Here is a 72089-nt window from a genome sequence, read left to right as displayed (position 1 = left end):
TTAGAGCATTTATTCTAGTCACAGTTTTAAGATGATGTATCTTTATAACTGATATATTCTGTTATCTTACCCTAATTAACCATTTTGTCAAATACTTTTTGTCCCAAATTCCCATTAATAACCTTCAAAGAACTAATTGGTGTTGAAACGTGCAGATGAATTAGAATAATAAATTATTATCTGTCAATTATATTTGTTTAATCCATTTTCATTTAACCTACTTTGAGTAGTTCACCTGAACTGTTTTATGAAATTGAATAACAGTAAAACAGTAAATATGTGCAAGTCAGTCTCAATAAATAAAACCAAATGATTTTTACTTCGGTTTTTCTTTTAGTCATAAATTCTCATCTTATCAGTTTGACAATTAACATTATGTAATTTAAAATGTCAGATCAGAGTTAAAAACTAAAAAAAAAGACGTTGTTTTATGATTTGTAAGTCGTAAATTAATATAATGTAAAGTGAACTGGAAATAAAAACCATTATCTCGTCTCAGCTTTCATTTGAAGAGGAAATTAGGAAAACATGTTGGAAGTGGATAAGAAACACATCACGGAAATCATCGAACTACATGAAGATGCAAGTGCTAACTTAGAATGCTGAAGGGAAACTTAAGGGGGAATACCAAAAAAACACTGCACCGATATTAGAAGCAGACATGCAAAGGATGAATAGCAACTAGAAACAACTGAGAAGAATTACTCAGGACAGATTTCGGTGGCGAATGCCCATGCCAGCCTATGCTCCTCGACAAGGAGAAACAGGGGTAAGTAAACTGTCGTATTTTGGATTGCTTTATTAACCACTGATTATTGAACTACTGATTAGGGAATCTGAACTATTATGGCTTTGTTATAGTGGAAGACAATGTTTTTCATTATTTCCATCCAAATTTCCATAAACACTTAATGTAAAGTAGTGCTTTGAGAAAATGATTAGTGAGCCAAAACTGTACATATACCAATGTGCCTTACGAATATTGAACATTTATATTAGTAGTTCAGAGAAAAAGTGAATATTCAAACTTTTGTATAACCCGAATAAACATTTGTTGCTTATCAAATGTTTCTAAATACGATTCATTCATGATGGCATGACCTACTACAAACTAAATGCAAATAAAAAGATGTAGTGTACATTTTGACGAAATCATACGTGATGTTTTACAGAAAGAAACCTGGTGAACTTGTAATTTTACGCTTGTAAACATTACCCAATCTTACATAGTCTAAACTATCCATTTCTCTGTAATATCTATGCATTGGATAATGTATCCTTCAATTTTTTCTGGCAGTTCTGGCGGTTTAAAAATGTGTACTGAATTAATAAGAAGTAAATGACGGTCATCAGGTTATTGAAGAAATTGTGAAAAATGTTATTAGTTAAAGTAATTTGAGCATTTCTTTCATATGATATGCTTTTATCTGAGAATTACATAACGTTTACACTTTAATCAATAGCTCTTACTCCTAGTTAACACTTAGATTATTCTATTTATTAAAGAAACTCTGCGCTATTGAAATTTTCTAACGTTTCCGTTTACCTTATTCAAATGCAGCTATTCCTTACGTGTAATAGTGATTACGTCATGGATTGGCATCTGTTGTGAAACTATCAAAAAATTGGTGATATTTTGATTCATGTTTTATAACTGTAATGTAATTAAATAAATGGAATATGGCTAGCAATGGACTCAGTAGTTAAGTGGACAATACATTGGGTGTTTGAAGCATAAATTACCGGATTTGAATGCTGGAATGTGCTTGCAGTGCTGATTCGAAAGAAATTCACGTCTTTGATTAGATTGCTAATTATATTCAACCTATTCTTCATAAATTTGTAGCATAGTGACTAAATTAAAGCTATCTTCATAGAATGTACTTATACCAAGGAATCCTGGTCATTATTCAGTCAGGATGTCAACAACGAGATAATGGAAACCATTGTTTAACTATGACGTAATGTATTTAATGTTGGATTATCAATAGATTTTACAGCTCACTAAATTCACTAATTGAATTATCTTTTTTCGCTTAACTAATTCAGCCAGAATTATTTTAGCTTTACAAATTATTTACACAATTAAAAACAATTTGAAAGTGCACATGAATGTAAATGATTATTCTACACAAACTCTGAAAGCTGAAGATCTAAGTAAAATGACGATTTATGATTGTTATACACGAGAGAAACGTTTCCGTTTACCTTATTCAAATACAGCTATTCCTTACGTGTAATAGTGATTACGTCATGGATTGGCATCTGTTGTGAAACTATCAAAAAAATGGTGAAATTTTGATTCATGTTTTATATCAGGGACATTTGAAAAAAAAACAACATCTTTGTGCTTGATTTATAGGGGTTGAAAAAACATATAAAAACAAACACCACATTTTAACACAGATTCCGTACTGTTTCAAAATATCGTTGAAATATTTATCGACATATAAAACACTTTTTTGTAGAATTTTCAGAAGAGTTACAACATTAATGTAATGGCATATTTCACTAGATTCGAAAGAATTCTTTCTACATATACTCAAATATTATATAAGTAAACAACGTCACCAAAGATTCAATGTTAACAGTTTCCAACAGTTGAATTATCTAGTTTGGTAGAGGTTCTGTAACGTTGATCAACCGAGTTTGCCTACAAATTTTTGATATTACTTTGTATTAACAGTTATATAAAGTTGAATTCGCGAGTCGGTCTAAGATGAACCACCATTGAAGACTTGAAAGCACTAGACAAAGAGTTGCGCAAGATCATGGATCGATCAAAGTTAGTCATTTACAACGTTCGATACCGGCTCACTGGTCTAAAGGTTAAGAGTTCATGCGCGAAACCAAAAGTCTTGTGTTCGAGTTTCGCGTGCGCGATCCTGTTTAGAAGTCCCATACTAGGGTGAAACGGCCATCCCGTGCTTTCACGTTTTCAATGTTGATCTAGATTGGATCGACTCGTGAATACAACTTTGAAAATATTAAAATTTCCACAAATCCCCCAAAATTAATAATTAAGACTAAATTCAGTAGGATAATTTGACTCGATTTCTATCAGTCTCTGGATCAACCATGACTTCACATTGTCTGACTTCTGATTACACAGGATATGAAGATATTGTGAATATATCTAAATGAATATATAATTAACCCAAAAAACTCCTATTTAAATGTTCTAAACAGAGATAGTAAGAAACTTTCTGCGTATACACTATATCATAGTTTTATTGTAAATGATATTCTAAGTAGCAATTATTAATAAATGTATTTCATTGTATGACGTCATTAACTATATTTATTCCGATGGAACAGTATAACTTATAAATGCTACGTTTATTCACAAGAATAGTATCAAGATGTTCAATGATCATTCTTCTTTCTTTTTTTGTAAATCTCTCAAGAAAAATTATAAAAGCTGAACTTATATTACTGATAGTTTTATTTTCGTTAGCAACAATCATAGAATAATTATAACTATTCCTGTAATAAAATGAGTTACCGTTTGATCATTACATAATTTAATGTGGAAAAAAGAAACTAATGACATTTAGTATTTCTATAAATGTTAAAAACGAGTACTAGTTATTCATTGTAAACAACTAAATGTGTACTTGTATTATTAACAAGTTATACTATAAGTGAAACAATGATCTAAACAGAATAATTTATAGCTGAAATAATTTAATCTGTATATTGTAAATTGATGTTCACTGTATAACCCATTGTAATTCTTTATTCATAATAATTCAAAAATCTCCTAGTAAAGTACTGGATACTAGATTGATCAATATTAAAATTACACAAGTACAAATTAAAATTGACAACAACAACAATCAAGAAATGATAAGGGATAATAAAGCTTTGTAGAAACGGCTTATATATATACCAAAAACTTTATAGAATCCTTTAGATGATAGAATATAATTAAGCAAAATGAAACAAAATGTTCAATCATCACGAAGGTAATGTTATTTTGTCTTTTGTTAAAGTTATTGTTGAAAGGAAATTCAACAATGTTTTGACGTTTAGTAACTTGCAAATGTACAGAATATTTTCATTTCTTTTTTGTTTGAAGCTTTTTAGATGTGGCTAAAAGCCACTAGTTTAAGAAAAACCATGTTCTATAAATAGCACACATGATTTTGGAGACAATAAATTAACGGTTTGCAACAGATGTAATATGCTATGTTCGCAAAATATACGGTATTTTAAGTTACAACTTTATCTTTTATTTCACAATAGACCTTTATTAATATCTCGGAGAAAAATGAATAATATTTATTATTTTATTCCTTCTGAACCTTGACATATAGCTAAATGTGACATTATAAATTATCTGCACAAAGTAAATAAACTCAAGTGAATGAAGCTTATAAAATATTCGCCAAAATTACATAAATGAATACCGTTTTCAAATGTCTTAATACATATCTCAATAATTATGATGATTCCATTCATGTTATAAGAGGTTTTGTGGATATTATAGTAATTTTAATAGTTGATATCATGAGCTAATTGAAGATAGACTACTATGGAGAATCTAGAAGCACTAAACGGCCGAGTCGTCCTATTATGGAACTCCTCAGAAGAGCGCATCCACAATCCCGTCTCACGAGATTCGAACCCAGGACCTATCGGTCTCTCTCAATTTCGTGGATTAGTTAAAGTTAGACATTAACACCACTGGATGTCCGCTCAGTGGTCTAGAGGTTGGGCATTCGTGCGACACCTATGGGTCCTTTGTTCGGATCTCGCTAGGCGGGATGGTGGATGCTCATTGCTGAGGAAACCCACAATAGGACGAAACGGCCATCCAGTGCTTCCAGGTTTTTCATGGTTGTCTAGCTTCAATTGACTCATGATTTCAATTAATAAGATTCCATTCATATTCACTTTTAAAAAATTGTTTGCAAAGTATTAAAATAAGAATAACGGCAGAAGATAGATAAGATATGCAAACAACAGCACTTATGGCTGTTAGTATATGAAATGTGTCGTAACATGATGCATTTTGGATAATGACATTTTTTAAACTCAGTAATTATACTACTGAAGAAAACTGTTATATTTAAGAAAAAATCAGTACATTTGGTTTTTAAAATACAGTTGTTCATATTTTGCCTAATATAACGTAATTTGCAAAAGAATATTAGGTCAGTTATATTATTTTCGAAAGTATCCGTTAGTGGAGTCAAGAGTCTACTCTGGATCTGTGTTTACCTGATTAATTAATATTCTTGTTTATGACAATAGAGTTGAACTGTTCGTTTAAAGTGTATGAAAAACATATTGACTTGAATAGAAATTGTCTAATTCATCCAAATAATTATTAATATTATTGTGTAAATTTGATCTAATTAAGATCACCACTGAAAATCTGGAAGCACTAGATGACCATTTCACATTAGTATAGAACTTCTCAGCAGTGCAAATACACGATCCCTCACCTAAGGTACTCCAACTCATGTTCTCGTTCACTACAATTGTCCACTGAATTACTTCCATTATATCTACAATGGCTATGAAATTTGTTTGTACTCTTGATGTTATGTATATCGACAATTCTGTTTAAGAATGTCATAACGATATATGTAATATCTGACTAATGCAAATAATGAGTATACTTTGTTCATTATAACTAATATTAATTCTAAATGCCCAATTATTTAGAGTAATGTAGTATGAGACAAATATACAATAAATATATTAATTAACAATGTCAGTAATACATGCTTACTGGAATACGACCAGAAATAAGGCGCCAATATTACAATTTTACAATTAGTTTTTTTTTTCAAATTAAGAAAACCATGTTGTGACTGATATGACTGGTGATGATGATATTGGCGTCAAGCTGATTTGACTCATTTCAGAAAATGCAAGATGGTAACAGTTAAAGATTTATTCGATAATGAAAAATGAATGAAGGAAACTCTGTTGGAATACTTTTGTCTTAGTGTATTTACATTAACTAAGAAAAGATTTAACTGAATTAATTAATACTTTCAATTGAATGAACAATAATGTTCTGTCTAACTACGATTAGTAAGTACCGCCAATTTCGAATTCTAAAATTAATATAAACAAAATCTTGATTAAAAAATAATAATAAAACAAAGCTTATCGGTAGGATTGTGTTAGTGGAAATCTATTTTCTATGGCTTAATAGAAACCTATGGGATTAGTTCTAACCAAGACAGTGTTTATTATTTTTTTTAAAAAAAACGGTTTAGGAAAAGTCTATCAAAAATTATTGAATGTTATTTTACCAAGGAAAAATAAGAAGGGATTTCAATGATTTCTAAATTTCCAAAGTTATTTACTGTAATGTTTTTTTTAAGAAAGAAAAGATTTTTCTAAGGATTTTACAAATGATCTTACCAGAAGGGGTTTTGTGGAGATTTTAGAAATTTTTTTGGTTGAAATCATTAGTCAATTGAAGCTAGACCACCATGGAAAACGTGGAAGCACTGGACGGCCGTTTCGTTCTAGTATGGGACTCCTCAGTAGTGCGCATCCACGAGCTAAGGAGTCCCATACTGGGACAGAAATGGAACGTTCTGTTAGTTTTATGTTTAAGTATTATACGTGAATGCTAATCATATATCTGTTACTATTGGGATGGAATTGTTATAGTACCTTTGTTCAGTAACTGATCGGTAATCTACAATTAATCGATTATAGTTTTATTAGGTTTCAAATGATTTTTTTAATTTATACTTTCTAACCAGTGTTGAGGTTTTCGGAGATTGTAGAATTTCAACAGGTAGATTCACGAATCATTCTAAACCAGACCATCATTAAAGACCTAGAAGCATTGGATAGCCATTTCATCCTGGTATGGAACTCGTCAACAGTGAACATCGACAATCTTGCACTCGAAACGAACAAAATTTATAGTTAATGCAATAATCACTTTATAATTAGCGATTTAGAAAGAAAATATATAATGTATACTTCATTTCACAACGTTAATGTTTTCTGATGTGTGCACAAATAAATTATTTATTTAATGACCATTGACTAATAAACTGTACTGCATGAGTAGTACATCCGACTACTAGTTATATTTTATGACTTTAAGTGAGATATTGAATAAGATGTAAGTTTTTTTTTCAGTGTTTGCCAATTAACGTCAGATTGAAGCTTATTATGGAGTTTTTTCCTCTGAGTTGGATGGTTTAGTAGTGGAACTTTCCTCATTCTTCTGAACGACATCATCAGGTAAAAATGTTTGCTTCACGACTAAGCCATCAATCTCAGAGAACAAGACTCCATCAAAACCTGACTTCTGTGTTTAATAATAGGCGATGATTTATCTTTCTTTGCTTTGCTGGCCAATATCTTTTAATTATATCATTAAATATACTGTTAAATTCTTTCCTTCAATTAACCAAATGATTACGTCGTTTTATTTCAACTGTATTCTAGATTAGTAATCTTATTTTAATTAACTAAATTTTATTCATTTTATTCTTATTTAGTAACAGAGTTTATACATTACGTAACCACTAGTTTCTAACCCTTTGGACATTTGTTACCATCAATGTTGTAGAATGTTCTTTTACATAAAGTATAAATTGACAATATTTTATTCAGCCTATTATATTCATTTCGACTCTTGTTATACTATAGTGATATGTCTTCAAAATAACTTCTAACTAAACTCTTTTAAGCAAGTAAGTTAAATCTGTTTTTCAAACTTTACAGTTTATAGAAGCAGCTGACAAGGACCAAATGGAATAAATTTAATTCATGCTTCATTTTGTTCTTCTTATTCTCTTTTCAAAATAAGATCTGCTCATCAGTTATTTTCACCTGATAGCAACTGAGAAATAAAGAGGTTTATATCTTTAATTATTGATTATTTTTTATTGTCTCAATGAATCGGATTTGTATGTTGAGACCTTTTTTTGAAAAAAAATTAGTCTCAGCAATAATTAAATTTGAGGAAGAACAACGTTGATATACAAGTTGAAAATGTTTTACTGATTGTCAACTATGAAGATTTGTGAAGATTGTAATATTTTCAAAGTTGGATTCACGAGTCTATCTAAGTTAGACTACCGATAAAAAGCTGGAAGCACTGAGTATGAGTACCTGTGAAGATTGTAATGGTCACTTAATAAACATTTATTACAGATGGGTGTTTGTGGATATTATAGTAATTTCAATGGTTTAGATCACGAGTCGATTGAAATTAGACCACTTTGGGAAACCTGGGTTCGAATCTAGCAGGGCGGGATGGTGGATGCGCACTGATGAGGAGTCATACAATAGGAAGAAATGGTCTTCCAGTGCTTACAGGTTTTCCATGGCGGTTTAGCTTCAATTGACTCATGATCTCAACCATTGAAATCATTTATAAGTGATAAATAATTCCAATTTGATGGGCATAGATTATTGATAAAAATATCATCACGAATTGTAATCATTTTGTTGATGTTATACTATTCATGAAGCAATAAATTAGTAATAACAATAGTATCATTCAATATTATATGATCAATTATATTAAATAATTCATAATGCCAAGCTGTACAATCAACTTCATTTCTTAATATTTAATAAAATCCACAAGATATCTATTCGGCATTGATTATTAGCCCTTTATTCTCATTTACAAACAAATACGAACGTCATGGTAACTTCGGTTGAATGATTATGTAACTGAGGTTGTAATAAGTTGTATACGTTTGTAGAAAAGCACGTGAGCATATGATGCGTACAGATTGATAATGTGAAACTTCATACTAATTGACGTAGCAGAATAAATATAGGAATAATTTGACTCTTTGATATTAGGCGGCCAGAAAATGTGGAGATGATGATGTCAACATATCGAAAAATTTGTTATCCAAAACCTGTTTCAATGTAACCATTGATGTATGTGATGAGTTTGATTAAATTAAGATCTGAAAATCATACAAACTTTTCGTTGGTACAATTATTGTTTGAATAATTATTATTTAACTTACAACTATTAAACCAAATAATCCATTAGGATTATCACTAATCAGTGAGGGTGATTTAAGAGGGGTATGATGTTTCGAAGAAAATTTCATTGGGTTTTAGAGTGTCTTTATTATACATCTAGTAATAGTTGCACGTACTTGTATGTTTGGATTTGTAAAACGGTTGAGACATGTAAACTGCATCTCGTCTTGAAAAGAGTAATCGTAAATGACTTTGATCTCTTAATTGAAATGTTTTATTCGATAAATCGGTATTTAGCAGTTTCAAAAAATATCGTCAAGATGGAGGATCATAGAGTAAGTCATATGAGTGATTCCCGATAAATATCTACACATCCTTATAAATATCCAATGTTTCAATAAGTATGAGGGTAAATGTCATAGTATCCACTGTGTTTTTTTGTTAAAGATTCGCATAGTTGTATCTACTCGTTTTTTTTCCCTTATAAACACTGTCTATGACTGCAGTATGCGAGGTGTTCAGGATATATACAGCTGGATTAAAAGTCGTCTAAGCAAATGTATGATCACATGTGAACAAATTTTGGGATTTATTCAATCTTATATGTTCTATTACAATTTTGATTCTGAATATTTTTCAATAGAGAATCGGACCAGTTTTTAACTCTAGAAGTTTGAATTATTTACTTTTCAAACGCTGAGATTAATTCAAATATACTTTTTACATAATAATGTCTTCTTTGCACTCGGCGCCAAATTTTTGTCTAAACATTCTTTTAAATCTTGATGAATGCTCAAACAAACCCGGAAATCGATGTTAAAGATATTGAACATTATGTATTATGCGCAATGTGTATGACGATAAATTCCGTGACTCTAAATATAATATTAATGTCATCTAATGATAAATTTATTCAACAGCTTAAGAAATCTTCATTTGTAGAGATGTATGCGCCGATAATCGTCTTCTAGGAAGCATTTTCATCATTAAGTTTTTTTATACTTATATTTTTATACAGGATGTTCTTTCTCCAAATTAAAAAAACATTGTTCTTATAGTTGAATACTTAAGTTTTTATTCTCTTGGAATTTGAATTATATTCTTAATCTGATGTATTGCACTGGTCTATTTAACGACATTTTTCGGGTTTCTAGGTGCAAAACACTTTTAAATTGAATCAGTTGAAACTGTATTGTCGTAGGATGTTTCGCAAAAACAAATATTTAAAAGCAGATGTTTACGTATCAGTTCATCAGTAAGTCCAAAATGTATTATCAACGTTTTGGTGAGTACCCAAGACCTGCAAGCTTCATTCATTTTGAAGGTAAGACTAATAGCATTGATTAAACTGTATGATGAATGAGCTACATCGGGAAGCATCTAAAGCTGTAAATCTAGATCATTACATCGCCTATAAAGGTCCAAGAGCTTTCTACTTTCCAAACAGCTTGGGTGTATCCTGATGTGAAGTCAACTAATAATGGCATAATTCATTATCATTAAATAGAATATAATTCAGTCAGTGGAAACCAATTAAATGAAAACCCATAAGTTTGCTGCTCTAAATTTGTTTTTTTTTCTTATTCGAAAATCTTTTATAAGACTCTCAATGCATATAGATTTTGTTAAATGTTTTTCTAACGTATCAGTTAGCTGTTTTTTTCCCTATATTTATGCATCTCAGCAGCTAAACTATCATAATCCATTGTACAAGTGAATTCATTTAAACATGTTTATAAGGCCATAATCATTAAGTTCACTACTAAAAGATCAATGTCAGATTGTGAATTACTAAACAAGATTGATCATTATAGAATGGAATCGTTTAGGAAGCTCACGTTTTTGTAAGGTCAATGTGTTTTAAATATGAATTAAAACAAAATAAGCAAATATTAAGTTTTATTGTTTTAATTAATGAAAGTATCATAGAATATCAGCTCCTTAAAATGTTTGTTTGTCATAGTGAGTTTAACCATGGCAAGTGTGAAATAGATATCCACTTCAGGCGATGTAAAGTGTTTACTCAATATTTAAAGTTTAATGATACAAACCACTGAATGTTGTCTTAATGGTCTAAGGATTAAGCATCGCTAAGAGTCTTGATAGTTCTAAGTTTAATATCCGTTGAAGTTGTTTATATAAAACCCTAAGGTCTCATAGAAGTACAAAACAGCTGTCCAGCGCTTCCTAGTTTTAAATTTTTGAGCAATTATAGTTATTCATTAATGTAAAATATGGAATTCCAAATTTAAAACAGTTTTTATGGGAAAGATTTAATTGTCAAGCGTATCTTATCCAAATGTTTATTGAATTAAACTCACTTGGTATTGTTTTGCTTGTATCTTCCCATTTTTATTTAGGACTGCTATTGATCAGTCCCATGTTGGTATATGTGCATCCTGCGCGGAATCCCTCGATATAGCCTTAAGTCACAAGCTTTTAAAGCAAAGATGGATAGTGGCTAGCAGTGGAATCCAGAATGCACAATTTTTCCTATTTGGGACTCATCAGCTGGATAAACCTGCATCCCAGAGTTGATGTTCACTCCGTGAGGATAACGCCATTGCGTTTGAGGTGAACGGTTCTGGGTTCTAGTCTCACAGTGAAAATCAACTCTGGGATGTAGGTACATGTACCCGACGAGTCACAAATAAGACGAAACGTGTATTCTGGATTCCATTGCAAGCCACTTATCATCTTTGTTTAAAATGTTCATTGAATTACTTGTAACTAAATTACTTTCAAGTATGAAACATAATCTTATCCATATCTACCTATTGGTAATCATTGGAAATGTTGCGTTATGTTAGTAACACATAAATTTGTTTTGATTTTTTTAAATGTTAAAAAAGAAATGGTTGGTGACCTTTTGCACAAAAATATAAAAAACGACATGAATGCGATTTATTTATTTTTGACTATTTTTTTTTTACATGATTCACTCTCATGAAGAATAAATCTATGAAATTCAGGAGATTCATCTATAAGAAAATAGAATCTACATGGGTATTGATATTTAATTATGTATGACAGAAACATTCATCTCTAGTCCCTTACATAATAATATCTGTACATTCAACATCTTCGATACAATTTCATCCCTGATATTTCACACAATACGTGTAGTCGACATTTATTTTTCTTCTATATAAGCAAATATTCATACGTTACATTTGTCATTAATTGGAATTTCTTTAGATTTATTGTTATTCAACCATGTGTAACAATGAGTTATGGTATATATATATATATATATATATATATATATATATATATATACCGTTTTAGCGCCATCAATTTCCTTTCGAATCATTATGATTATACATTGTAAACGTGCAGTAAACTAGGATAGTCATTGTTTTCTTCAATTCAGTAGGTGTGATACTAATATATTATAAATTTTAAAAAAATAACTTGACTTAAAACAATCCATTCTGTCTTAAATCCCTTGTAATCCATTTTATATAATAATAGATCTATAATGACTTGTCATGTCATGTTTTATGATTGTTATCATTATGATAATTTTGATATTTAAAAATGTCAAAAATAAATTGTTTTAACTGTGGAAAACTGTTACTTGAAACAAGAAGGGGAAAGCTTTGAATCTCTAAACGCAAGAAACAAACTAACTTGGTGACAGAAGTAAATTTTATCTATTTTATAGAAAAAAAAGATGATTATTGGACTAAATATACCTAGATATATATCGTTTAACTATGAAATGTCATATATAACTGAAATGGGTGAAGTATAAAATGTCTATTATAAAGCACAAGCTGCACCTTACCTGGTAAGGTTGGAACTTAAAAAGAATAATTATTGCACTGAAATATAGGGATTCTTGTATCGAGCAAATTAATATCGAGTAAATTAAAAATGAAATTAACACTGAGTTGATATATACTCTGAGATTTTTACTCAGTTCTAGTAGAAACTATTGTAGTTTTAAATGATAAATACCATAGCTGTAATGGATTAGATTTCACTTTCACACGCGAAAAAGGTATCAAAAGAAAGTTCGAGTAACATTGAACATCTTTGGTAATTTCTACTTTGAAAAGAATAATGCCACCATGCTGCTGATCAAAATCGGATATGGCAGTGCGGAATGATTTTAGTTCGTGAAAATTCGTCAACTGTAAAGCCACTACTATGTACTTCCGGGTACCTAAAACACTTACTTCCTATATAATACTAATTATACAAATGACTATTTACTAAGCTACCTTTTAATAAAATCTCAAGGCTTCATCATGAGGTGTCTTTTTAAAATTATACATAGTACTAGAGGTTTCAGTGAAAAAGCTACCGACAAACATTGATTCAATATCAGAACACAGTTTCGTATGGATTTAAACTACAGTTTAATATTGAATATTACTCATTTTCATGATTTGTTACTAAATAAGGGTATGAAATATCCGTTAGTCACATAGTGTATCGAACGCAATATTCTTGTACCTGCTACTAACCAATAATAATCTGGCATATAATAATAACAACAAAATTAATCCTCGAAACCTTTAGACGTTTTCATCTTGCTTGGTTAGAGCCCTTATAATTCACATAGCATAGACAAATTGAAATCATCCAAAACTGATTATAAGGCATTTTAGCAATATAAATCCATTATTAAGTCACTTGAAACAATTTATAACTTATGAGATTACATTTAACAAAATGTAATCTTCTCGTTTCATACCGAGCTAATGGTTACAAATAAAGTAAAGATTAGGTAAAACTAATTTTCTAAGCAACAAAATCCATAAACCACTGTTTACTATAACATTTACCAAATTCCATTATTCGTGTTATTTTTTTTCAGCAAATTTGTATGTTTGGTGTGATGATTTATTCGTGAATAAGGCAGTTTCAGTGTATATATAGCTGGTATTATTAACTGAAACACTAATGCGGTGTATTTTTCCTTATAAACAGATTAAGAGAAATATGTGAAATATTTAACATATTTTATTTCTGAATAATGAACTAATATTTACCCTAAAAGCTTTTGTCTCGAATTAAACATACATATACACGTATTCTCTAATCAGTTTCATTAGGATAAACACATAGAAAGGATAAAACCATATTGAACACTACGTTATAATTCTAGAGGTTCATGTTAGAGAGATAAACCTCTGTATATTCACTTTTACATGTATAAAAGCATTAGTGATAAAATCACTATATAGACCGAATACACATAGAATTATCATTAAAGATTTGAGTTTCTATTGAGATCATGAATGGATCAATTTTACATCACTAATGAAAATCTAAAAGCTCTGAACTTCTGTTTCGTTCTCGTATAGGACTCTTCATCAGTGCTCAATAACGATCTCGCACGGGGGCCTCGAACGGTATTAATGTTTAACTCTGAACCAATCCAATGGCCTTACAGTGCTCCCAAGTTTTCAATGATGTTCAAACATCCATCAGTTCATGAACCCAATAAAAATTCAGTAATCTACACAACGCTCACTGGTGACTAGCTTCGAGAGGCAATTATCGGAGTTCTAGTGAGAAGTTGTTTCACACGTGAAGCATTTACTCACTGAAGGTAATGTAAGGTGATCGTGCAATATCATGGATTGTTTGAAGTTAAGTGTTAGCACCGTTAAATGCTAACTCAGTGGTCTAGATTTCAAGCGTTCACGCGAGACTAAAAGTCTTGAGTTTGAGTCCTGTGTATGGGATCATGGATGTGCAATGATGAGGAGTTCTATGTCCGCGCGAAACTGTCATCCAGTGCTTTCCGTTTTCCAATGTTATCTAACATTGATTGATTCATGATGTTAATAAAAACATTGAATTTTTGAATGTACGTATAAATATCATTGAAACAAATAGATTCAAACATTTGAAAACTACATGTTCACTTTGACGTTTATTTAAAAAATTAAGGCAAATGTTGGTTAATATGAGAAACATGTATTTTATTGCAGTTTGATATCTATCACGCCATCATTTGACGATGAATCTAGTGAATGCCCTTACAATTAATGTCACCCAACAAGATGTTTTTGAAATACAGGTTTTGTATACACCTATATACCTATGTCTTGACTTAATAAAACGATGACAGAGAAATACTTATTTTTAACAAATAACCTTAAAATAAACAATATGATTGGGTTATCATTTACTGATGGTCTACATATTTAGATATTTTTGCTCTAAATTCTACAACTACTTTTTACCGCACCATTCAGAGCAAGAGAGTAATCAAAATTTATGTGACTTTGAGTTTATGAAATCGTCCTGTATTCCATTCATTTTATACTGAACCTTTCAACATCATTTGCTTAAGTAATTGTAAAATTTTAAAATGATGATATGAGATATTGTTAAGGACTATCAAATAATGATTATCAACCGAAGTTTTAATTGTCTAGTCACTTGTGTAAACCAAATTCATTAACTGAAATCATGATTCTGAATGATTTGACATTTACTTCCTAAAGGAGGTCATTTATAGCCTGAATACTTCTATGGTAACATTTCAAAGTGTAATCAAAAGTATCAAAGGTAGTAATCTAGCTAAGAGCATTAGTTTCCTATTGATAATCATTCTTAATTAGTTCTAATCAACACAAAATCTAGGTCTTGAATATCTTATCAACAATCTGAAGCAAACTCTCGATATGTATCAACATCAGTGTGATTACAATCATTTGACAAGACAACATTAAACTTGTAAAAAATGTTCGTTATCTGAAAAATATTAGGTACTTGTAACATTTCATTTGAAGCGTTTTTATTTACCTGAAATTAACCATAAAATCAAGGAAACAACATCGTTGAACAACATTCAAAATGAATGCGATATGAAATTGATAAAAGAACACTGTTTAAATATCATCTGTTTCTAATGTTGTTTTTGTATAGACAAATGAACGGGTCGTCGAATATTGATTCATTATTCAATCTTTGATGTAGGCCAACAAATGTTTCGATGATTCATTCTTAGTAATAGTAATTCTTTGAATGTTATAAGCTTAGTTAAACTGTTCTAGTGTTTAAGAATAAATAGACTAATCTAATTTATTTGTCATTAAACTAATGTAATTTGCTTTCATTTTGTGTAATAATAAATAATAAAAAAATATGTCAGTATTTATGATAAAAACTTCATTAAAAAATGAATAATTCTCACTTTTTTCAAAAAAGAGAAACAACTACTGAATTTCAGTAGTTGAAATCATGAGTTGATTGAATCTAGACCACCATGGAAAACCTGGCAGCATTGGACGGCCGTTTCGTCCTAGTGTGGGACTCCTCAGTGGTGCGCATCACGATCCCATCCCCTGCGAGATTTAAACCCACGATCTACCTATTGACATCGTTCAGTGGTTTCGTGGTCAGTGGTTTGGTGTTTAAGAGCCCGCGCGCGAGACTCTTAGATCCTGGGTTCGAATTCCGCGAGGCGAGATCGTGAAGGTGCACTACTGAGGAGTACCGTACTAAAACGAAACGGTCATCCAAGGCATTCAGGTTTTTAGTGGTGGTCTAGCTAAGATTGGATTATGAATTCAAACATTAAAGTCATTCAAGATAGTTATATAACACTTATAGTTAAGTGCAGTCATCAAAAAAATCCGAACTTATGTTTCATGTTAATCAACACTCATCAGAACACTCTCTCAACTTGATAGACACTGTGTACTCAGTGTCTCAAATAAGTGAACACACAAGTATCAGTATTAAGACGATAAAATTTCGAATATAATATTTTGCAACAATTTAGATTAACTTACTTGGTATTTTTTTACTTGAATCTTCCCACTGATGTTTTAGGACTGAAATTGATCAGTCTCTTATTGGCATATGTCCATACTATGCGTATGCCTCGATAATGCCTTAATTTACAAGCATTATAAGCAAAGATGGAAAGAGTGAATATCAACTCTGAGATGCAGGTACATCCAGCTGACAAGTCCCAAACAGGACGAAACGCGCGTCCTGGATTCCACTACTAGCCAATATCCATCTTTGCTTATAATTTAGATTAACGTTTATCTTTAGATATGATCCTGAGGATAACATATTATTGTATAGTATATGAAGGGGTTCAGCCTATACATAATAAGATCAATTACTACGACCAAAGTATAAGGTAGGTTTCAGTAATTTTTTGACACAACTTGCTGTCAACAGTAAGTTATTTCACATCCTAAACTCCTACTTGCATACTAGTACTTTTTACCACTCATGAGCTGTAGGCCGCCAATCAAGATTCTCCAACCTACCCGGTTACGGGTTAGCCTTTCATTACTTCCAAGTGCTGTATATTTGTCTATGTCTGTCTCTTATTCCTGAAGCGGAGTGTATTTTTTGGTTACTCTTTTTTTTCCTTTACTTTGAGGATTCCAAGTTAGGGTATAATTTATGATGCAATGTGTGCCTTCTATCAACTTTTAGTGTCTTTACCTGATTTCCACTTTATCTAAAGGCTGATTTGTCTTCTCCCACAGTAGGTTATTGGTGACGATGTCTGGTCAACCGATATAGAGTATCTTACTTAGACAGATTTTTGTAAATATTTGAATCTTTTTGATACTAGTTATAGTAGTTCTCCAAGTTTCAGCTCCATACAATAGAATTGTCTTGACGTTTGTATTGAAAACTTTGACACGCGTTAGCTGGTAGCTGTTTTGAGTACGAACAATATCCTCTGCTACCCAGTCCATGCGTTCACATCCGCGTCTAGCAAACGCTTATTGAAATGAAATTATTACCTTGAATAGTATTTGGTTATAATCGGTAAACGTTTTTTTATTGGAAAAATAACCATTCATTAATAAGTTTAACTAAATTCAGCTATGGCGAATTCAAAACTAAGCATCAAATACAACAGTCTATAGGATCTAGTTATCAGAACAAAATAAGTTGAAAACAACCTTTCAAAGTGTTCCTTACATTACCGCTAAAATGTTTGTAATTAATTAGGATACTTTAATCAGTTGTATTTGTTAATATCAAATACATTAGCATGTACAATGTAAAGAAATGTACTGTGGTTATCGTATTCAAACTTTCGTAACTTATTCAATCAAAAGAGATAACCCTAGTAAAGTACTTTGATAAAAATAAAAATAGTTGTATGGTTTATTTTACATCCGTTTTTTGTTAAACCTTTAGCACACACCAAAAAAATATTTTTGTCCCTTGCAAATATTCTACTTTCCAAATATGGTCTATTATTCAATACTGAATATATATATATAATACTTAAATGATTGACAAGTACACATTTGACAGAAATCTACAATTATTGTTTAGACATTATGGTAATATGTTTGACAGTTAATTAAGTAGAAAAGTATACAGTGAATGCACTGTAGAATAGTTGCTATGGGGGGTTTACTTGAGACTTTATATATATATGTCAGATATTTATCGCATATTTACATCTCTTAAACTATATATCCAGTAGCGACAAGATTTAATGATAAAAAGTCTCATTTATTGATAATTATGTTCATCTGTCAATCATGTAACTAAAATTATCTCAGAAAATAAAAGATTACAATTACACAAACTAAAAACATATGACACTGTAAGCCATAATTATAATTAACAGAGTAAAATTAAAATTGTCTTATTGATAGGTGAAGAAGAATGAGACAAAATTATGTAATTGACATTACTGTAGATTTGCTTACTTGATTTGAATTTTATATTTAAGAAAAATAAAGAATTGATAGGAAGCCAAGTTGAGTCCGTTAAACAAATTCCATAATGACTATTCAGTGTGAGCTTAGTTTGAACTGTTGAAAACCTAATGCAAATTTTTAATGCAACTGAACTAACTATCAGAAATCTTACGAGAATTTCTCGATGCTAAATTACACTTTCACCACGAGACTTGCACATTTTAATTGTGTTCGTCAGCTAAGTTGTAAGTGGGCAGTGACTATTTCCTTTATTTTTGTTTTCATTCAGACTTACAATGTTAATTAGGATACATTTTGTTTTGTATTTAAAGAATCACTTCTATTATTTCCACTAAATATTTGTCAAAGAGATAGAAATTTTTTTTCTAAATCTAATAGTAATTTTATCTTGACTTTTTAACCAGTGTCATTGAACACCTTGATGGACCCATTTTATCTGCATGGATCAGTTGTCAAACTGTTGACTTATGTCTACTTCTCCATAAAATGATCAATTTAAACCTAAAATGTTCACAATAGTAAATTTCTTTTAAAAAAAACGAGGAGCAAAAAATTAAATATCAAAAGTTACGTAATAACCCAATAAAACCAATAGATTAATTAAGTCAGAGAAAGATTTTTGTGGATATTATAGTAATTTAGTAGATGAGATTAGGAATGAATTGAATCTAGCACAGTTTGGAAAACCTGGAAGCACTGGACGGCCGTTTCGTCCTAGTATGGAACTCCGCAATAGGTAGATCCTGGGTTCGAATCTCGCGGGGTGCGAGATCGTGGATGCGCACTGCTGAGGAGTCCCACAATAGGACGAAACGGCCGTACAGTGCTTCGAGGTTTCCCATGGTGGTCTAGCTTCAATTGACTCATGAATTCAACTATCATTTCAGTTTTATTCAGTTTAATCATATACACTTGATTATGAACAAAATAATTAGAAAGTAAACTTTTAACTAAAGTGTAGACCATATGTTACGTGTTCACATATCTCTTTAAAAATACCCATAGAAATCAATCTTTTTTAAAACAAAAGAAGAAAAAACAAAAGTCAAACTATACTTTATTTTCAGTTTTACTAAAAATACAAAAAAAAAGAAATACAAACCTAATTAATGGTCATTATTTCAAAATTGTTCAATCTACTTCCTGACGTTGTTTTTTCCTTGTTTAATAATAAATGTTATCTATATGGCTATTTGAATTCATGTTACCGTGAATAATATACATAAATACCAAATTTTAATCTCTGTCTAAATGCTTAGTTAATATCTGTAATATCTATAATATATATATATATATATGACCTCAATGTTATTTATCATCTTATTATATATTAATGAATTTTTTCATGTGTAAACTATACTTTATGCTTAAATTCATTATACCTATAATAGAATAACGCTATTGATATTTGAACAAAAAGATTGAATTCATCTATTTTCCCGCTTGCAATATATGAACTATGGAACAACTCTTAAATCAACAACAGAATGTACATTGAAGCCATATATATATTTCGTTTGTTTCGAAATGCCGTAGGCACTTGTAATGATGAATCATACATTAATTACTTTTGTTTTTTGAAGACATTTTCAAAAAGGTAAAAAACACGACAAAGAAACAACGTTTTCTTTTGAATGATTTTATCAGTTTATACTTTGAAATTTTTAAAAGGTTGACTTTACATAATGTACAATGTGATTAAATGTTATTTATATGGGAAATATTCATTGTTATTTCTGTAATATGATTGGTTGTTTCCTTTGAAAAGTATAACATCCTTGTGTATTTTATATTGGCCAATCAGATGAAATGATATACTGAACATTTTTCTATGGATAAATCCAAGTTTTTATTTTATGTATTCATTTCAGTTTATTCAGTTATAGTTTTGTGTTTCAATGCAGTAAATGTATGAAACATTCATAACTGAACAATAAAGCATATATATATTTTTATTGGATTACTATTTAGCTGTCATATATCATTGACAAGTCATGCATGTTATAAGGTAAGTCATATCGGATATATATAACTGGGTTTTTTTAAATTCGCTGTAACTGATATATCATAACTGATAAATAACCTAGTTGTGACATTGAAACAGTTATAAGGTCAAAAGAAATATTCGCTATAATTAAACATACTATAAAGAAATGTACAAGTGGCTTATTAGAAAACTGAAATCACTAGCTTGAAGCTTTATAAAAATAATTCTGTTTACCGACATATCGTGAAATATTAGTTTTTCACATATTATACTTGATTATCTTAATTAAAATTAATGAAATATTTGTGATACGTGTATAGTGTCCCCATTATGGGAACCTTTTTATTGAGCTCCTTTTCTCTAATGATATATTAATCTTACATTTTTCCCTAACAACAGTCGATAAATAAATCTCCACATAATTATTTTAATGATTATTTGTCAGATATATTTTAAGTAATAGCCACTAGACTAAAGATTTCTGTTCGGAAAATTAAAGGTTCTTCAGTGTAGCGTACTTTTCGTTACAAACTTATTCTTGCTCGTAAAGAGATAAACATTATGTAAGCCATAAAATATTTCAGTAATAAATTGTAAATCTATGGTTTATTATTGTCTACCATTATGGAATAATTTCCAATGGTTTAAGTCTACAAAAACTAAGGATTGTAGACTAATGTTTCATAATATTATAAGTAGTTAATTCATAGATGAAAGATAAATTATGCTTGCCAGTAGAATGAATGAAATTATTCATAAGTCTATGAGTATATCATTGTTCTTTGTCAACATTAAAATTTAGTAAACATTGGTTACTTACAACTCAATTGTTCAGTACTAATAAAAGCTATAAATTTGTTTATTTATATTACCAAACAAACTATGGTTATTCATTTGTTACGTAATAGTTATTGTTTTAAGGTCATTTTGTGAAATAAAACATTCCATTACGTAATTGTTAAAAAAAACTGAAGTGTCATATGGCTGTCTATAAAACTAGTTCTCTCTTAATAATTTATTTACTGTCCATTTATAATCAAATGAATGTTAAATGGATGGTGATTTTTATATCTTGACAAAAACGACAATGTACCAAATGATAGATATATAAAACAATTCTAAATTACTTATTACTAGAAAACTCTAGAATTTATATATACTATCTTGCAACGTATGTGTCATAAAAATTGAACAATTTACAAGGTGGTTCTTTTGAAAGCCTATGATTAACGTATTTTCATTGAAATCGTGAACCATTGAATGTTAGATCATCATTGATAACCTGGAAGCACTGAATGGCCATTTCACCTTGGTATGGGACTCCTCAGCAGTGTACATACACAATCTCACACATTGGATCCGAACTCAGCATCTTCAGTCTCGCACGAATGCTAGATCTACGTACCACTGAGTCGGCATCCAGCCATGTTTTAATGCAAACAATCCACCCTTTGGGGGGTAACTTCTTCATCCTTAATACGGCTCAACTCCACTAGTCACAATGTTTCAACAGAACTCCGAGAATCGCCTCTCGAAGCTAGTCACTGGTGAGAAACTAATAGTTCCCAGATTGGGGTTGTGGAGATTGCTGAATTTGTATTGAGATCATGAACTAATGAATGTTAGACCATAGTTAAAAACCTAGACTATACGTATCTTCGTGTTGTGTAAAGTATGCAAGTATTTCAATCGATAAACAATTTTCTATCGGGATATATATATCAACTTATTCCTTCGGTAAACAAATAAACAAACTAAATTATAAATGAATCATATTTTTCAGTTTTTATATATTCTTGGACAATTTTTCAGTGATAAATTATATGTCTTAAATACTTTTTTCATATATTGTCAAATGAACGTACTCTTTATATAAGAATCCATTACTTTAGTACACAATTTTGTCTCTGTATACCTGGAAAAAATAAATTAAAATTATTTGACTTCGAGAGGTGATACAGATCCACAAACTATGAGGCTGTTGGATTTTAATCGTTACATATCATTCGTGCTCATAAATAAGTTTGCTAAAAATCAAAGTTCTCAAATCATCCCAGAAAAGTGACAACTGGGGATTGAGTTAGAAGCAGATAGTACGTATTTCAAACTTAAGTTATTTTACCATCTACACACATCCGCTATCGGTTTATATATAAATATCAACCCCGAATAACAATCCAAACAAAATCAGTTCAATTTTCGACATTCTGATATTTCAAAAAATATCTAACATTTGTCTGTGAGTGGAGTGATTACAGTATAGTCATAATTATACGGTTATTTCACACACAAAAACGCTTAAATTAAATTTTAGCTAATGCTTATTATCATGAACATTCTTACACCATATGTTAAATTTTTAATTAAAGTTCCATCCACATCAAGTATCTATATTTAGCCAGTAAATATCTGACTGGATATGTCACAATAGTAAGAATAATGTTTGATGGTAAATAGTAAGAATACTGTTCTTCATTATTCCCTCACAATCTTTCTGTCATGAATCGGCATGTTAATCAAACAGAATGCACAAAATCAAGACATGAAAATAACGCAATCTACAAAGGTAAACTGTTAAACATGAATTTATCAGAATCGACTAATTTGCTAAATATGGAATAATGTAAAAATCTTATGTATTTGACACCAAATACGTTATCTTCCTGTCTATTAAAGTTATCCAAATTTTACTTGAAGTTCTAGGTTTTGAAAAATAATATCGAATACAAACATCATGAAATAAATGAGTCTCTTTTGGTTGATCAATCAAACTTAATCAGTCTACCGTTAATACAAACTTGTTATTAAAATTAGAGGACATCCTAATGTTGCTGTTGCGGTGTATGCTACTTACGTCAACAGACATAAGTAGTATACAACAGCGATCAGAAGTGGAATGCTTGTTAAAAGAAGGTTGAAAGACTGAATTGAAGAAAACAGTAAGCAAAATATTAAGAAATTGCGAATTAAAAGAATCATGATGACATACAAAAGACAATCAATGGAAGATATGCAAATGAAGTAATTAATATATATGATTGTCATATTTTACTGAAGAACTCTGTAATTTTGTAGCTTAAATCAGCTCATAGAATTCAATTAATAAATTAGTCGTCTTCATTTGAGTATTCATACACTACACCGTTAGTGATTAATTTGATTTGAACAAAGGCAAAACTAACATATTTGTAAAACTTTATAATTACCTTTTTTTAAGAAAAAAGTGTGCTTTTCCTATTGTCATTATTCTGAACTTCAACTTTTATCAATGAAGCTTTAATTGAAAAGAAATTCTTTGAGTTTATCAAAATGTTATATTACACATTGTATGTTGCTTCTTAGCAAACTTGTCGTGTATAATTATAGCTAATTCAGATTGTTCACTTGGTGTTGTTTTACTTGTATCTTCCCATTGTTATTTAGGACTGCTATTGATCAGTATCATGTTGGCATATGTGCATCCTGTGCGGATTGCCTTGATATAGCCTTAAGTCACAAGCTTTTTAAGCAAAGATGGATAGTGGCTAGCAGTAAAATTGCGTTCGTCCTATATAGCACTCGTTAGCTGGTTGTACGAGTTCTAAATAGGACGAAACGCGCTTCCTAGATTCCATTGCTAGCCACTATCCATCTTTGCTTAATTCAGATTATCTTTTATTTATTCAAAAATGGATTCTGACCATATTGAATGCAGAATGAATATTCACTTAATAAGAGAAAATCACTAAACTTATGAATTTTCAGAATTAACATTATCAGTGAATGACATAATTTAATTTTTGGTTTATAGGCTATCATTTAATGTACATGAAGTAATGGACTCAAGATTTTCTCAAAATTTCAACCTTCCTGCGTAACTGTATACAGCTGGCTGATATAAACTACCAAAGCACCATTGCATTTAAATATGACATTCAAAGTATTTTTCATACAAAAACATGTTAAATTAATTTAGGGGAGAGTTCACTTCTTGATGGATTCATTTGCAGAACTGTACAGTAGCGAATATGTACATATTTTTCATAATAGTATTCAATGATATATCAGTTATGGATAATACTAACAATATTAATGATGGTGATAGTAATCATAGGTTTGTTAAGCATGGTAACTGAAAGCTAGAATGAATAAAAATACAAAAATGTTGTTCTTATTGAAAAATCAAAGATGTATTTATTGTGAGCTAGAAGATTCATCAAGATAGATAAAGGTTAATGAGTGTGTTGAGAGATGTAATAATAAAAAAATGTTAAAATAGTGATGAATTATATTCGAAAATAGCATTAATTAATTTTGATATCTTCATTTACATCATAGTTTTGTTTTACAAACTTGAACGTTCTTTTGCAGAAAGATGGAAGTGTACATCCACGATCCCGCCTCTCAAGATCTGAACCCGAGACCTATTGCTCTCGTGCTCGAACGCTTAAGCTCTATACCACTGAGCCGGCATCCAACGATGCTAATGTCTAACTTCAAACAGCCGACGATATTGCGCGTCCATCCACAGTTGTCGTCAATAAGTAATTGCCTCACAGCCGACACTATTTGACTCCACTGGTCACTGGTCAAAGTTAGACATTAACACCGTTGGATACCCCTCAGTGGGCCAGAGGTTAAGCGTTCGCGCAAGAGACCGAAGGTCCTGGGTTCGAATCTCGCATGCGAGTTCGTGGATGTGCACGGCTGGAGCGTTCTATACTGGGACAAAACAGCAGTTCGGTTCTACCTTTTCAATGATGGTCTAGCTTAAATCGACTCATGAATTCAATCATTAAACTATTACAATTTCCACAAACCCTCATTCTGACAAATGGAAGTGTGTCATCAAAGTATAAAGAGACGAAATTAAATAAAACAAAATATTTATGAAAATCTGTGTAACTATTGTCTCATGATTAGAGCTACTCATCATTTTTTTCTTTCTTTTCTGATAGTCAACAAAAACTGTTATTTTCAAGATAGACAAATAAATTCGATGAAGTAAAACTTCAGCTTAAATATAAGTGAATATGTGTAAAAATTATTTTTCTCACTATTTATATTTAGCAAAATATATTACTTTCAACTAAAAGAAAAAAGAACATAAGTCATGTGTATTTAATAGAGTTGGGAACGAATAATTTGCAGAAATGACAATGTAACAGGAAAAAGAAAAACAATGGAAACTGTCTTTTAAATGAACTCATTTATTATAAGCAACTCATTTAACAGGAACAGGGTTATACGGTAGTCACTGAGTTACATTTTAAGAATGGGGGCTACACGGTCAAACGTAGATTAAGTTCGATTACTGAATGAATTAGATATCTTTATATAATCCATATATAAATATTTATTTTTATTTTTTTATTGTATATGATTAGCCCATTTACTTGTTATGGAATAAATCAATTTTCAGTCCTATTAAATTGACTTTTTTTAAAAATAATATCATCATAGCCTAGACATATTAGTTCAGTCTAAGGTTACCAACGGTTCATTCTTATTGGTCGTTAGTGCCTTATTTTTCTTTTGATAATATGAGGTCACCTTCAATAAACAATGATAAATTATCAGTAAGTTTAAAATTATGCATGGTTTAATATTATGAGCAATATCTCTAAACATTGACTGACAGGTATAAGGTGTTATCAAGCGTTTTTCCTATGTTTTGAGGTGTTTGATTTTATGTAAGAAGTAATTAATTTTGTAGATACTAACAAATATCACTGTTTAAGTATTTTATTAAACATGTTACCCAGCTTCAATAACATAGTTAATTTTTTATGTCAAAACAGAATAGACAGTTTTCAATAGAATGATATTTAGTTGGATGATAATCAACAATATAGTAATAGTCATGCATGAGGGAGTGTTATATCCAGTAAATTGTCTCTAGGACAACATAAATTCTCGTTAATTGAAAGTGATGTTAATGTCTTTCAGAATCTCAGTTGGTTTATTAATAAAAGTGGTAATTTAACCACTCATAAAAGTTATTTCTAAGTTTTAAAAATGTGATATGCACTAAGAGTGTATTTACAGACTACATTAACTGTCCAGTAGAGTGATACTGATTCATTTGTCAAACTGAGTATTAGAAAAATTGATCTGATCAGTAAATAAGAACATTATGAATACATAGCAACATACAATTTAAGTAAATATTTGTCCATTAACCATTCGAATTAGAGGTTAATTCGATGATATGGGATTCATTTTATATAAAATGACGACTCATCTGTTATTCAGTGGTTTGATTGTCTAGTCTACAATAACCAGTAGACGAGCGAAATGTAATTATTTGTTTGACTGATTTAAAACCACAAATCATCACTCATTATCTAAATAAGATAAAGGAGCCAGTGGAATTTCGCTTCAATCTTCCCGTTGTTAATCAATGTATAAACAAGTGTTAATAATGATAGGATTCTTTTAAAAAAATCTTGTAATACATGTTATATTTCATAATAAATATAACCAAAATAAGAATGAAGTATATTGGATAGACGTTTGAGATTACAAACGTACTATAGTGGACGAAGACTTGAGGAGGTTAACCAACTTATTGACTTATGCAAAATACAAAATATTGAAATATGTAAGTCATACATTAAATACATCATTAGCACATCTTCCTTTAGTTGTCCTTCACATACTTCGTAAGGCTATTGTTATTACAATTATTTTCCGTTTCTTTTTCTATTCTCTTCAATTGAATCTTCTGCTGGCATGTATTCCACTTCTGATTGGTGCTACAAACATAGTACACTATGAAATTAGTTGCACTACATTAATAAGCCATTAGATTTGAATAAAACTCAAGAAAAATAAACAATTACAAAATATTAGTAAAATCAAATGTAATACATCGTACATTACAATTCAGGTACAAAACTAAATGGTTGAGTTATATAGAACTGTTCAATGGTTCAGATCATGTGTCAATTGAAGCTGGACAACCACGGAAAACCTGGAAGCACTGGAAGGCCGTTTCTTCCCAGTTTGGGATTCCTCAGCAGTGCTCATCCACGATCCTGCCTCGCGAGATTCGAACCCAGGACATGTGAGTCTCGCGTGCGAGCGCTTAACGTTTAGACCACCGAGCCAACATCCAACAGTGGTAATGTCTAACTTCAACTAATCCACGAAATTGAGCGACACATCCATCATTGTCTTTAGTCACTTACTATCTCACAACAGACCCGGTTGAACTCCACTGGTCACTGCTTCTCATTAGAACTCTATGAAATACCTCTTGGTGGTCTAGCTTCAATTGACTCGTGGTCTCAACCATTGAAATTACTATTATACTCACAAAACCCTTCTCATATAGAACTGTTAAAATCTATTACATAATCATAAGTTGTCAATAAATTCTTATTCATTAATTTTTTTTTCAATGTAAAAGATTCCCATAACTAATTCCCAGAATCCATAACTTTCGATTGCTTGTCTGTAAAGTGGTTTACGCTGAAAAAAAATCAGGTGATAATTATAGTAGATGAAAGTTTGTATAGATTTATGGATCACTGAAATAAAAACACTGGACATAAAGTACACATATTATTTTATAAAAAAGAAAAGACAAACATTTATAGCTGTAATGAAATTAACAAGTTTTTTCTCCATAAAAAATATGTAGGTTTCTTTCAACTTTTCATCATATTCGTTTCATTCGTTAACTTCCCTGAATTGAATAAAGGACTATTTTAATCACCAATACAAATCATTATAATATACACATGTATTACTATTGATTCAGTTGGAAATTCCTTCAGAATGATTTCAGTAAGATAATCATTAAGAGATATTAAAAGAATGAAATAAAACTTTTCGAAACCATTTTAGTTTGTATGTTAGTGCTGAAACATTTTTTATACTAAATGCATATAAACAGCGTTTAAATGTGTATTCATTTTGTACTTACAGTTTAAGTTAAATGATTAAGAGAAAAATTAAATATATTACAGCGAAATCAGATGTATAGTTTTCTTAAAACTAAATAGATCCTATTGAATTATGATTCAGGTGAATGAAATTTCAAGTATACCTGATTAACTTCATTCGGTATTGCTCGCTTGGATTTTCCTATTAATGTTTAAGACTGCAGTTGATCAGTCTGTTATTGGTATATGCGCATACTATGAGTATTGCCTCGATATAGCCTTGATTCACAAGCATTATATGCAAAGGTGGATAATGGCTAGCAGTGGAATCCAGTTTGACGCGCGTTTCCTCCTGTTTGGGACTCGTCGATTGAATATATACTTGCATCACAGATTTGAAGTTCACATCGGGACTTGAACCCGATACCGTTCGCTTCAAATGTCATCGCGTTATTCACTTAGCTAATGAGTCCTGATAACCACTTGCTTGTGCAATGATGCGAAGTTGAAATTTACTTGGTATTGTTTGCTTGAATCTTCTACCTGATTAAGTTCGGTATATCAATGTGTTTTAATGAATCTTGTAAAAACGTTATTAAACTAATTGAAATTAATTAATTTGTTTATTATGGAAAAAACGAAACTGAATTTATTCTTATTTATTCTATTTATTTGCTTAAATGAATTTTTGTACAGTTGAATTCACGTGTTGATCTAAGCTAGACTACCATGATCGTTTTCTTCTAGTATGGTTTCCAATAGTGATCAAGCTTAGATTGACTTGTGAATTCAGTTGTGAAAATACTAAGATCTACACCAATCCCCATAGTGACAATTATTTTTCCATTTATGTCACAGAATTTTATCCCTAAAGATAAGACTTCTAATTGTACATTTGTTAAGGATATTGAGGAATGATTAAACACATATCTCTCAGGATTGCTAGGAAATTTGTGCTGTGTTTCTGTGGTTTTTGAACTTTTAGCGATGTCCGATATTAAATTTTTCGTGCGTCTGTCGATAACTGTGGTAACGTATTCAGTGAAAAGATTGTGTTCGTTAGGTGATAATTCATATAATACAGGAGATCTTTGTGAAATGTTAAATTCCAAAAACGGGCTGCGTGGACGAATAGAATCGATAACATTTTGTGCATGACATTTAAGAGATTTTGAGTTTGGATAAATATGGTTTGTTTGAAGAATTTTCCAGTAGTACTTAGGGTATTTGTGCATTTTAACGCAATTCTTAAGAAAGGTTACCTTTGCATTCACTTCCGCAAGTTTGACAGAATAACGCAGAAACTCATTAAGTTCCTTTACTGTTGAAGGGTCCTTGGAATTTTTTAATGTCTTAATGGGTGTATTCCGTTTATTAAAAAATTCCAAGGACTCTTCAACAGTAAAGGAACATAATTATTCTTGTCATCATCATCACCAACTTTATGAACTTGATATAGCAATTAATAACAGATAACTTGTAATTGTTTGAAATGTTGACTTTTTAAGTAACTGAACGTTTCGACAAAGAAGTACGTCAATGAAGGTACTCGATGTAGATCTGTCTGTTTACATTAGCTTTGAAGAATATAAAAGTAATACAGTTTAGATAAAATAATAATTTTTTTCTATTGAAAACATGTGTGATTAATTTTCAGATTATGATGATTATAGAACAGAATTTATTCACAATTATCTCATTTTTTTAGATGAACTTTTAATGATTATAAACAAATGAATTGCATTAGTTTTTTTTTGTATCCATGGAAACATTGAACGAGTCATTGTTGACATGTATAGTTAGTGGGAAGTTATTAAACATGATAACGTGATTCAACAGCCATATCTTTAATTATAATGTTGCATTGAAGACAATGATATCATGTTATTATTGAGATGATATTATTATTTATACAGTAATTTTTATCCGTCGTTATGATATGACAGTTTATAATTGATCGAATAGTTTGGTTTGAACATTCTGTTGTTAAGTTATTAAACTATCTCCAAGTAATTTGGTGAAAATAGATAAATATTGATTATAGACTGTATTATTAAGTTTGTTTCTACTGTCTTTTACAGTTGCTGGTTAATAGGCCAACTGAATGTAACTAACAAAACAATTGCTTAGACTAGTTTTTTTTCAATGGTGTTTCTGACTTGAAAATAATAAAGAACAAGCACATTTTTAAAAGATAAATCACCTTGTATTTATTATTATGTTCATTCCCTTTTGTTTAGTCACATAAACAATATGTTAACTATTGAGAGGAATAATATCTTTATGTAGAATCATGCACCAATAAATGGAAACCATACATTTTTCAGTAAGAATAGACCAAAATCATAAATGTAGCGTTTGTCAATTAATCATCTGTTAGTCTAATTTACATACTATACCTTTTAAATGACAATAAGTCACAATCAGAATCTATTTACTAAGACATTTTTCTAAGTGAAGCAGGTTAAATTCAATTCCTTTATCATAGAAATTAAGTGGGTATATGTATTTATTCAAAAAAAGTTCACACTATTAAAATAACCTTTTACAAATACGTGGACGATGTTCAATTATTTGACATGGAACTTGTTCAACCGTCATCAATTATTAAAACAAACAAAAAAAGAAACACGTTTAACAGATTTCCAACCAGTAATATTGGTTCATTAACATATTTAATTGAATAGATCATGTTTAAGATGATTTCATAACATGATTTTGTTTCCTTATGACATCGTTTGTCTATTTATTTTTTGTTGTTGTTAAAGATATTACTCTTCTTAATTGGCATAGTTTTTGAATGATTTTCATGTATATCACACAGAAAGACAACTTCTGAAAGCATCCTATTCTTATATGAAATAATATGCCCCCCTCAACCAAAAGAAACTTAATTGATCAGTTCATGAATTTTGTTCTAAGATCATTTAAACAAAAGTCTTAAATTAGATAAATTTCCAACAACAGCTGTCCTTTACATACTTTCTTTTACTTTAGTGGTCTTATTTTAAATTTAATTTGCCAAAAACATAAGTGTAGTACAATTTATGTTTAATAAGCAAAACAATATTCTGTATTCCATTTTTCTTTCTATTCAGTATACTCGATTTATGTATATATTTTCTTTTAGAAAAACTAACATATTCTGCTTTCCTTCTTTTAATTTACTCATCTAACCATTTACAATCTGATGTGTTTGAATTTCCTTCCCTCCATTTTAATTATTCAATGTTCAATGTTTGCTATTTTTTCTATCTTTTAAAACAGAAAAGATAACAGTAAACAAGGTTAAAAGTAAATTGTTTTATTTAAGATTTATGATTTATGTAGCCTTCACTTATGAATATAACAAATTAGTTTGTAAATAATAATAATAGTAACATAACTAATTTATTCAATTTCGTTCCATTTTTAAATTATGATGATAATAATGTCAATACACATGACTGTAATGCTACCTATGTTGAAGAAACATCCAGGCAACTGAATGTAAGATTGAAGGAACACAAACAATGCTTGAAAAATGTTCCAAAATCCTCGGTCGATTTAAAGAAACTTGAAAATAAGTCAGTGATAGCGTTACATGCGTTAGAAACAGGGCACAAGATTAATTTCGAAGGGACCAAAATACTTCAGAAATGTTTTAACACCCATAAAGAAAGATTGACAGCAGAAGCGCTGCATATATGGGCGAACAAGAACAGCCTGAACCGAAAAGATGGTATTCAACTGGCAACTATATGGAAAATTTCGTTTGACAAGTAAATTTGGAACCTATCTCTTGTTTAAACCTGTTTTTAATATCACATGCATCGTTATTATTTTTGGAATGAATTCAATGAGTTTTTTAAACAATACGATTTCTGTTTTGACATGTACATCGATGTTTCATTATCAAAAATTTTCCACCTTGAACTTGAACTTTATTTATTTATTTATTCCTTCATATCAATCTCTTACACATACATACATACCTGCACACTCACACACATACGATTTGTTACTCAGTTAATTATTTCTATGTAGTCGAATTCTTCACATGATTTGTAGTTAACTGAGTCATTTGATCCTATTTTACAAAAAATCAACATCCAAATATGATTGGTTTAACACAGTATAATCCTGATTGTTAAAAGCTATATGTGTCGTTGATAATTTTGATTTTGATTATTACCCTGAAGAAGTCCAGACAAGTTAGCTGGACGAAACGTTGGAATTAGTTATATTTCAATCGCTGAGAATATTTCAAATATAATTTTCACATATAATGAATACACATGTAACTTATTCTTTTTGTGGTGTCTTCAATGATTATTAGACTATAAAATCAACGTGTTTATAATTTAACGGTTGAATTCACGAGTCAACTGAAGCTAGATCACTACTAGAAAACCTGGAAGTACTAGACGGCCGTTTTGTTCTAGTATGGGACTCCTCAATAGCGCAAATTCCACGATACAGCCTCGCAAAATTCCAACCCAGGACCTATCGGTTTCACAAGCAAAACGCTTGTCCTCTTCACCACTGAGCCGGCATCCAACGATGTTAATGTCTAACTTCAACTAATCCACGAAATTAAGCGACACATCCAGCATTGTCTTCAATCACTTACTATCTCACAAACTTGTTTTTTGTTCAAATATGTTTACGTAAGTATCGTTGACATTTAAATTACATGAAAATAGATATTAAAATAAATAATTGCGATACATATATATTATTAATTATTTCATATACTTTCTGGTTATTTTTGATCAGTTCATCTGACATCTTATCTTGCAATAAGCCGTGAACAACGCAACTATCTTGTAAGAGAGTTTTCTTTAAAATATGGTTAAATTATTAAGATTAAAAAGGTTATTTTGATTTTTTAAGGAAGATTTTCAGACAAAACACATTTCAAACTTTACAGATTTATCACACATCTCTTAAATAAGATGATATTCTAGCACACAATGATGAAACCGCTCACTTCCAAAGAAACTATTTATATTAAATACGTATTAATGCCAAAATTGGACTTGATAGATTTAAATAAATTGAGTATTCGGTAGAAAGTTAATAAAAAATATATATTTGCTACATACTAATGAGTAAGAAATTTGTATTTCTGGTGTTTCGTGACTTGATGCAAGTCACTTCATCAGAGTAAATAAATAACTGAATTAAATTGACACAAGCTATGTACTATTTGAACTTGTGTTATTTTAATTCAGTTATTTGTTTACTGTGAAGAAGTGGCTTATATTTAATCAAGGAACATCGGAAATACAATCTTTTTAGCAATTGGGGTACATCAAAAAATATATTTGTCATTAGTTATTTTGAGGTTAACATTGTGAAATGCTCTTAGTTAAACGACTACCAAAAATGGACATGCACTGGATAGTTGTTTTGTTCTGTTAAGGGCTTATCAGTGGCGTGAATACAACATCTCACAAGGGATAGGATCCAAAATCTTTGTTTGCTTTTCATTATGGTGTAGTCACTAAGTGGTACAATCCACACTTATCCAATATGGCTTTTTAACCAGTTTTAACGTATTGCAACTTTTGTTTTGAAAGCATTCAAAATGAATTTTTCCCTACATACCGACTATTCATTTAAACAGTTCTTCGCTAAACAATTGAAAATACCTATTCAACCTTATAAACATCATTATTTTGCAGTGACTTTCACCAAAAATATTAAACTATCACATTTCTATTTCGAACAATAGAAAGTTTTTTTTTCTAGTGGCTATGTGTTATTAATTAGAGTAGCTTTATATTTAAAAGAGTATGGTTATATTGATAAATGGTCTGTTTTCAACTGTGATTATCATTCTGATATGATCAACTGAATGAAATGCGGTTATTAATTATGAACATTTGTTTTGTTTTGGTGAAAGTCTGTCAGTGTATAAATATAGATCAAGGCAAATATTGAATGTATCATTGATAAATTAAAATGTATTTATTATAATAGATGATCACATTAATTGTCAACTGTTTATTGCTAAATAAGATTCATTGTTTGAGATAATATTGATACCCCCTATCAAAGTTAATGGAATATACCATTGTATTCAATAATAATAATATTAATAATAATAATAATAATAGTAGTGTATAGAACTAACCGAGACTAGTTGGAAATCAATTGTCGTTAACAAATAAAGTGGAGATTTAAATGTCTTCTTTAATGTTACCCAATATATAGTCACTTTTCCAGTAGATGAAGACATTTTACTACAAATGTAATCCGTGTATATTATTAGAAAATTTAAGGAATAAACAAATCAGGATAACTTCAAGATAAATTCGTTTATTATTTCAATAAGGTAAGTAAAAGTCACATATTTCATCCAGTAGGTTTAAATCATAAATGTTAATTTTAAAAAAGAAAAAACATTATTTGCAGGATACTATACTAAACAAAGTCGATTACTCTGATCAACACCAAAACGTGATTGTGACTTTGAAATATCAAATAGAAGACTCAAATTGGGACTTCACTAAAACATTCTTTGAAGTGAAACAAGTCTCGATTTATAGAATACAATGTCCAGTTGCATAGACCAATATAAAAAATACCTGTCATCCATGTTACCTTCAAGTATGACTACCAACTTACAGGTACACCATGATGACAAAGTATTTGGTTTTTTATCAAAAAGGAATGAACCAATGGCATAGAGTAAAATAAATGTTAACCTATTCATTTATTGGTAGAGAACAAGATGAAAACAAATTCGAAATAGGTTTCTAAACTGAAAATGAGGTCTACAAAGAGAGTTTAACTAGACGATTATATAATTTTATTCCTTGTTTGCATAATATAAGCGTATTTTTTAGTCACTAACTTCTTATTTATATGTCGATAAGATAGAATTAATAGAATCATCAACCGTCTTTTTATTTTAAGTAATTGCTAAGCAACTACTGTGTTAAATGTGCTTTCCATTGCATAGTTTTCTAGAGTGAATTATTTACATGTGTTATACAAAACATCATTAATAGGATTAACAATCTGTTAACGCAAATGATGTTGATTTCACTCTTTATGTAATAATGTTAGTAATGACTATGAATAATATTTATTCAATTTATGATAATCCATAAGTAAATTGAATCAAATGATTACCCTTGAAAAATAAAGTTAAATGCTTCAACTGGGGCATTAGTTAACCTAGAGACGAGAATTAAAATGATGAGATTTGAAGATTTAATCTTAGTGTATTATTATCAGTTGTCAATTTTGAAGGTCCTCATTTGAAACGAATGTGTATGAATCTAATACACTATTTTAACCTTTAGAATTTTAATGATAGTGTGGTGCATGCTACTTATGTATGTCGATATACGTAGTATGTAATACCAATCAGAAGTGGAATGCTTGTCGTCAAAACAATAAATTGATCTTCCGTACCTGACTTTTTCATTCATTTCAACAGAATGAAATAATTATATCTAAATAGATTGGTTGAGTAATATCTAGAAAAGCTGGAAAAGCTTAGTTGTACTCACGTTACAATATTTTTCTGTTTCAATGTAATCAACAATCTTACATCCGTAACACATAGCTTATCTTCCATTCAAATTTAAATTTAAAACATTACAATATTCATGCAACTGTTGACATTTTCCTCTTTCCAATAAACAATAAATCTCTTCATACTTCAATAGAAATAAAAATTTATATGATCCGCCTATTTTCTTTTTGTTTTACTTCATAGCCCCAATATGGTTGCTTCCTAATTTAAGAAAATTTCGTCATGTTATGTTTTGTATGCTTTCAATGAAAAGGTTAATGCTTGTTAATTAGCCTACAATTAAGAAATTTATTAGTACGTCGTCAACTTCTCTTTTCTTTTCTTTTTCCTTAAATTTTTCTCCATTTTTTTTTGTTTTCTTAAATCAAAATTTAAAATGTTTATAATGGTTAGTAGTTCATTAGATTAACAGAAATTTTCGTGTATTTTATCAATGAAGAATGTTGATGAAATTGATTTTGTTTGTTTAAAATGTCAAAAATAAAATTTGTTTTTCTATATTCATGGTATAAATGTCATTTGGGTTGTGTTATAAAAGAATCGGGAAAAAAAGTGAAAATGTTTTTTGTCTTCTTGAAAACACATGGTTGCTTCTTGTTTTTGTTTTTTTTTCCGTTGTTTATTTGACTTACCATTCCGTGATGGAAAAGTAACATCGAGAATAAGTGAAACTGCATATTCAGAGTTTTGAAATAGAATGATCTAAGTTCCTGATCACCCGTTTATTAAAACAATGTGATCTATTATATATAATTGATGAGAGACATATGGTTCCTGTTGGTGTTCAACAATAGAATGTCATAATTTTCTTCTTGAATTGACAAATATAGAGTAAAATTAATCAATTTTTTTAAATATGGACAATTAGAAAAACTGTATTATATACAAAGTGACCAGTTTGACTCATAAGCATGTTAACAAGTTATGTTAACGATAGTTTTTAAGGAATAGTTGATTTGATTATTGCAGAAGAAAATGATAAGTGAAAATTAAAAGATAACTTTTTAGTGAACTTCATTTACTAAACACCGGAAAATCAGTTCGTCGAAACACAGACTTTTACACTAAGAACTTAAATTAAACTGATTATGTGATTTTCATTTCGTAGAATAAATATTTAAATATATATACGATCCACCGTGCCAAAGATGAATCAATAGTACTACACTAGCAACGAGTAGTAACTAATGATGTGTTTGTCTAGTCCCTCAGTGTACATTAAAATCTATCTATCAATTATCAGGTGTCTTTTCACCAAAAATAATCGTGATTTTAAGAGTATCTGGATAGAGATGAATAAGTTTATTATACATCCAGTCCAAATAAACTCTTGTAACATGTCATGGGGTGGTGTGTGTTACTGATGTCGAAAGTGGAATGTCTGAAAGCGGAAGGTTAAAAAGATCAAATAAAAAAGAACGAGAACAGAGAATCATTGCTGTGGAAATGAAGGAACATTGAAGTCTGAGATGATTGAATGATATTTGCAAAACGAACGGTCAAGTTTGAGACAATTGATTGACATTTTGCAAGTAAATTATTTACTGTATGATTCTCAGACTTTACTAAGATGTTCTGCAAATTTTTTATTAAAATACTTTCGATTGTCCCCACTTGTGTTCTCGTTCGTCACAGTATTAAATTTAAATTTTTTAAAAAACATATGTTAATGGTAAAAAATGTCCTTATTTTTTGAGGATTATAGTGAAAGATATTGTAGTGTACACTAGTACTAAACGTAACAGCATAACATTTATAACTTGTGAACAGACTTTGTATATTGTTTGACAGGGAGAAATTTGACATTTATTTATGCCTGTTTCTACCATAATTAAATTACCATGCTTTATGGGTAACCTACTAAGTAAATTATGTTACTACTAGTTGACAGTAACTATTAATGGTTTAAAATGCTAACTAGATCCTTTTCAATAACAGATAACTCCAGACCAAGCCAACTAACAGTAGCATATGATGAAAATCACGTAAATTTTAATATAACAATAACATTAGTTACTCTAAGCATTTACTGACATAAAATATAACATATAACATAATATAACGATGAGTTTTAGTTGGTTTCGTGATGTGTACACTAATTTATTATTATTATTATAGAGATAATCAAATGTTTCTAATCTGTTATTTAAGCTTTATCACTCGAATTTCATTTGTTCTTTGGTTCAATGAAATGTCTTAAAGTTATTGTTCCATATAGGAAAAACACTATGATGTTAATGTAGACTGGTATTTTATCCATTTTAATAAGATAAGTATTAAGAACGGTATTAGTTTTTGAAAAATAAATGTTATTTGTGGGCTTATTATGATACAAAAAAGAAAAAAACTGAAATATTGTGGCAATTTATCTTATGCTTAATTATATGGTCTTTACTTAACAAGAAAATGTATATTTGTGAAGAAGAGGAAGAAGGAAAATACATTAGAAATGTACTGATAATGACGTGATTATGTAATCAGTTCTATATTTTGACTTCGTTTTGATATTATTCGATAAATATAATTGATCATGGGGTTTTTTTTACTCCTATAATATATAGATTTTTATTATTGGGAATTCATATCAAATAAGAGAACAACTTATAATGACAACATTAACAGAAACAACTTATGCATTTATTAATAATAATCTACAGGATACATCCAAAACTTCAACAGTGAGAAAATATGAATTAATTCAAAATGAAACAAATAAAACAACATGTCATTTTATTAAAGGACCATCTTTAAGAAAATTAAATTCAACTAAAGGGTACTTTTCACGTATACGTAATTCACGAAACGATTGTAAAAATGACGGTATACAGTTAACTCATATTCGATCGTATACACCGGATAATAATAATGATAATATGAATACATTTGAAAAATATTCATTTTCTCAGGATTCATCAATTCTACCAACAGCATCACAATCATCAATATCATCACCATCATCTTCATCTTCACCTCGACAATTGTCACCAATCACAACTCCAAGAGCTCCTTTACTAGGTACAAATTATAAACGAAATTTAAATAAAAATAAAATATTTAGAGATTATTTTGAAGCAGACAATATACTAACTCAAAGCACTCATAACTACTGTGACAGATATGGACTGAAAGAACAATCAAAGTCCCGAGCCCATGTATATCACTGTGGTAATACAACTAATAAACTTCATAGTCCACCATTATCTGGTTTAAAAATGAAAGCAAGACGTGTTTGGAATGTATTTGAGCGTAAAATAAGTAATAACAATAATAAAGGAATAAGTCAAAGTAAATCTGTTGGAAATCTTCAATATACATCGACATTATCACCTGGTTCTGAGAATTCGATAACTAATCATAACGAATCAGATGTCAGAAGCCCAAACATAATGCCGTCAAAACATCACATACAAGTAAGAAATATTATTGCGTTTCTTATGTATGGATAAATTTTTAGTAACTTGCCTAAACCATTGAAAACCAGAAGGAACTAGGTAGCTTATTCATATAAGTGTGTGCGTTCTCGGTATTGTGCATGCACAACCCCACAGGCAATTAAACACAGGACCTCTAGGCTTCAAGGTGATTGTATTATCTTTAGACTACTGATCCGATACCCAGTGGTTTACTTATTCAAATTTATTTAATTCGATATATCACGTAATTATTGTTGATGATTATATAATTTAAAAGTGGTATGATTTAACGTCACTTGTTAAAATTCAATGGTCACCTGTGAGGATATATAATCTCTGTAAACCCTTTATTTTTGATTGGCGAATCAACCTTCTAATTTCTTTGATACAATTATTTATAAACTTCCAATCTTCTGTGCAAAAACCAGCTCATAGTTTAATACAATTTCGTAAGCATGTAAGCTCTACATAACTGACGATTTTTAGAAAGTAAAATTGAGCCTATAATTTCATCATAAAATGAAACTGAATGTAGGATCACAAAAACGTTTATTTCTATAAAATGTAACATAGTTTTCACATATCCAATATGTATTTACTTTAAATAGAAGATTGTAAAAACTGGTTCACATAGGATTTTAAAAGATAGTGCATATTATCAGAATTAGTGACAATGTAAATAGAAGTCTTATTTGAAAAGAAATAGTAGGGGGTAATTTGATTGTACCCTAATGCATATAACAAATTTTATGTTTTATGGCTTATTTAAATTCATTTTTGTATTATTTGCTTGAATCTTTCCAATGCTGTTTAGGACTTCAGTTGATCAGTCCTTTATTGGCATATGTGCATACTGTGCGGATCACCTATATATTGCTTTAAGTTACGAGCATTATAAGCGAAGATGGAGTAGACATCAACTCTGAGATGCAGGTACATCCAGCTGACGAGTTTCAAATAGGGTGAAACGTGCGTCCTGGATTCCACTGCTAGTCACTATCCATCTTTCTTTCCAATAACTTAATTTGGTTTAAATTTTACAACCTATCAGCATTTGTGACGATACACGGTAACCGTAATGAAACAATACACAAAGCAGGTGATAGACAGCGTATACGTCCACGACAGTCCACTTTCAATCTGTGCTCCGTATCTCAAAATATTGCCACTATATTCGAAAGTAAAACCTCTGAATAAATTATTTCTTTGCATAATACAATATTTTCCACCTTTTATTCAGACTAGAAATAATACGATTCAAACACTGATTGTTAAAAATCTAAATGGAAGTTAAGCAACCTATAAAGTAGCTCTACAAATTAATACGTTTTTGATTAAGGTCATGGGTCGATCAATGTTAGATCACCACTGAAAATCTGGAAGCACCAACTAGACGTTAAGAGTTCGCGCACTACGCCAAACGTCCTAGGTTCGAATCCCACACGAAGGATATTAGGTGCGCACTGCCGGAGAGTCCCATACTAGAATGAAACAACTGTTCAATGCTTCTAGGTTTTCAATGGGTGTCTAACATTGATTGATTCATGATCTCAATCAAAACTCAACATTCTCCACAACCCTATACTGAGAATAGATTTTTATTTATTCAATTAATGGTTCGTTTTTAATCTATTTCACTTTCTAAAGTGTTGTTTCTATAGTCTTTTATTTTATTTAATATTTTAGAATGACTACAGTTCCCCTATAGACCCTAAATCAGATAAAAGAAGTATTCTATGTTTTCCACATTCAAAATCATTTGAAATATCAGGACATCTTGATTCTAGCAAGAAATTGAACATATCTCCAGATAATAAACATGTTTGTACCAATATGAAATTACACACAGATAACAATGATAATGAAAAGTATGCAGATATAATTTATTCAATGGGCATAATTCCTAGCCAACCTATTTCACCTTGTATTAATTCTTGTTCCAATTCTGATGATTATACTTATCGTATTCATGAAAATTTTACAGAGAAATTAGTGAATAATTTAATTTCTAAATGTCACAATAATAAACAATGTCAAGAAACCTGCCATCAAAGTTATTTAACATCAAATTTAAAAGAAGATCAATCATCATATACACCAAATTATAAATATGGGGAAAACTGTATTTTCATTTTACCTACTGGATTACCATTTCAAGAAATACGAGAGATTAGTGTTACACGTTCCGAGTCAGGACAACGTTTTGGGATGCGAATTGAGAAATTTGGAAAGGTAATATATAAAACACTATATGCATAGAACTATTCTAGAAGTGATATTACAATATTTTCAATAAGGCACCGCTATTAAAAAGATGAAAAGTTGCATATTCTAACTGAAAGAATACTATCGCCGAATAGTATGATACAAATAAAATTATTTAAGTAATAATATGTAGGTGGTAGTTATAGCTTACTTACTTACACCTGTTACTCTCAATGGAGTATGGGCCGCTGACCAGCATTTTCCAACCCACTCTGTCCTGGGCCTTCCTTTCTAGTTCTATTCAACTGTTGTTCATTCTTCCCATATCTATCTCTGCCACTCGGCGTAATTTGTTCTTTCATTTTCTTCTGTGGTGTTGAGGATTCCAAGTTAGTTATAGCTAACTGACATTAATTCGGATACTAATTTAAACAAAGTAGAACATAATAACTACAACAGCTGTCCACTGCCATTTGGTTTCTATTGACATCTTAACCTATTTTAATCCTTACTGATTACTATATCTGACATTTATAGAACTTCAAGTTTAATTAATATCATTAGATTATCACTACTACGTTAGAATATTGAAAATGGTCTATTTGTGTTGGATTTATGATCAATTCGAAGTAAACAAGTTAGGATCTAGACACTTACAGTTTTAATTACACCTTTGCTTTGTTATACTGAAATCTATAAAGCAGAACAAAACGTCTGATATTTACCCTATCTTAAACGTTAACAACTGGGCATTTCTTGTAAATTACAAATATCAAGTGCAGAACTGACCAGTTAATAAATACATGCACAAACTATACGTGTAAATGAATCAACTTTTGTAACAGATTATTTTCTTTACTGTGTTAAACAATTAACAGAACTAGATTCATTTTGGTGAACATAATCACGTTGATTGAATGTATTGAATGAAAGGTCATCTGTCTTTTATTAGTTCAACTACATTACTACCCCTTTATTTTCATAAAACAAAGTGATAACATTTACAAAAAGGTCAACCTGAATAATCGACAATTTTAAAACTAGTCATCGGAAATATTAATCATTGATATGTTTACATAATAAATAGTTTAAAACAAGTTTCCTTCTATGGTAGTAGGCTGAATATTTCAAAATTGCAAATAATTTATGAAACGGCGAGACTAGAGTTTATGGACAATCTTTGAGCAAAGTTAAAATCACCTTCGAATGTCCACCTACTTACTAGGGTTAAATGATGGTTATAGATTAGTGTGAGGAATTAGGATTTACAGTTGAACATCAGGGTTAGAAATTGGATACAATGTTTTCACCACGAACTGATATCAACTATAATCCCAAAATGGTATTTAGTCAGGTGAATGAACGAATTTCACGCCAAAATCCAAGATCTGCTTTCTTAAATCTGATTGGCTCGTTCATAAATTATGGTCTCGCCTGATGAAAAAATCACTGATCGACTGAAGCTGAAAGTGTGGAGCATTAAATGCTACATCAGAAAATTTTAAAATTAAAGGAGTCTCTGCGAATCTTGAAGATTATGTATTTGATTTCTAGTGAGTTCATAACTGTCCACAGATATTCACTTAACACATTAAAAAATAAATAAATAAGCTTTCCAATATACGTAACTATCAGTTTAAAGGTTGTGCAGGTTGTCAAGTTTTTGATTCAGATCATGAACCGATTGATGTTAGACCACCATGGAAAACCTGGAAGCACTAGACGGCTGTTTCGTCCTTCACTTCTGAGGAGTCCCACAATAGGAAGAAACGGCCGTCCAGTGCCTCAAGGATTTCAATGGTGGTCTAACATCAATCGGTTCATGATCTCAATCAAAAAATTAACAATCTCCACAACACCTAAACTGATAGCTACCATTTGCTCACTGGTGAGTAGTCTCGTGAGAAAATTCTCGGAGTTCTGGTGAGAAGCCGTAACCAGTGGGGTTAATCCGTGTCGGGTGGAAACAAGTGTCTACCTCAGTACAATGGAAGATGGTCGCGCAATTTCGTGGATTGGTCGAGGTTAGACATTAATACCATTGAAAGCCGGCTCAGTGGTCCAGTAGGTTGAGCGTTCGCGCGCGCGAGACTTAAGTCCCTGAGTTTGAATCCCGCGAGCAGGATCGTGGATGCGCATTGCTGATGAGTCCTACGATACGTAACTAATCCATGAATTTGGATATTTTATAATTAGTTTTCAGTTGGAAAATTCATGTTTCTGAGTTTTAGAAAAATGTGAAAATTTCGTCTATATTATTGTCTGAATTTCTAAAGTAATCGAACAAACTGTCATCTCACGTTCCATTAAGGTACTCTGTTTCTGGTTTGATTTGAACAAATCCAATGGATCATTAAATGCAATGAATATATATATTACATTCTGCGTGACTGTAAACAATTAAAAATCGTATTAAAATGACAAATCTATACTAAACGAAATGAAACTGTATTGTTCTTTGTGTACAATCAGATAAACCTGGTTATTTTTCCAATGCCCATCAATTGTGGTATTTTCACAAATAATGCTAAATAAGTTTTTAAGAAAAAAGAAATATTTACCTGACCATTCCAAGAATAGTAAAAGTATTTTTGACAAGACCTTTGGAATATGGTAAAATAAAAACTTTGTTCATTCTTTTATCAAATATATTTTAAACTGTAAGTTACGAGACCTAAACGACAAGTGAATTTTGTGTTTTGAATAAATACTACTGAAAACTGTAGGTTATACCATCTACTGAATTCAATCATCAAATGAGAAATGTTAAATCTTCATTAAATTGTGTTATAATAGCTTATATAATCACTAATAACTAACAACATGAAATCCCTCTATAAACTCCATATATTCAATTATCAAAAATGCAACAAAGCAATACGGATAAATATTTCATAAACTAAACATCAAAAAGATGTTGGTATCAATGTCAAGGTTAGACTTAATGGTTTCAAATAAATTGAGTATTCGGTAGAAAGTTAATAATAGATATATATTTGCTACATACCAATGAGTAAGAAATTTGTATTTCTGATGTTTCGTGACTTGATGTAGGTCACTTCATCAGAGTAAATAAATAACTGAATTAAACTAACACAAGCTTCGTACTATTTAAACTTGTGTTAATTTAATTCAGTTATTTGTTTACTGTGAAAAAGTGGCTTATATTTAGTCACGAAACATCGAAATTACAATTTTTCTACTCATTGAGATCACAACAGAAATCTATATTTATTATGAATAAATGTATTTTGGATTAAAAATGTAGCATTCTGGCAAAGTTCTTACTTCACATTTAATTTACCTAATATTTTCTTGAAGATCTTCAATGAATCGATGTTAATAGAAGAGATAAATGTAAACGGCATTTCTTCCAATCACTTTACAACAAATTACATTTAGTTATTCCTTAAAGATTAGTTCACTTCAATGAATCAACTACAGTAGATTTATTTAATATCAACACAGTCTATTCAGTAGTTGATTGTATCATCATTGAGCATTTTACAAAGCTTCTAGTAATATTAAAATTGTTCTATGAATCATTAAATTGGTATACTGTTTGAAAATATGTAGTTTATAAAGTTTCATATAATGGTAACAATTCCTAATACGTTTTACTTAAATTTCCTTCTACACTCTATTTTTTTAATATTTGTTGTTAACATATAAAATGCACTTATTTTATTGAATAAACGATGAGACTATAATTTATGGACAACATTTGAACGACGCCGACGTGACCATGAGAGTGTCTACTTACTTACTAGAGATAAATGATGGTTATAAAGCAGTTTGAAGAATAAGGATTATGATTCACAGTTGATGGTTAGGGTTAGGAATCAGATTTACGGTTTTTCATCATGAACTAACATCATTTGAAATGCCAAGACGCTATTTGGCCAAATGGGTGAATGAATTTCGCGATAAAATCTAAAACCTGTTATCCTAAATCTAATTGATTCGTCCATAAATTATAGTCTCGATGAATAAACTAAAGATTATCTTTATCTTACTTTCATTTCTTATAAATAAAATGTTAATGGAAACTGTCTTTGAAATGCCGTATACTCAGTCTAGTATTAATCTACATTGAATAATTCCCTTTACATTCGATTAAACATGTGACTTTTTATATCTGAATAGTCAGTTTTTCATGTCAATTATTTTAAAGATCATTTAAACATTGACAGAATTCAATGAATTTTACATAAGCTATTTGAACATTTAAATATTTAAACTATTTGCTTAAAGTAATTTATAATAATAATTTGATGAATGCTTTAGGATCAGTAGTAATGTTTGCTATATACAGAATCAGTTCAGTTACTTTGATGACTGCATTATGATACTATTTGTCGATCATTTTTTAAAGCTGGAAACATCATAGTTTACAGCATATTCGTCAACCTGGATGGTTAGGTAGACAGTAGTTAAACATCCACTGCACATATTCTAATCTCACTTCATTAAAGTTATTTATGATTATTGTTACTAATATTTCACATATATGTAACTCATATATCCTAATCAAATAAATAAATTGCTGTTTAATTTTAATTCATAAGAGACTGATCAGATGCAGTTCTAAGCATCAATAGGAAGATCCAGTAGTTAAGTGGATAAGGCGATGGCGTTTAAAGCAAAAAGTTACAGTGTTCGAGTCCCAGATTGGATTTCAACTGTGAGATGTACGTAAATCTAGCCGACAACTATTAACTAGGTCGAAACGGGTATTCGAGACTCCACTACTAGACATTATCCATCTCAATAATTCCAAGGGTCATTCACCATAATGTTTATACAACCAGAATAAAAGCAGTAGTGATGAAATAGACTGAAAAAGTATATCATGAAAATAAAAACAATTTTTTTCCTGTTATTATAGAATAAGCACACGGTGAAGTGTGTTCTCTTTCTTCCTTTCTTTCTAAAATAGTTTTATTTATTATCATAGATCTTCAACCTATTTATTTTATTCATTTAATGGAAGCATTAATGCTGAATTGCTTAACTACATAAGTTTTTATCAATGAGATATCTCTTATAATATAAAGAAGAATAAGAATAATTTTAGTAATAAGTCTAGTACTTATTAAGTTGTTGTTTTCTTGTTATATCACTTGTTTATTGTCTATACTTGACCCACTGATAAACAAAGCATATCCGTGTGATGAATAAGTTTACTTTATTTGATAAACTTTATTAATAAAAGAATCAGAAATATTGTAGAATAGAAATGAATTCATATCATTTGGTCTGTGTTTTAAATCTTTCTCATGAAAAACTGACCTTTTAGATGAAATGTACTTTAAGAGAATATAAATTATAGTAGTTATGCAGTTTATAAACCCATTGGACCCAAGCTGGACAGCAAAGGCTAAATACGGGAGAGATGCTGCCATACTCTGGTCACGAAGAGGAAAATGCTCCACATAGTCAAGGAGTTGCTCTAATGCTGTCCAAAGTAGCACGAAATGCACTTGTAGGATGGGAATCTCCTGTACCCGAAATCATCAAAGCATCCTTCAAAGCAAAGAAGGTGGGAATCACGATGAATCTTATCCAGTGTTATGCACCCATCAATGATAGCAACAACGACGATAGAGACCAGTTTTACGAGAGGCTGCAATCGATCATCACGAGGTGCTCAGGAGAGGACCTGACTATCCTAGTGTGAAATCTAAACACCGAAGTTGGAATGGATAACGTTGGAAGACCTAGCAGTGACATCTAAAAGAGAAATTATGGACAACACCGGATATGAAGGTATCATGCGATGACATGGACTGGGCGAGAGAAAACTGTATGGTGAGAGATTTATAAAACTATGTGCACTCAACAAATTGGTTGAAGGCCGCACAATATTTCCACACAAACACATACACAAGGCTACGTGGGTCCCACTGGACCACACCACAGAGAACCAGATAGATCATATTTGTATCAATAAAAAATTCAGGACAGTGGAAGACGAAAGAGCCAGGAGAGGAGCTGACTTAGCTTCAGATCACCACTTGGTTGTCTCCAAGATAAAACTGAAACTAAATAAACACTGGACAGCTAGGGAAGCAACAGTACAAACGTTCAATACAGCCTTCATTCGAGATACTACCAAATTTAACCAATTCAAGGAACCTCGCAACAACAGTTTCCAAGCCTTACAGGATCTACTCAAATAAGAAGAGAATACGATAGAGGACAACTGGAAAGGGATCAAAGTAGCACTAACTTCAACGTGCCAGTAGGTTCTGGATGACAAGCAGCATCATCAAAAAGAATTGATCGAAAGCCTGAACAATACTCAAGAAAGGAAGAACAAAAAGACAGCAAGTAACAACAGACGACCTAAAACAGAGAAAGTCAAGGCGCACGCCGAATACACAGAAGCAAAGAAGCAAGTGAAGCGGAGCCTTATAACTGAGAAGCAGAAGTATATGGAAAACAGTAACGACATCGGAAAAAGCTGCAAGAGAAGGTAATATGAGACAGCTATATAACGCGACAAAGAAACTGACAAGGAAATATGGTAAATCAGAGAGATCATTCAAGTACAAATGAGGCAATGCAATCACCGAGATTCAAGAACAGAAGAACAGATGAGTGAAACACTTCGAGAAACTCTTGAATAGGCCAGCTCAACTGAATCCACTGGACATCGAAGCACAACCTACATACCTTCATAAAGACGTCACTCCAACAACGATCGAAGAAATCAGGATGGCCATCAAACAAATCAAGAGTGGAAAAGCAGCGCGACCTGACAATTTACCAGCTGAATCACTAAAGTCAGATAAAAAGGTGACTGCAAACATGCTTCACGTTCAAATCAGAAAGGTTTGTTAGGGAGAACACGTGCTGACAGACCGAATAGACAGATATCTCATCGAGATACGAAAGAAAGGGGATTTGAGCAAGTGAGAGAACTGCAAAAGTGTGCATGGAGGACAGCTGATTGATGCGTTCCAAATGAGGACCGACGTCAAATAAGGCTGCTTACTCAATCTCCATTCCTCTTTTATCTGGTAGTTGACCGCATTATGAAGACTTAAACATCTGAGGGGAAGCACGGAATATAACGGACAGCACGGATGAAACCAGACGATTTGGACTTCTATCCCATACACAGCAATAAATGGAGGTCAAGAGAGCCAGACTAGCAGAAGCCTCTTCATCAGTAGGCCTCAACATGCAAAAAGGAAAAATTAAGATGCTCAAACACAATACAGAGAACACCAACCCAATCACACTTGATGGAGAAGCCCTGGAAGAGGTGGACAGTTTTACGTATCCGGTAAGCATCATCGATGAACAAGGAGGATCTTATGCAGACGTAAAGGCAAGGATTGGCAAAGCAAGATCCACATTCCTAAAATCAAAGAACACATGGAACTCAAAACAACTGTCAACCAATTTCAATGTGAGAATCTTCAATGCGAATATCAAGACAGTCCCATTGTATGGAGCTAAAAATTCGAGAACTATCACAACCATCGTCAAAAAGGTTCAAGTGTTTATAGATAGTTGTGTACGTGAGATATTAAATATCCGTTTGCCGGATACCACCAGCAACAGCCTACTGTGGGAAAGAAAACACCAGCTTCCATCTGAGGAGGAAATCAGGAAAAAACGTCGGAGGTGGACTGAACATACAATGAGAAAATCACTAAACTGCATCACGAGGCAAGCACTAACTTCGAATCCTGAAGGGAAGCGGTAACTGATGAGTAACTGTGGAATAGAATGAATTCATTTATTATGCACACCGTATTGTTCTTGCTCTGTTTAAGTTTATCAAGTGACCTGGTTTTGTGAAACAAATAAGTGTTTATTTTTTCTGTCGCGATTGTGAAATCTGTTACGTTAACCGAAGTTTTATGAATTTTAATTTGTGTATTCCAAACAACCCTTTAGTATAACTAATAATTACACGCTAAAGAAAATAAGACAAAAGTGACTACAGTAAAAAAAACCAATATCTATAAATCCAATCTATTAAATTTATTTACACCCTTGATATACTATGCTGATATATCTTCAAAATAACTTCCAACTAAACTCTTTCATGTAAGTAATTTAAACCCATTTTGTAATTATAACTTTTAAATATCACAGGTTATAAGCAGCTGACGAGAATCAAACGAAATAAAATGAATTCATGCTATTCTACTAGAATCTTTGTTCTTGCTTTCTATACTAATTTTGAGTTTGATTAGCCCTGGGGGGATTTAGAAAATGCTTTGTGTTATCTTGATTTGGTCAATAAAAAGATATTGCCTGCCATATGTTAGCAACAATCATGGGAAATCTGTTGCTTAAAATTGGTTTATAAATAATACATTTTCAGATTATCACTCGTAAAACAGTATATGTGTATTGTATTCTTGCATCGAGTTATAATGAATTTTACTTACGATAAAAAATCTGAACAATCATAAACTATTCTTCGCAACAAGAATTGTGATATCAGCGGGTACTCTGAGAGGAAAGTGTTAAACAGGTCCAATTCAAAAGCACATCATGCAAAAGATAAATATAAAGTCAGAAAATTTAGAGACAAGATCTAAACTTTGAGTCTTCAAAAAAAAGAAGGGAAGGTGATATGATGGGAAGAAAATTCCAAATTAGATTGATTTACTCATTATGATTTTTATTCAACATTACTTCCCTTCTAATTCATTGTGATGATTACTCAGTATAGTATTTGTTTCATTTCCCCCTATGACATTTTATTCTGTATCACATACGATATTCTTGTATTCAGTTAACATAAACTACATTCAGCATATGATTTGTTATAACTGTAAGTATTTTTCATATATATGATTCTATTCTAATTATTAATCAAAAATGGGTGTACAAATCAATATATAAATTAGTGTATTTTCAACTAGGGTCGTCGTCGTCATGTTTTGGGGTTAATAAATCTTCACTCATACCAGTCTTTGTGTTCTTACTTTCGCATCGTAGGAACTGTAGTGGTTCCTTGCCTTACAATTATAAGTGATAAGCAATTTTTGACATAACAATCAGCGACGACAAGATATAACAAGTAGCATTCAATTGAAAAGTTATAACAAAATACATGTCTTCGTTGTAAACCTTAAAATTGTTTCATTTCTAAGTTGCCACACACTGAAATTTATTTTTAGAAACGAGAATAGAGACACAGCCATTTACATTTTATATTGTTAACCTCTATTTTGACTACTTATATAAATAGTTGGTTGAAAAAAATCAACACATTTTACACATTTTGACCATTTAACTATTTTATTCATTGTAAGAGTTTTCTTTTTTTCTTCTCGTTGTGTATATTTTGGGTAGTGTCTTTGTTGACATTTGGGCTCAACAATAGACACTGTAATATTTCATTTGTGTACGACGTATTAGATTTTGAAAGGTGACTAACATTGAAGTCTGAAAACTATGTGTCCTTTTTATTCAGGATGTTCATTAATCGATGTGTGTACAAGATTGTCGGTGTCCTAAGTACCCCTTATTTCAAACACCAAGTCATGATTTAATAATAAGCCATGAGATCTATTCAGGCTATGGGTATTTCAGAAGCTATTGATATGTTTAATTTTAAATATCAGAATTGTAAAAATATATCGCCTAACGACACGAGATATTCGTGTATGACGCCCCTTGAAGAAATGTTGGGTCTATTGGCTGAATAACTTGGCGGGTAGCGATACTTCAAAGGAAGGTAGCAGTCATACTTTTTAACTTGAACGTATTCAAATGAATGTAAATACGTTCAGACGACAAGTTTAGAGTAAAGTTTATCGCAAGCGATTGAAATATTCAACTAACGTATACCTGCCTAACACTTGGAACATTTTCCTATCTTATTATGTATTTCGTTTATCTATCTATATTTGCATACTCATATTTTTATTATAATGAGACAAACTCATTGTCTTTAGTCGATTTACATGTATGAGGATAATCATTTGACACTAAAACCCATCTTTTTGATACAGTGATTCTTTAGAAATATCAAACAACCTTACCTTACGGTTTTCGTTGACATAAATAATTCCATATATTATCCACTTACTGGATCTATATAAGTCTGCATTGAATGAATTACAGTTATTTATGTTTACTGTTTGACTGTGCTCATTATTTATTACTAAAATACGTAAGAGTCAGTGAATACAGTATAATATTACTCTGTTCTTCTGTTTCCGTATTTGTATGTCTTCTGAAAATTGCATCAGATTGAGTCAATTTGATTGAAATTCCACAACCTCTAGTCTAGAACGTTTGACTATAACACAGATATATGGATATTGTTTCTGACAAATTCATTTAGCTCTCTGTGGCACTGTATTTAATCAGTAAACAAACAGTTATATGTAGTAGGTAAATCTTTAACAGAGTATATTATAAATTCAGAATCGTAATTCTGACAAGTTGATCACTGTTTGAATCCCGAAACACTGTTTGGAAATTATCTATTTAATGAATTAGAGCTCAAGTTTAATAACTTAGTTGCATTGTCGTTTGAAAACTACTGTTTTTTTAAAAATCTAACTTAATATCAAAAGTTTGTCTAATATTGGATTTCAAGTTCAATTATTGGGAATGTTTATAAGGTGAAGTTTCATCGTAAAAATTCTATTCCAAATATACCTAGAAACTAAACTCGAATTATTACAAATTACAATAATTGGATTTTATTAATCTGAATTAAATTCAGTATTTTAATTATCTTTTTCTATATATAACTTATAGGGTACATATTTAACTACTGTTTTACCGGGTTCATTAGCATCACAAGCTGGTCTAAAAGTTGGTGATGAAATCCTACAGTTAAATGGTATCTCAATACAGTCAATTTCTATTAATAGTATTAACCAGTTAGTTCGTTCAACACGTCAATTGAAAATTGCATATCGTCCAAGGTTGGTTTTTCTCATTTCATAAATCATTTTTAAGTGTTTATTTAGTATATACGAATATTCGTCAAGATTAGGACGAATAGTTTGACAGAAATTGGGAGCCGAGTATAGAGAAGTTGTCATATGTGAAAATTATATTTGAAATAATTTCAGCGATTGAAATTTAAATAATTCCAACGTTTCTTCTAGCTAACTTGTTTGGACTTCTTCAGGGTAATAATCAAATCATCAAAGCTCTGATTATTACCCTGAAGAAGTCCAAACAAGTTAGCTAGAAGAAACGTTGGAATTATTTAAATTTCAATCGCTGAGATTATTTCAAATATAATTTTCACGTATAATGATTTATTTAGTGTAGTTTTAAAAAAATAATGAAGCTAGTATGACAATGAAAGTACTGAATATCAGATTGAAAACAGCGTTGCAGTGGTGTCATGCTAAGGATTAAATTCTTTGAAATAGTTTTCGCATACGAAATGATAAATTATTTCTATTTTGTGCTAAGTTCATTTGATTAAGATTTATTATATTAACTACTTTTGTTTTGATGATGTTGTCTCAATAAATAGTGAGAGACTCATGATTTAACTGAACAATTCAGAGAGTGTCACTTCACCAAAAACCTAATGTTCTTCGGTAAGGCATTTTAATTTAAATACTTTTAAGATTATTCTGAACCTGAGTTTACTGCTTGTTTATTGGTTTATTCTCATCGGGCGAAATTTCGATCGTGCGTTTCTGTACTTATTTTCAGAATATATATTGTTCAGCGATAAGAGTTGTTTTACGTGTTGAATTTATGGATAGCATCTTTCTATGCAATCGTTAGATCACACTTCGATTGACTCAACTGAACTACTAAGTAGGTTAGTCACAAACATACATACGTTAAACGATTGCTTCTTTTTATGAACTAGTACAGAAAGTGTAAGATGAATTTGGTGTATTTTATTCGGCATTTTTGAATAGCATGCAAATTAAAAAGTGATCATGTCAGCTGAATTGGCTAACGAATTGTATCAATTAAAAATTTCTTATCAAGTGCATATAAAAGACTGAATGATATGACATTGTTTCCTTTACGGACTGACGTCAACTGAAGAATCCCTGAAAACCAAAAAGTATCAAACAAACATTTTGTATTCGTTTGAAACATCTCAGAAGAGTTTAGTAACTGAAGTATCGAACCGAAGACGATCAGGTGTAGTAAGATATTTTTCTCTTAGGTCACCACTACTTTGGATATCTAAACAAGATGTCATAGATACTCAGAGTCATTTTCAATCACGACTAATTCTCCAAATCTCTATTTGTTTTTTAACTATTACCTCAATTTGAAAAACGCTTCAAAAGCCACCAATCTAAAATTTTGTCAATGTACTACGTTCTGTTAAACTCACTTTAGTTGGCTTATGTAAGCATTAGTAATACACAATAAAATGACTTTGAAATAAAACACATGAGTAATATAATTATCATATTAACTTTGATGTTATTATTCATAATACGATTCAATGAAGACATTAACAATCCCACACTTACCATTTCAAAGAATCTTTACACTCATAGAGTAGTGGCTAAGTAGTTGAAGTATGAGTTTAAATGATTGAACTATGGATTTAAACCAGCTTTGCTTACTTTGATTAAGGCAGTTCTTGGTGATAGAATTAATCTTTACATTTCAATAGTTACCCAAATCTAGATACACTATTCTATACTTTCTTACTAAGTTGTATGATGATACATTAAACATTATATGTATAAACTATTTATAGTGTGAAAAAATAAGTAGAGATAATCGTAATCAACATTCTTCTTTCTTCTAAAAGTATCTATTATAAGAAAAATGTGTATCAATTATATTGAAATAATAAAAAGCGTTATTTCCATGATGTGAAACAGTGAAATGTATTTGTAGGTATCAATGCCAAGCTTGGACTTCATTCGATAGAAATTCAATAATAAATATATTTGTGTTATATCCCAATGAGTAGAAAAATTATATTTCTGATGTTTATTAACTTAATGTAAGTCACTGCTTCGGAGTAATTAAATAACCGAAATAGGAAACAATACAGAATATGTTTGGTACAATCAAAAGTTAATAATAAATATATTTATTATAATCTCTCACTGAGTGGAAAATTTATATTACTGACGTTTTGTGACTTAATGTAAGCCACTTCTTCATCCACACTACTTGATATAATAAATGTATACATTTCTCATACTAACATTTTGATACATAATTTAATACAGTGAAAGGTTATACAAATTCATCATGACTAAGAATAACTTAACATCAAAATATTCAAATCCAATACGATTTTGATTGTACTAAAAATATTCTTTATTATTTCTTTTCTACTATTTAAATTTATATCGATTTAATGTCAGTTATTTGTTTACTCTGAAGAAGTAGCTTACATTTAGTCACGAAACGTCTGAAATGCAATTTCTTTACTTATTTAGGTGTCAAAAATAGTATATTTATTATTGAATTAATTTGTTTAATTAGCTAATGAAAAGCTGATGCTTTCCTGATTATAGTTTTTATCCCAACATTTATTATCATTATTTTAATTACAGGACAATGTTAGCCAAAATCCGATTTATTTTAGTCAAAAAGATAAATGGACGTGTTGGTATACGATTGAAAAGAATTGCTGAGGTAAACAAAAAATAATAATTCAAAATTCATTGTTTATTTATAATGAAATATTCATTATGTTTTTACTTCAAATATATTTAAATATAACAATTAGAAAATGATCATTTCAAACCACTTTGACACATATATCCTAGTGTTATTAGTCAAGAACTATTCAACAGATATTTCTATTGTTTCTTATCTTCAGCAAATACTTTGAAATCAGCATATTCACTGCATATTATATAATTTAATGAATTTATCATAAAACGGAATTAGATTAACGAAGAATAATCTATTCAGTAATTTCTCGTCAGGTTCTACAATTATCCCATATCCAAATTAATAATCCATAAAATTGGCCAAGTTTAAGGCTATTTAATTCAGACGGGACATATAGCCAACATGGAATAATCTTTCAGAACAATATATCGTGTTAACGACAGTCTACCTAATTCCGTCAAACTGAGAATCTTGCAGACGGCTAAAGTAATTGCTATTCGGATCAAAAAGCCGTTCCTTTTACCCTGGCCAACTTCGGGGTCAACTAGTTAATAATCAATCTTATAATACGGTGAAGTAATTTGATTAATGTTCATTTTTATGTCCCAAACTTATTATCATCTTAATCATTGTTATTCACCATCCACCCCTATCTACTATATCTGACCTAATTCATATTCTTCTACATATTACGTAATTTATGATTTTTATTCCATTATTTCCTCCCTCACCCCATGTTGACCATATTTATTCTGATGATTTACCGCACAATTTCATTTCACTTATAAACTGATTCAAGTTAACACTTCATATTAGTCAACCCCAACATGAACGATTTGATTCGATTTTATATAGCAAACAACAACTGTTGATTCACATATTACAATTTCCAAATGATGTACCCTGCCTTAAATCTGGCCAATTTTATAGATTATTAATTTGGATATGAGATAATTGTAGAACCTGATGAGAAATTGATTGGAAAGAATATTCTTCGTTCATATAATTATGTTTTGAATATAATTGGGATTTTTCAGCAATTAGAAAATGATCATTTCAAAACACTATAATACATAGATCCTTCAATTGTTAATATATAAATCTACCTATAACACTCTGAAATAATCTAATTCATAGAAAAGGAATTTAAGACTGACATTCAAAATGCTTTTTCATAGATTCAAACGCTTTTTCAATGAATAGTTCGGGAGATATTTTTATCGGCTTTTTTCAATGAATCTTTGTAAATAAATAAATAAATAAAAATATAATGCACATGGATTGATTATTATAAAGAGGAGTTTTGAATAACCTCGTTTATTTTAATTCGTTGTGTGGTGTAAACAAACTTTAATTCATATAAATTTTCATAAATAACGTAAGTAGACAGATAGATAGATGAACTGCTGTTAGTGATTATTGATAATCAACAGTAAGGTCTATTCACAAATTACTGATCATATTCGATTTCCGACACGAGCAATTATATCAATCCATAACATGGAGTCAGTGGTGTTAACGCTATAATAGTAGGTCAAATCACTCTTGTCGATATACAACCGTTGATCATCTTTGAAATAGGCAGAAATGACCAACTTTTGAAAACCATGATCATGATAGCGAATTGAATTGATCAGTGTGCTTGAAAGGATGCGTGTGTATTCTGTCTACAATACAATTGCTGATTACTATATAAAACAAACAATACCATCAGATCAGCACACAAATCACTGAAGTAATCATGCTTACAATTTGACAGGGTATATGTTGATCAGTACCAAAATACCTGTCACAAAACAGTGGTTGATTTGGAAAGTCTAACCAACTATAACCTGGATAAAGTTATCTAGTTTATTCATGAATTGTTTTATTCACTGCAAGAATATGCTTCTCCTTAGATTATCATTATATTTTCCACTTATTTCAATGTATTGATATTTACTTAACTAAGGCTTTTTAATATCGATATAATCAAGCTTTCAATATTCTTTTGTGTCCCATGAGAACATTTCCATTCCATAAAAATCATGTTAGCATCTTAATGTGAATTGTTTCATTGATAAAAACCAGTATACAATTTAATTATCATCAAATCTGAATTATTTTTATTCGTCAATAACATATTAAATATCTACCAAAACATCTTGAATTCTACTTCAATCTGTTGGAGATTCTAGATCCCCATCAACCACTTGGTGATTATTAGATTTTTGTTTTTTTTTTATGAAAATTTGAATTTCTTATTTTCGCACAAAAAGCGCCCATTTTTTACTTCAGATTATGTTACTCACTTGGAAGGAGGTTAAATGTGATTGGTTAGTTTCCCCATTTTCTACTCTATTTTGTAACGCTTTCCAAGTACATTTTTATATGGTATAAATACGTTTGAGTTGTGTGATTGTTTGTTCGAGCATAACATTTATGTGTTCTCCAAAGGTCTTTCATTGTCTTTAAATACAAACTTAATTAAAGTTCAAATTTTATGCTTAATTGAAGCACATTAATTTCGTCCAAATTTTATGTTTAATTGAAGCACATTAATTTTGTCCAAAACTCCATATAAAATCGTTGGACATTTTATTTCAAGAATATCTCATGACCAAGGTTTCGTTTTACTGTTCTAATAATTTCTGTACAAAGAAGTAATTTCCAATATAAGCCCAACAGCCACATTACTTTTGCATTCGTGGAAGCTTCTTTCCTGAAAGCTTTTTGTTTATTTACTTGTCAGATGCAATAACTAAACACAAATTGTTAACGTTTATTAAATTCGTCTTAAGTTCTACGTTGATGTTACTTAAAATGTAGAGTATATAAACATTATTCAACAAGTGATAGAGATCCTAACAAATAAAAGACATTTATCAGTTTCCGAGTTTCCTATGAAATTTGACTTGATTATGTACTTTTGTTTGTGATGAGTATAACCTAAGGATCAAATCACTTGCCACTAAATCTCTTCATATATACTATAAAAGTGACTTATCACAAGAGTTATCTGAAGTTCTGTTGTGAAGTAATGACTGACTGGGTTCAGATATCACGGGAATGAAATAAGTGTCCCTAATGGTACTGAATAATTGTCACACTCTATCGAAAAATGACTTGAAACTAAAGATGTGCCACTGGACACTGGAGCAAATGTCCCTATGACTGAGCGTTCACTGCAAAACCTTATATTCCTTTATTCGGCCCCCAGGGGTTAAGAGTGCGCATTGCTGACGCAACGGCTGTCTGGTACTCCCCGATTTTCAATAGTACCTCAACTGAGATCAATCTGTCATGAATGCAAACTATATATCCTCATATGAATTTCTATGAAAAAGTCACAAGCATTATGAGCAGACATGATGGTGACTAGCAATATCGAAGCAATTCGCACATATGACAATAAGGAACTGATCAATTGCAGTCCTAAACATCGCTGCGAATATTCAAACAACCCATACAAAAATGCATGTACCTAAATGGTTGCAAGAAAATAGAGTCAAATGTCCCAATAAGAGTAGATGATAAGCATCCATCATCCTCCATAGCCAAACACATATCTGAAACGGGTCATAAGATTGATCTTAACGCGGCTTTTGTGTTGTAAAAAAGTTTCAAAGGGCGTATGCTAAGGTTTATTGAAACCTTAGCCATACGAAACTTCAAACCCTTTTTACGTATTCAAAAACGGTTTGTTCTCATCTTAAACCTACCTTGATAATATTGGCTTATTACTCATCGTGATGAGGCTTCAAGTTGTTTTCCATATTATTCTCTTTCTTATCTTTGTCTCCCCTTACCACACATTTCTAATCTAGTTGACCTTTTATTTTTATATATAAATGTTCATGGCACGTATATGGGCTATCAGATTGTTCGAAACGTATTGCACTAATATATCACCTACTTCTGATAATCTTCGTCTTCGTACTACACTATCCAAACATAAATTAGGGTTATATGTTCGGATTCCAATACCTTCTGTTATATGTAGGAGACGGAATCGAACCCATATGGGAAATGGAAAAGATACACATGTGATCACTTAAAGTGATTCGGCTTATTATACCATATGCCCACTGTCAACCAGATATAACAAGATAGAGCTCCATATAATCTTAGACTAGCCCCTTCCAAACCAAGCTGTGAGGTGTTCACTCGTTCGTTGGTTGAGTTGCCTTCTAGTACGCTCAGTATAGCTCTCTTAGCAAACGCAGCTGAATTTGTAGTGGAATCAAACTCGGGTAACTTATCAGTTGTTTGAGTAGATATCAATGGTCCATTACAAAATATCAACGTAAGGTTAATTGCGTAGAATGTCCTATTAACTACTCTTGTGATCATTACTTTAAAATCTATTTGTACTTTTTAACTATTACGCGTAGTTATATAATCTATTACATTGTGATCAGTGACTTATAAAGTGGTATGACTGATTTAAAAATTTTTCACATAAATATTCATGCATACTAGAGTAAAGACTGATGACAATCTAATTGGAAACAATAATATTCACTTAAATGTGTTGTTCTATTTTTATCTTCACAACCCTTCATATATGATCTCTTACTGATGAAAAGTATTAAAAATATAAGCAGAATATAAGTGTATTAAAATAAAATGCCAGTATTTTAGCCATTTATTATTATTATTATTATTATTATTATTAGAAGCTTTATTCAACATTATATTTTTGGTACAACATAGAATTCTCAGCATAAAGTATTTCAACAAGTTTCCTTTTCTTATACCTTGATCGATTGTGACGATAAATTTTGAATGATGACCAGTTAGATGTTAGGAGTTCGGTAATCCACATTTGATTAATGTTCATTCGTTTCAATGCATATTGCCGGCCACCATGATGTCGCTGATTGTACCTTTTTGTATCCCGTATAGCGAAAGGTTGTAAACTTTTCATAAACGCGCCTGAATAGATTGTGTGCACAATAGACATAATGATGTGCTAAAACAAACAACAAAACAGATAACTTGATGAAATATCTAGATCGGAGGAACAGGTAGCCCAGATATTCAAGCAGGCCGCCTCAAGATTTCATTTGAATTCATCAAATCGTTAGACAATGACTAGTAAAGTAACCTGATACGTGTATTTTATTTTTAATTGCGATTTATTATGTGGATGTGCCTTCATCTGAGCATTGATGCTCATATTAGAACATACTACTTAATTTAACGTATCGTTTTGTATATATTTTGATTTATCAGTGTGGGGTTGTGGAGATTGGTAAGTTTTTGATTGAAACCATGAGTCAATAAAATCTAACCTACTACTGAAAACCTGGAAGCACTGGATGTTCGATTCGTCCTAGCATGAGACTCATCAGTAATGGACATCTATGATCCCGCATCCGGGATTCGAATCCTGAACCTTCGGTTTCAAGCGTTAACGCTTAGCCTCTAGACCACTGAGCCGTCATCTAACGGTGTTAGTGTCTAGCTTCAACCAATCTACGAAATTGCGTGAGTATCTTCCATTGTCTAAGGTAGGTACCTGTCTCTACCTGACACGGATTTTGATTTACTTAGAGAGTTTGCTTTTCTTCATAACGAGGTTTATAATAGGAAAACGTTTGACAGACTCAATTGAATGAACAACAAATTTCAATATTAATACAATATGGGAACGATATATAATAATAATAATATAATCAAAAAACGCGATTTTTCAGAACAATATGAAATACTGACACAATACATATTGAATGATCTGATCACGAATCTACTTGTTAATATATTTATATGTGGAAAATAGAAAGTCAACATTGATAAATTGAACGAAAAAAAATTAACAAAGAAAACAATGTGAGAAAAGCGAACCCACAATAATAATAATGAAGCATTTTTTTAAAGTCAATTTACATTGAATAGATAACTAAAAGCGCTGATTATAAAAGTTTTGTCGAAATTATTAGTATGCATATTGAATAATTTTATCAATTCTTTCGTCAATAATTATCAGTGTAAATATGTATCATATTTATAAAGTTACTTACTTCCTTATTTACTCACGCCTGTTACTCTCAATGGAGCATTCTCCAACATACTCTGTCCTGCGCTTTTCTTTCTGATTCTATCGAACTGTTGTTCATTCTTCTCATATCTGTCTCCGTTTCTCGGCGTAATGTGTTCGTTGATCTTTCTCTTTTCTCTTGGTCTCCTAGCTATCCACTGTATCCCATGCTTCCCCTCAGATGTTGACGTCTTCATGGTCCAATCGATCACCAGGAGAAAGAGTGAAAGTAATCAACCTTTCCTGACACCGGTATTTACTTCGAGCGAGCCTGTCAGCTATCTTCCATGCACGATTTTGCACTTTAATCCATCATAGGAATTCCGTATGATATTGACTATCTTCTCAGGCACGCCATAGTGTCGAAGACGCCTCCATAGTCTTGTCCTGTCCACGCTGTCAAATGCTCTCTTGTAGTCAATGAAGTTGATGTAGAGTGATGAATTCCATTCAGTTGATTGTTCCACAATGATCCGTAGTGTTACGATTTGGTCGGTACAAGATCGGTCTTTACGGAATCCAGCCTGCTGATCTCGAAATCGGGCGTCTACGAAGTCCTTCATTCTGTTTAACAATACTCTGTTGAAGACATTTCCTGGTGTTGAGAGCAGAGTGATTCCTCTGTAGTTCCCACACTTACTAAGATCGCCATGCATTGGTATCTTGATGAGGCGTCCTTCTTTCCAGTTTGTTGGTACTTGTTCTTCGTTCAAAATCTTGCTAAAGAGAATGTGAAGTATCCTTGCACTTACTACTACATCCGTTTTCAGTGCATCTGCTGGAATGTTGTCTGGTCTTGCTGCTTCGCCGCTCTTGACTTGTCTAATGGCCATGCTGATCTCTTCAATTGTTGGTGGGCCAATGTCTATTGGGGTGTCCGTGGGTGCTACTTTGGTGTTGGGTGCGTTCAGTGGAGCCGGTCAATTCAAGAGTTCTTTGAAGTGTTCTACCCACCTGTTTCGCCGTTCTTAGATGTTGGTGATTAATTTACCTTCCTTACTTTTCACTGGTCGTCCTGGTTTGCGATAATTTCCAGCGAATTTCTTTATTGTGTCATACAACTGTCTTATGTTTCCTTCTCTTTCAGCCTTTTCCACCGTCATTGCTAAATCTTCCACATATTTACGTTTGTCATTTCTGATGCACCTCTTCACTTGCTTGTTTACTTCTGTGTATTCAACTTGTGTCTTAGTATTAAGAGAAGAGTAGTTCTCACACTTACTGAGATCGCCTTTCTTTGGTATCTTTATTAGATTTCCTTCTTTATAATATAGGATTAAGTTATTATAACTTCTAATAATCTTTATATTAAGACAAATTTTTATTAAAAAAACTTTTCTTCCGCATCATTATTTTTTTCTTTAAGTTAAGCAGATAATTTTCGTCTGATAAAATCTGGTCAATTGAAAAATAGCTCTATTATGTAACATTTTTTTATCTTTAGACAATCTTTCTTGAGATGGCGGAGAAGATTTGTAGTTCAGGTGGATGATTGTGATGGAGTTTTGTTCTCTGAGCTGGATGGTTCGGTCGTGGAGCTTTCATCTTCCTTCTGAACGACATCATCAGAACAAACTTCAGATAGAAGTGAAGTGTTCGAATTTCTCCATATGCGTTTCACAGCTTGTTTTGTACACCTCGACGTTGATTGGTCAATAAGAACCAATCTGAAGTTTGTTCTGATGATGTCGTTCAGAAGGAAGATGAAAGCTCCACGACCGAACCATCCAGCTCAGAGAACAAAACTCCATCAAAAACAATCTTTATTGTTATTATTCATTTTTGTAATTAGCCCAATATAATTTAGGTGTATTTTATTTCATCATAATACAACATTTTAAGATACTCAAAAACAAGTAAACTTTATTAGACGAGTTAATTAGTTAACTAGATTACATCTTATATACTTCATTGTTGTTTAAATTGAGATACATTGTTTGGCAAAGTATTTTTTTCACTAATGCTTTCCAAATGATGCAAACGGGAACTGCCGTAATCAAAATATCAAATTGTCGTTTCTTCTAAGTAATATTTTACAGAATTATTTGAAATTTATATATTGAGCTTAAATTAGTTTGAGTATCATTAGAAAAGCTAAACATCTACTAACTAATGTCTCATCTTAATTTAGAACCCATTAGCTATGGGCATCCACCATCTTTCATAGAATCATAGCTAGTATTTATGGGATTCATAATGAGAAACATATGTCTACGTTAGTCAGTTAGTTTACATTTCAGAGTATAGTCACTTCTTCATGATAAACTGATCATCATTCAATGTAAAGTGTAATAACTGGTTTACATCAAACATGATTCAATTTTACAAATTTTAAATTAATACTATGACTCCCGGTATTCATCCCAAAACTGATTGCTAATGACTAACCATTTTACGTTTGGTTAGATTATTTCTAATGAAAATAAACATTTTCTTACAGACTAGCTGTGATTTAATCTTGATCATTAATATATTGCATAATGAAAAAAATGAAAAACATGAAAATTTGTATAAACTTATTGACTAACTACAGGTACACCTTGCTAATGAGTACCAAATAATAGGAAATATAGATGCATGGTTTCCTATTGACTACCTACACAAATCTTGTACTTCAACATAATGCACGCTATACCAAGTTAGTAAAACTAATAGATGCATTGTAACCTGATCTATAGAAATCGATGCACCAAGAGAGATATGACAAAACACTAGTCATTGAACAATCAACTGCAGATACATTTCGGTCTTACGGGAATTCAGTGGTGGCCGGAATAGATCGGTGATAACGTCTCCGAATATAAATCTGGGTGACATGGGATCGAATCCGTCAAGCAACATCATTTCACTCAATATTATGAATATATCTTGCTGAAAAGTGTAGAATATCCCGAAAATTATGTCCACAGTTTCTTCCAATCACCTTACATTGTTTATCTTGTCTCGCATTTGTCTTCGTGTGAAATAATACTATTCTAGAGGTTAGTGTAGTCTCACAAAACTGAATTGCATACAAACATGTATCTATTATTAAAGGATTGCTGTCAGAAAATATGACAAGTATCACTAATTTTATCTAAAATTAATCAGTACACTTTGGAAACTCCATTTTTCTACGACTTTTGTGGATATGCAAACACATATATAACCAAATGATTTGGAAATAATACATAGTAAATAAATAGAACACCACGTTTAATACTTATTTGCATATTAAGAGAATTCATTAGGCTCGTAGAATTGATGCAGTTTTATCGATTAAACAGATAAAACTGAGGATAGATTTTTAAAACCTAGTAGATATACATATATAACGGTTTGACTTTTCCTATTATTTATATTTTCAATGAAATTTGATCAGTTACTACTGTCCTATATATATATATATATATATATATATATATATATATATATATATATATATATATACTGAATGAACTATCTCGGGGTGAACATCAACACTGAGATACAGGCAGTTTCAGTTGACAGATTCCAAAAAGAATAAAACATGTGAGTCAACAATTTCATTTCTTGATTGAGATCATGAGCCGATTGATGTTAGACCACCATTGGAAACCTGGAAGCACTGGACGGCCGTTTCGTTCTATTGCAGTACCCCTCAGCATTGCGTATCCACGATCCCTCTCGCGGGACTCAAACCCATTTCTAGTCTCAATCTAACTTTAACATTTAGGTGTATTTCATATGATTATGTTGAATCACTTGAATGAATACAATTTTAATGTTTATATAAGATGGTTTTTCTAATTTCAATTTGTTATTTGTACATGAAATTATAAAATAATTTATAAAGATTAGCCTCTACCTGTCTATTATTTAGTATCAGTTCATTTAAAAATGTTTATATATAAGCAAACTATGAAGACCACCTATACACAATAAACATTCATATCATATTATTCTCAGTCAATCTAGTTTTGGTATTTTCCTTTCTTTTTTTATGATTGACTTGTTTTGTAGGTAAGCTACTGACAGATCATAAATAAGTAGTTTCAACCTAAGCAGTAATATTATAATGATAAACAATACAGAAAAATAACTTTGATAGGATTATAGTCAATATACTGTAACCACAAACAGAGTTCATTACTTTTTAAACTTAGAGAATGTTAGTTTTGGCAAATCATAACAATAGACTAGTGGATTACTGGCGTTCTATTGTAGTTCATGATTACTTTATAGATCAATCATATATTACACATCGAATGAGTTTTATAATTCAAAACAAAAGATTTTACTGGAACTACGGATATTTCTGTGAATATTACAATCGGAACATAATTCTATACTTAGTTGAATTTGTTTTGATCATCTAAATTCTTTTCATTTTATCATTAAAAGATTATACTACAAAATAAATGATCATTGTTGTTTACATTTCTATGTTTTATAAATAAGGGACTTTATGTGGATGTTGTACTTCCAAATTCTGCAGCATATGAAGCAGGAATTAAAGAAGGTGACGAATTAATTTGTGTAAATAATCAAATAGTTACAAGTTGGACACAAGAAGCAGCTTCAAAACTATTACGTGAATTACCAGATGAAGATTTGGTGATGTTACATTTTCGAGAATTTTTTCATCCTCATGGTTTTAACAATATTGCTCAATTAAATAAACAATTAAAAACTGTATCAATAAAAGAAAGCCTGTCTATGCCTCATTGTTCTACATTGAAATTAAACTCATCTCCTTGTGAATTTAATTATGATCAAAAATATGATATTGATGAATCATTTTCTTTTAGAAATTCATTGAATAAAACTTCTGAGAACACTGTTAACAAAGAATATGTACCATTAAATTTCCAGGATACACTTAATCAAAATATCTACCCAGATAATAGTAATAGCACTATTCAAACTTCTAATGTTAGCAGATTGAATCATGATAAAGTTTTATGTGATTATCCAATCACTGATACGCGATTCGATTTAATTCCACTACAATCACATACACGCATTTTGAATAGTTTCAGTGATTATACACTTGACTGTCCAAAATGCTTCATAAATGAACCACAAATCCAGTGAATGTGTACAAATATGCTTTTTTTGTAAATTAAAATAAAGGTATCATGTGTGCATTAAAATTCTTTCTAAAAATTGCTTTCGTATTATTTACAAATTCACAGGGAAATGTTTAGTACACAGTTATGTACTTTTATTGAGAGAGATAATTTTGAAATGGTTCATTTTGAGAAATTAAATTCTACTTATTTGTGTATTAGCTTTACATAGAGATACCTCTATTTTGCATTCTGTGACATCATCATAATAATTATAGATACTATCGGTGATTGAGTTTCAAACCTGCTTACAACAATCATATTTGATTATTATTTATCGGATTCATGTAGCTAGAGTGTTGAAAATCTTATTTTTTGAACATTGCCAAACTCCTCAATGTAGGACAAAACAGTTTGATATATGTGGTTGTTGCTTCGACTATCAACACTCTCACGACTGATCTAATCTAAAACTGATTAATCTTTGAGAAATAATCAGTGTTAAATTTCATTAATCTTTAATTCTGGTTGTCATTTCTTAAGTGTTAAAATGCTTCTTTCAACGAGTAACATTTAATATAAAATCTACATTGAAGATCTTTTGCTAGTTACATTTAATCAGCTACAATCGGATTCCGATATGAAAATCTTGACCGAATAAAAACCCATAAGGGACCTGAATAATAAACAACGGTTAACTATTAACGGGAACATGAACTAATAGTCCATGACTAATTATTTGTTTCTATCTTGTATTTTTATAACATTTTCCAACAACTGTGTGAGCTGTTGTGAACTAAGCAGTAGTGAACATCTGTATCGTTTGAATTTAAAGTCAATAAGTTATGTTCAACTCAATATTCAACTCACATTATAAGAATAAACTCAAACTAAACATTATATTAAACTCTGGTTATTCTATATACTTCGTATTAGTGAGTTCGTTGACTGATAAACGACTGAAATCATTTCACCCTGATTGAGGTCGGTAATAAAAACATGCTGTCTTTAACCATTTTCTGAACGAATTATGAAACTTAAATGACTATCGACGGACATTTTATAACTAGAACATCGTTGTACTAAAAGTATCATTGATTAGCTATTAATTCAACATTAATAAATGTTAACATGTTAATGCATAAAAATATAAATCGGAAAAAGAGAACTAAATTATCCATAACATCTATATTACCCTAATTAGCTGTTTTATAATCTCATCAAAAATAAGTCGATGTATCGATTTTTTTGAAGTTTCACTATTTGTCAAGATTCATTTGGTATTGTTTGGCTTGTATCTTCCCATTGAGGTTTAAGACTGCAACTGGTCAGTCTGTTATTGGCATATGTGCATACTGTGCGTATTACCTTAATTCACAAGCCTTTTGTAAGCAATGGTGGATAATGGCTAGCAGTGGAATCCAGGACGCACGTTTCGTCCTATTTAGGACTCATCAGCCGGATGTAACTGCATCTCAGATTTGATGTTCACTCTGTGACTCGAACCCAGTACCATTCGTTTCAAACGCAATCGCGTTATCAACTCAGCTACTGAGTCCTGATAGTCAAGATTGTTCAAACATCGATTACTCATTACCTTTTTTAATGACCAAAAATAATAGTTAAATCAGTTGGTAATTAATTTAGAATTATTCCACTTGAAGAAAATAAATAGATCATTTATCCTTTGATTGAAATATTTTATTTTCTGTGATTTAATGGACAGGCCGATCTATTCATTTTTCTTGAGTCACATTTTGACCTTATTCGCATTTCCTGTCTTACTCCTCACATGTTTGTAACTTATTTTTATCTGGCTATAAAAAATACCGATTCACGCTTGAATAAGTCGAGTTGGCTAACATGCTTACACCACCGCACGTCATTTCGCCTCACTCTCTTCGTTGCGTTTCTCCAATCGATTTTCTAGTCAGATCAACGATTCGCGACAAGTGTTATTCGAATAGCAATCATCCGATTATGATCATTCATATTATCCAATTAGAGTCAGATTTGGAGCCACTAAAAATTACATGTTGTGGGATTTGAGATCAGTTCCAAATAATGATTATTATTTACTCTTTAGATAGATTTTTTGGTAATAAACTAGTCTAAATTTGTTCACCAAATTGTGATGCTTCAGAATATTTAGGTATATGCATACATTCACTGCTTTTCGCATTATTTACTTCTTACTAACACATACTTTCCTAATTACCAAAATCAACATTGGGATATGAATGATCTCAGTGTGGATTTGTTTTTGAAGGGTTATACATTCTTTGATGATTCCGATTATGATACTGCAAAAGTTTATACGAGATTATTTCAAATACAAATTTCACATATAATAGAGAGCATTGCTTGAAGTTTCGATTTTTGTTAGCAGTAAATTTTGTTTGTGTATATGTTGAAAATACTATGACATCAATTTAATCGTTCAAATAAGCATTACGTAACGCATGAGTGACATACGTCAGTTTAGCACATCTACCCAAATGTTTATTATCTTACTGTCGTGTCGTTAATAATTTCTTATTATATGTTATGTTTCAAATAATGTGAAACATTGTTAAGGCATGTTATAACAGATGGTTTTTCATGTATTAAACACAGTACTTTTATTGACACAACACAGTGAATTTCAAACACTAAATTTGGTATATTCAATACTACATTTCCTGATACAACTCTTCATCTCTTCACAAACGACTGGATCTAAAATAATATCTATGAGATGACCATTCTGTATAATAAGGCTCACCTTCCAAATTAGAGCAGATGATCTCACTTCAGACCTGTAGGAACCCATTATTTCTACTCATAGAAAAATGTATGATTTCACATGTTTGAAGTTTTAACATATCCAAACTGTATTTCGGTAGTCATTCGTAGATTTATAAAATGAATTATTTATCTAAATCACGACAGAAAATTTAACAATTCATCTTGCTTCCTTAATTCCGCGTATAGCTTTATTAGGACTACTGCCAGTCCAAAGCCCACACGACGGAGAAGGGTTGGGTGTGGAGTCAACATCCCCATCCCGTGAAGAGCAACCTTGACAACATGGGAGACCGGGAGAACTAATCACGTAGCTGTGGAAGTGAGGAGATACAATTTAGCGGGTCTCGAGATAAGTAAAACCCACTGGACGAAAGCTGAACAGAAAAGGATAGATTCAATAGAGATGCTGATGTACTCCGGCCAAGAAAAAGAAAATGCTCAGCACACTCTGGTAGTTGCCCTGACGCTGTTCAAAGATGCACGAAAAGTACCTATAGGATGGGAATCTCCTGCACCCAAAATCATCATAGCATCCTTGAAAGCAAAGAAGGAGGGTATCACAATGAATGTTATCCAATGTTATGCACCCATTAATGATAGCAACGACGACCATAGAGACCAGTTTTACGAGAGGATGCAATCGATCATAGCGAAGTGCACAGGAAAGGGTCTCACAATACTGATGGGAGACCGAAATGCCAAAGTCGGAATGGATAACATCGGAAGACCTAGCAACAATAGCTAAAAAAGGTGAAAGAGAAGGAAATATCAAACAGCTATATGATATAACGAAGAAACTGTTGGGGAAATATAGTAAACCAGAGAGACCGGTCAAAGACAAAAAATGCAAGACAGTCACCGAGATTCAAGAACATACGAACGGATGGGTAAAACATTTCGAGGAACTCTTAAATAGGCCAGCTCAACTGAATCCACTGGACATCGAAGCACAGCCTACATACCTCCATGAAGATGTCACTCCACCAACAATCAAAGAAATCAGGATGGCCATCAGACAAATCAAGAGTGGAAAAGCAGCGCAACCTGACAATTTGCCAGCTGAATCACTAAAGTCAGATAAAAAGGTGACTGCAAACATGCTCCACGTTCAAATCAGAAAGGTTTGTTAGGGAGAACACGTGCTGACAGACTGGATAGATGGATATTTCACCAAGGAAAGGAGATTTGAGCAAGTGTCACAACTACAGACGCATCACACTATTATCGGTACCAGGAAAGGTCGTCAACAGTGTTCCTGAACTGAATGAAAGATTCAGTAGACGCCCAAATTTGAGATCAATAGATCGGATTCCGTAAGGATTAGTCGTGCACAGACCAATTCGTGACACTACGGATCATCGTTGAACAATCAATTGAGTGGAGGTACAAGGACCAGAGTCAGACAAGGTTGTTTACTCTGCCCCTTCCTTCTTCTTCTGGTGGTCGACTAGATTGTGAAGACCTTGACATCTGGGAGGAAACATGGAATACAATGGACAGCTCGGAATCAATTACAAGATTTGGACTTTCGTAGATGACCTGACCCTTCTATCCCATACACATCGACAAATACAGGTCAAGACAAACAGTGTAGCAGCAGTCTCTGCATCAGTAGGCTTCAACATAGACAAGGGGAAAAGTAAGATCATAAAATGCAATACGGAGAACACCATCTTAACCACACTTGATGGAGAAGCTGTAGAAGATGCGGAATCTTTCACGTTCCCTGGAAGCATAATCGATGAGCAAGGAAGATCATAGGCATACGTAAAGACGAGGATTAGCAAACCAATGCCCGCATTCCTATAGTTGAAGAACATATGGAACTCGAAACAACGGTCAGTCAACATCAAAGTGAGAATTTTCAATACGAATGTCAGGACAGTTCTGCTGTATGGAGCTCAAGCTTGGAGAATTACTAAAACCACAATCAAAAAGGTACAAGCCTTTATAAATAATTGCCTACGTAAGATACCCAATGTCCGTTGGCCAGATACCATCAGCAAAAACCTACTGTGGGAGAGAAAAGAAACCAGCTTCTGGCTGAATAGGAAGTTAGGAAAATATGTTGGAAGTGGATAGGACACATATTGAGAAAATCATCAAACGGCGACACGAGGTAAGCACTAACTTGGAATCTTGAAGGGAAACAAAAAAGCGGAAGGCCAAAGAACACACTGCGTCAGGAATGGGAAGTAGACATAGAAAGGATGAATAGCAACTGGAAAGGATTGCACAAGACAGAGTTGGGTGGAGAATACTGGTGGGCGGTCTATGATTCTCCACATGGATTAACTGGCGTAAGCACGTACCTTGCTATTTTGAACAAAGAGAACTAAAAGAGGAACTAAACCTATGCTCACGATTATAAGCTAATCGTAGAGTTGGGAAGCGTATCCAAGCAAAACTATAAATCGAAAAATCTATTATTGAATATAAAACTACAAATGTAGAGAATTTTAGTTAAAATTAAAAGGTGAACTGCATACAACATATCACTTTTTTAATCTCCAACCGTTAAACTGTTCAACAGACTACTGATTAACGCTAACTAGTTTAGCAATGACAGATTAAATTTTTTATCTGTTATTAATTTATAGGTACTGTTCTAGACAGACCCGATAAACTTAAACAACCTATTTTTGATGACTTTAAAAAAAACAAACTGAACGATGAGTTAATGTAAATAGCCACAAAAAACACACTGGATTACATTCATCCAAAAAATTAGTGCCAAAATTTTGGCATATCCAATGTTGAAGTTTATATAACATTGGGAATTAAAGATTTGCTAGGTATCATTTTGAACATCAGTTAATAATGATAGATTTTAACAAAATATGTATCACTGTAAATGGATATCAATCAATTTCACTGTAATTTACATCGAAAAACAATTTTTTTAACAATGAAGCTATTGGCAACACCTTTATTTTACTTTGTGTCCCCTTAATAATGGGTACCCATGATCCTCCCATATATTGCTCCCAGGATCTTCAGATTCTATCGTGAGCTCAATACAATAAGAATCGTCCACTCGGATTGATG

General features: G+C 31.2%; 1 protein-coding gene across 1 annotated transcript; it reads left to right on the top strand.

Moving 5' to 3' along the window:
* Nucleotides 1-20490: 20490 nt before the first annotated feature.
* Nucleotides 20491-66331, top strand: MS3_00002850 (uncharacterized protein). The gene is made up of 6 exons (XM_035732625.2): nucleotides 20491-20634; nucleotides 38580-39428; nucleotides 41118-41663; nucleotides 52383-52552; nucleotides 55139-55220; nucleotides 65644-66331. The coding sequence occupies exons 2-6, from the start codon at nucleotides 38625-38627 to the stop codon at nucleotides 66277-66279; spliced, it is 2238 nt and encodes a 745-aa protein (XP_035586982.2). The 5' UTR covers nucleotides 20491-20634; nucleotides 38580-38624; the 3' UTR covers nucleotides 66280-66331.
* Nucleotides 66332-72089: the final 5758 nt, after the last annotated feature.

This window comes from Schistosoma haematobium, chromosome ZW, assembly GCF_000699445.3.
Source record: "Schistosoma haematobium chromosome ZW, whole genome shotgun sequence".
Lineage (NCBI taxonomy): Eukaryota > Metazoa > Platyhelminthes > Trematoda > Strigeidida > Schistosomatidae > Schistosoma > Schistosoma haematobium.
Note: the sequence above shows the minus strand (reverse complement) of the source record. Positions and strands in the feature narration are given on the sequence as shown.

Excerpts from the sequence above, each read along its gene's own strand:
- MS3_00002850 (XM_035732625.2), top strand. The coding sequence starts at position 38,625 with ATGACAACATTAACAGAAACAACTTATGCATTTATTAATAATAATCTA. Across the intron at positions 52,553-55,138 it reads AAAATTGCATATCGTCCAAG|GACAATGTTAGCCAAAATCC; the intron begins GTTGGTTTTTCT and ends TTTTAATTACAG. Across the intron at positions 55,221-65,643 it reads GATTGAAAAGAATTGCTGAG|GGACTTTATGTGGATGTTGT; the intron begins GTAAACAAAAAA and ends TTTATAAATAAG.